Source organism: Triturus cristatus, chromosome 2_2 (genome assembly GCF_964204655.1).
Source record: "Triturus cristatus chromosome 2_2, aTriCri1.1, whole genome shotgun sequence".
NCBI lineage: Eukaryota > Metazoa > Chordata > Amphibia > Caudata > Salamandridae > Triturus > Triturus cristatus.
This window is the reverse complement of record NC_140582.1, coordinates 1,118,076,310-1,118,148,398: the sequence shown is the minus strand read 5'-3', so window position 1 is coordinate 1,118,148,398 and position 72,089 is coordinate 1,118,076,310.

The window sequence follows — 72,089 nt, the reverse complement described above, 5'->3', positions numbered from 1 at the left end:
TGATGGCTGCATTGATGACAGAAGTGTAGTGACTGGGGGAGGTGAAGGTAGTGTTAGGTAGTTGTATGGGAGAGAAGCCCTATCATTTTCATAAGTATGCCACGCCTACTGTCTCAGTAATAACTTTTCATAATAAACAGCCCAGACCTATGGCATCTGGCATAACATTTTCCTGCACATCAACTAAGCCACCAGCAGTTATCATTGGCTGGTTGCTATAACCAACTTGGGCATACTGTACTTAAGAATAAGATTTCCCAGCAGGCAACCGTCAGGCACACAGTCCTGAAATTGCTATTGTATACAAAATTTGATTTGGCAAGGTGAAATACTATTCTCTCTTAACAGGATTTGACCAGGATCCTCACAGGGCAAATCTTCTATCTCTGTGACTTGTCAGAGGGGAGTAATCAATACCAAAACCCTTTCCTACTATGGTAACCTGTGAGATTCCATGTAATAAAGATTCCATGTAATTAAACACCTATCTCTAGGCTTTAATTCAGAGTTATAACAGTCCAGCCTTATAGGACTGCCGATTTTCAACAATTGTTTTTCCCTAATCAATATACTAGGCTTACTGCTCTGATCAGGTCTTATAAAAAATAATCAGGTCTATAGCCTTTATCATTGGCTTGTCACCTTAAGAAACTCAAAACTGCTGTATTGAGAATAACCTTTCCACATGGCAACCATGCAGCATACAGTCAAAATGTACAAATATACACAAAATTACAGTTGGGAAAGCAAAATACTATCTCTCCTAGGAGAACCTAACAAGTTACTCAATAGAAAAAAAGCGACCAAGTCATTTTGTTGGTACTCACAAGCATGGTGTGTGTGCCTACAGAATGACACAGCCAATTTTTTTTAATCTTTGTAAATATTTTTATTTTTGAGAGTTCATCACACAATTGCTCGTACACAAAAATAAAGTGCTTGTGATATTCATTTTTGTTTGACGCATAATATTCAACAAACAAAATCAATCCATAAAATGTATTTAAGATATAGCACAGGCGGTGTTGCTTAAAGCACATAAAACACATATTGCAAGTTTGCCTTTGGGGGCTTAAAATGATCCCTTGTCTAACTACCTATGGACTACCAGCGCTTCTCAAAGTTTTTTAAATGACCCTGATCTTAAAGCATAACGTCTCTCCAGTTCTCTAACTTTATGCAGTTTAGTCTGCCAGCTATAGAAAGTAGGTATGTTCTCACTGCGCCAATGCTGGAGGATTAGTGATCTCACCACTAAGACCAGTATATATAGCCCTTCTTCTTGTGTGTTACTCACAGTTATATTTGGGGAGTATCCAAGGGTTGCAATGTACCTATCAATGGCTATCATATGTCCTAGCTTATGTCTACAATACTTCTCTATTTCTTCCCAAAATTGCTTAGGGCCTCATGTAGGTGGCATACACTTTACCGATTCTAAAATACCGAATCATACCGACTCGGTATTTAAGAATCGGTAAAGTGTATGTATGTAAAAATTCGTTAAATGTTACCGAATCGGAGTGAGTCGGTAATTACCGAATCGGTAATTACCGATTCGGTAATGAGGCATACCTTCCCATTGAGGGGAAGGTATGCCTCATTACCGAATCGGTAAATACCGATTCGGTAATGGGGGAGAACATGCAAGGGTGGCAGGGTGTCACATTGACACCCTGTTGCACCCCTGATTCGGCCATGTGTGCACATGTGGCACACATACATGCCCCAAGGGCATGTATGTCTGCCACATGTGCACACTTCTAAGCGCTTTTAAATGCTTTTACTCATCCATACTTTATTTACCACCAACTATTAGTTGGTGGTAAATACCGACTCCTAACAACACCCACACAGTCCCCCTACATCTGATTTCTGTATTCAGAATTTTCCGAATCGGTAAAATTACCGATTCGGTAATTTTACCGATTCGGTAATTTTACCGATTCGGTAAATTCCGAATACAGAAATTCACCCCCTACATACCAAAAGCCAAAATACCGGTCGGTAACGGTATAATTACCGAAAATCGGCCGTTACCGACCGGTATTTGGCTACCTACATGAGGCCCTTAATCTTTGGGCAGTCCCAAACAATGTGGTACCATGTACCTCCCTCTTCTGCAGAGCACTGAAAACATCTATCCTCTATCTGGGTATATACTTTATGTAGAATGTTAGGTGTCCTATATAATAGCCATTTGTTATAAAATTGCATTCTCCTAAAATTAGTGCCTCTTAATAGTGTGGTGTTAAATTTGTTGTTTCTGTTCCAGACCAACCTTGAGTCCTGTAGGCCTTCTTTTATCTCGAGCTTTTTCATATAACTTCTAAATCTTATGCTCATTAAGACTTTGATCCCAGCTACTTATTGATCTCCTTCTAGTTGTTTCCAATAGAGCCTCACTCAGTTCTAATTTTGCGCTAAGCATGGTCTGGTGTATATCTTCTAAAAAGGGAGAGCTTATTAATGCCAAAAGCTAAAGAAAAGACTTCCACGCTGCCAGAACTACGCTGCCAGAACTACGGTGCTTGCCTACCTGGGGGCTTATCCAGAAGTGTTGGGCTGCTGTTGATCGGCCCAGTGTCCGAGAAGCCTTCCCTCCCGCTGCCGCTGTTGTCGGTGTACATTGCGGTCGCTGTGCGGAGGGAAGGACTACGCTTCCCATAACCACTGCTTGTGACACCGCCCCCTGACACTCCCACTTCGCGCCCGGAGGCGCCAAAAACGAACAGCTACCTCCGCATTGCGGGACGCGCGCGGGATCGCGCGCGGGCTAAGCACGGGCAAAGGGCGGGCCCTCTGAGGCCCTCAGAGGCACAAAGAGGCACGGGACGGCCCAGAGAGTAAGGCCTGTATTTGAAATACAGTACTGTTTATATTGTGCGGGCTGTATTGGTAGGGTCTTATGATAACATTGCTCTTTTGAGATTTCGTCACTTTTAATATATAAGTTATATACATGTTAATGTGATCCTGATTTAGTGCTATTGGAAAATCCTGATTATTTTATTTATCATTAGTCAGGATAATCCTGTTCTATATACTGTTCGTTTTAACATGAATATGCGGGAAACTAGAAGTAAGATCGTCACTGGAGGGAGTAAGCTGACGGGAACACTAGATGATTTCATTGTACGTACTAATAGCTTGATAGATCAAGGGATAGTACTAATGGAGAGAAGGGTATCCCAAGACCTAGCTTTTGCAAAGAGATCATCAATAGGTAACATAGCTGTGGCACGTAGCCCTGAAAATATTCTGCCTGAAATTCCCTTACTACAAGAACATGCGCAGATACATAATAGTGCTGCTACTGACTTGGCATCGCAAAACCCAATCACTATGGGATTGGAATCATCAAATCCTGTGGAAGAAACTATGATGGGGGCACATTTAGACACTCAGGATGAGATTGTAAATCGAAAATTAAAAGGAAAAAGGCAGGGGGCAATTCCAAAAGAGTGCGCCAAGAATAAAAAGTTAACCTGCAAGAAGGTAAAGGCAAAAGTGGTTAAGAAGGGTGGTATTAAAGACTCTGTGATAAATGAAGCTGGGATTGAATCTGAACCTGAAATTAAAGTTGTCAGTCACAAGAAACTGTCCCTACCCATGATAGATGTCACTCTACCAGATGAGTCTTTATTTGATATTCTTGATGAGAGTAATATAGTGAGTGGTCTAAACGGTTATGAAGATAGGGAGGATTCTATGATATATACCCTGTCAACACTAATTAAATCCTTACTTGCCCCTATACAAGAAAGGCTCCATGGTATAGAGAAGCTACTCCAAATACTGCAGAAGGATATAAAGATACAGTCGTGTACTCAGGAAAAAGTGCCAAATAATGAGATTATATCGGTGGATAAACCGCCGGTTTTAAAAGAGAACTGGCCGAAAGGGAAGAAAATAACTTCTACAATTCCTCTGCCTGAATCCATGCGAAATACAAATAGCTCAGCAGTGAGTATAAGGACTCCCAGGCTATTGACGGCCCCTGAAGTGACTGTACCCACTATACTTTTGCCTTCTGCACCTACTCCTAACCCAGACAAAGCACAACAGGAGAAAACTGAAAAGCGCAGAAGTTTAAATTTGCCCCCGGAAGCCTGCCCTTACGTGGTAGTATTAACTGGGGTCCCTGAATTGGCACCTGATACTATGGAGCCCTTTGAAGCACTTAGAAACAAGGTGATTCATTGGCTAAACTCTAATTATCCTATACCCTCAGTTTTGGCCAGTAGAATCTTAATGGTCCAAAGGGCTCCATGGGTGGGCTTTAATAGAAAGAAACTACAGGGTGACTGCGTGGTTATAACTTTTGAAAACCCGCAAACAGTAGATTATATTTGCCAGGGGAACCCCAGGAATCAGGATCTGTGGATTACAGTTAGACCCTTATTCTATTTCTATACTCCAAATGAACAACTAGATGATAGATGGAGCTGGTTTAGAAATGAAAATTGTGCTAGGGAAGGGAGGAGAAATAATTTGCATGGGGACTTAAATTTTAATAGGCAGGGATGGAGGGAAGATGACCACTGGACTTTAATACAGCGAAGGTCCGGGAGAAATAAAAAGGGAGGCCTGCAACATTGGGGAGATTGGTCAGGTACACAGTCTGTTCCATTTGTCATCCCTTGCTATAATAGATTCAGTCCACTGGATATGGTCGACTGACGTCTAGGGTGTGAGAAATTTTCTGACCTGTTGCCATCTGTAAATACTACCCTAAATCCATCAGCCCTTAGTCCCTCCAACGAAAATTTTGATACGACTAATAGTAGTTTGTGCAATAAGATAGCACCAGTAACCCAAGAATTGAATAATCAGGCCAAATTGTCGGGGCAAGAGTGTGTAAAGGGTAAAAAGGAATTACCCCTTTATAGCAGTCTAAACCTTGTCTCCAAGCCAAAAGGAATCATGAGTGATCTTATAGTTGAAATAGATAAGATTGACAGAGGTCATGTCGTTACAGACGAGGTAATAATACCCAGCCAAAATGAAAATTGTAAGGTGATGTTTTGGAACGTGGCAGGTTTAAAGCATAAAATCTCTAATCCTTTATGGAAAACGGCCACGGATAGCGTGGATATTATGGCCCTCCAAGAAACTTGGACAATAGATCCTATACATTTAATTGGCTACAAAACTTATTGCACTCATGCAGTAGGAGGGCCATATGGGAGACCCAAAGGTGGTATAATTACGTACCTCTCAAACTCCTTATTATATGAGAGGGTCCATTTCTACCACAATTGTAGTTACTATCATAAATTAGTGATAGATACTAAAACTGGGATCAGCCTTGTCATAGTTAATCTTTATAATAATATCCCATGTACCGCAATTCAGAACATTATGAAAAGGCTAAATGAGGATCTACAAGGGGAGATAGTTAGCAAGACGAGGGAAGTAATGATTTTATGGGGGGGGGGGATTTTAATTGTCATCTTTGCAAAATGGGTCAAAAAGGAACCTGTGGTTTAGTGTTAGAGCAAGACATTAATCTCACACATTTTGACCATACTCTAACCGGGGATTTGTTGAACAAGATATTATTTAATTGTGATTTGGGATATGCAAATGAATTAACCGTGAGCCCAACAACTTTTGCCCCGACCTTTATTGGAAGGGGTGCATCGACCACCATTGATTTTATTATTTGCTCAAATACTTCTGGATTTAGGGACTCTAACTATAAGATTCACGAATTACCACTGAGTGATCATTACCCACAAGTACTCGAAATCGATAGCCCATTTTCAGCATGCCAATATGATAGTTCACAGATACAGACAGCTGGTGGGGAGACAAAATGGGGAGACAAAATAGGTATTCTCTCAAGTGGAGTAAGGTGGTCCCGAACGAATTCTTAGCTACACTAGTCAATATTTGCTCAGATAGCTTTAGAGTTTGTTTAGATGAAAATTCAAAGAGCGAAAATATAATCGAACATTTTAATAACATAGCAGCAACCATTAAAGAGAGTTTGAGGGTGGTTTCTAGAAATAGGACTAAAAATGGCAGAATATGGTTTGATAAGGCATGTACTAGAGCCCTGACTGAGCTCAAACATGCTATTCACCGGGAACCACGGAACCCCATCCAAATAGGAGATTTAAGGAACCGCTACAATCTTGCATTGCAAGAAAGAAAGAAAAACATAAAGAGGATGGCTTGGGAACAGCTATGCGATGCCTCACAGGCGAAAGATACATCGGCATTTTTGGGGGTGGTAAATGCGCCGCTCCTTTTTGATAATACTAAGGCACGCATAGAAATTGCAATCAATGAGGATGACTGGGTCACACATTTTTCAACCCTCTATATGTGTTTAGAACAGTCCCCACAAAAGGTCTCTGCCTCTTTGTGTGAGAAAGAGATGGAGGCACAAAAAGTACCAGTTCCACCACTGGAGGTTCCATGGGAGAAACGGGGGGTTCCTGAAAAAATAGTGGTAACATTGCCCGAGGTTTCATTGAGCTTAAAAGATACAAAGGGTGGAAAGGCATCAGGCCCAGATGGGATCCCAGCCGATCTGTATAAAGCCAACAGCGAGATCTGGGGTCCCATTCTGGTACAGCTTTTTAACGCAGCATTGGCGAAGGGCCTAAGTCCGTCATGGTTTACATCCATTATTGTTCCCATTTTTAAAAAGGGAGACAGACAAAACTGCGCTTGTTACAGGCCAATATCCCTACTCGACTCGTCCATAAAAATCTTGGGTAGAGTTATTTTAGCTAAATTACAAAACTGGGCGGAAGATAATGGGATAATAAGTGACCTTCAGTTTGGTTTTCAAAGGGGCATAGGAACCATAGAGCAATGTTTAAATCTATTTTTTCTTCAGCAGAAGTATACATCAATAAAAAAATAGCGCTTATATCTTGTTTTTGTCGATCTTACTTCGGTTTTTGATTGCGTGTCCCACAATAAATTATGGAACGTGATGCAAAGGATGGGCGTGGATGATTCAATCCTCTCCTTTTTGAGGGAGCTGTATTCTGGGGCTACAGCAACTGTTCGTTATGGAAAAGGGGGGGAATGTAGTAAATCGTTTGGGATAGGGCATGGAGTACGCCAAGGATGTGTCCTGGCGCCTTTCCTGTTTTTGATCTACATAAATGGGTTGGAAGATCGGCTTTTGCAGGAGTGCAGGGATATGCCTGTTGTTGGCAATAGGCGTATTCCTGCACTCCTGTATGCGGACGATGCCGTTTTAATGGCACGAACACCAAACGCCCTACAAAATTTAATAACATCCTTCAATAAGTTCATGTACAGTCTGGACTTAAAAATTAACTGTAGCAAAACTTTTACCATGAACTGCGGAATGCGAACTAAGAAGAGGATGAAAACTATCTCAATAAATAATGCTAGTCTAGAAAACACGCCCGCCTTTTCTTATTTAGGCATCTTATTCCATGAGACTGGCTCGTGGACAAACGCGATCAGGGCAAGAACTCTTTTGTTCTCAACGACAATAACGGCCCTTTTATTCGTTTTATACAGAAACTGGGAAAGAAACCCTTCAGAGAAATTTTAACTGTTTACAATGCAACGTGTATATCGGTGGCTGTCTACGGACCAGGACTCTGGGGGTACGCCAACATAGATGCTATCCAAATAATTGAAAATAAGTTTATGCGGTACATGCTGTCCGTGCCCGATAGTACTGCAACCCTAAATTGTCATGAGGAGCTGGGGCAGCCATATATTTCAGATATAATGAGAATTCAGCCCATTTTATTATGGCACAGGGTCTGGACTGTAAATGAGTGTGTTGTAAATCGTGCCATAATCCAGGATGTGTTACAACTTGAAAATGTAAATGTTTTCAAATGGTTAATTTATGTGAAGACCTTCTTGACAGAAATATATTGTGAACAATATTTTGAGGATTCACTGTCAATGGTACCCATCTCCAGAAAATTACTGAAAAAATCTTGTATGGAACATCTCAGGGAAAAAAGACTGTGTGAGGAAAAAAAGAAAAAGACAGTGTTTTCCCACCAGCTGATATTGAGTGGTGCAAATTTACAACCATACTTATGTCTTTCTATGGCAACCCACGATAGATTTCGTCTTACACGTTTTAGATTTAATATTGTTTTTAGATTATTAACCTTCCCAGAAATGAATTCTTGGTCTAATGAACTTTGCTTATGTCCATGTGATGAATTATCCTCGCAACTGATATCCATGTGCTGTTCTTCTGTAGATTTTATACCTTGCCCCGTAAAAAATTTATTGTCCCAATCCTTAAAGAGTTGAAGGTAAATAGATGCCGCCCAGCGTTTTTAGAATTGCAAAGAATGGACACTGTATTTATTGTTGCCTCGCTGGCAGAATTTTTTAAAAATGTTTTTAAATTACGTAAATCAATGGACAGTTTATTGGTTAAACTGCCCATATGGAAATTTGTTTGCACTTCTCCCCTGTAACAATAACTATATATTGTATTATTTTTAACTGTATTTGTATTTTTGTTGCTTTTATGGTTATTTTCTTTTAACCGAATAAAGTATTTTTGAATTGAATTGACTGAATTCATGACATGTGTCCTGACTTTTAACCCGAAAGCGAACAAGGTTAAAAAGATTATTTTGAGAAACTGGAGGTTGATTGACCACTTGAATATACCGAAACCCCTTTTTGCTTTTAGAAAGGGCAAAAATGTGAAACAACATTTCGTCAAAGCCATGAGGGAACCAATGATAAAAAAAGATATTAGAACTTTTCTTGGCCTTCCCGCAGTGGTAGGACACTACCGTTGTAACAACTGTGTCACTTGTGCTTGTATACAAGTGACTCTAAAGCTCTGATGATTAACAATAAGGAACATGTGATGCAAGCATTTTCCAATTGCATCACCAAAAATGTGGTGTATGCGTTGACCTGCCCCTGCGGGAAGATGTATTTTGGGCAGACAACGCAAATGGTTAAAATGCCGATTTTACAGCATAAATCCTGCATTAGATGTAAAATCCAGGGAGCCCCCCTTGTACAAGACTATGTTGAGTCTGGTCATAGTGAGAATGATATGGCGTGGACAGTCTTGGCTGTAATTAAGGCAAGTAACAAAGGAGAATTAGAAATGAGTCTAAATCGCATAGAAGCACGACTCATTGAAAGATATCATACAGCAACAGAGGGTCTGAATGACAGAGATGAATTATGAGCCTTGATTTAGTGTAGATGTAGCTAGAGGTAAAGGCATCCCTAGCCATTAGGTACCTGAGATATAACATCTACTTGGGGATACTAGTGTATGTCTTGACAAGGAATTATGTAGATTAATGTGTGGCTTTCTTTTCTAAAAAATAGAGCTGGGTAACAAAGAGACCAATGTGAGAGATTTATGTCTAAGTATGCCTTCTAGAATGTAAGCCTGTGTTTTGAACATACAGTATACAGTGCATTGGAATCCCCTTGGCGTTTTGACTTTAGATGCAGGATCACTGCCTGTGTATACCTGTAGGAGGCATGTGTTCCTCCTCTTTGTTTTTGAGAAACGTGTTGAGAAATCTTTTTGAGAAACTTCATTGTGTGGTCATTATGACAGATATTGGCAGTTGGAACTGCATTATTGTAACAGTGGGAGCTATGTGTACCACCTAGAGAATTTGTAACAGTTAAGAATCAAAAATGATACTCTACAGAATGACGATGCTAGTATGGGGCATCCAGTATTAAGGTCAGTTAATATAGGACTATAGATGATTGTTCTATATGCAGCGTGAGGTGTCTATAGTTCAGGCGACACTTAAGAGACAGGAGAAGGGAGGGGATTAAAAAAAAAGTTCTCACTTGATGTTTCTATGTGTGAGTTTTTATTTTGAGTTGCAGTGAGTTAATTCTTCTTTACCCTACGGAGATGTACCGAGTCAGAGCCGTAAAGTATTTGTTGGAAGCTCGACCCAATCACTTAGAAGGACGTTACTCCGAGCGCAGCACATAGATTAGTCTGCTTTCTATATCTATGTCCCGGGAGCGTATGACGCGATTGCGCGCATACGAGGGTATACACGTCCCGGAATTTTAAGCAGAACACGCAGATTGAAGCGAACGGAGGAAGTGCCAGAGGACTGCTCGGCGATACGGAAAAATAGATAATGTAAGTTAGGATCTTTCGATCCTCTGATAGTTTTATTTTGGGGAGTAGTCCTTAGAGTGTACGCTGTAAACATAGAGATTTTTTCTCTAAAGATAGATTTTTTCTATCCCCGCAGTGAGTGGCTGGCACGGCGAGTTACGATAAGAAGACCAGGGACCCCACAGACGAATTAAGCATATAAAGTTATTGAAGCAGTGCTGTGTGATTAGTGATAACAATCCTTAAAAGGATATTGGTAGCAGTTTGTTAAAAGCGATTGTTCATTATAATAGGATACCGATACCGATGAATGGGGCCCAAGATGTTTCCATTATACAAATAGGAAGTTCTTCTGATGGTCGATTGGTTTGGACTATCCAACAGTTATACATTTGGCATAAGATTGAGATATTGCCTGATTAAGCTGGGTCAATTTGGCGCACAGTCACATTATTATTGCATATGTGCATGTGGTGTTGGTGAGTAAAAGCACTTTACATTCACACTTGAGAAACTTTAATTCTCTCGCCTCCCGTCGTGGCGGCGCTTCTCATTTTTGATTTTTTTGCAGATATGCTTAGTTTTATTACTTTGAGTCAGAGTCACAGATTTTTTAGATGTTTCTTCCCTTCCGAGCACTGCATGGGCAAATAAGGGATAGAGTGAAGAGTGATAGAACGTATGGTGATTTATGTAATTTTAACCATTATTGTAGATAGAGTGTACCCCTGTCCTGAGGAAGCCAATAAGAAATTGGAGGCTGAAACATGACCGCGTCGACATACATATTAAGGAGGAGTCAAACCATTACTTTGATTAAGCATTAGTTATTCGGCGCACATAAAAGATTGAGATAGAGGAATGATACCTCTGACACCAAGAGGACTACCTTTGAATGTATCACTGAGATGTAAAAGTGTACATATTTAAAAAGTAGTTAGGGGAATGTAGATGTTGTATATATGATTATGTATATATGTGTTGTCCTGTAAGGTAATTTTGAATATTTGTGATTAGTCTGTCCAGTTTTGTGTATAATTCAATGTGAATATATTGATAGTTTTGATTCTCGCTGATTCTCGCTGATGGATGTTTGCATCTGATATAAATTTGTTGAATTTGTTAAAAGAATTAGTATATTGCCAAGGTAATTTATAGTCTCTTGTGCAAAAATAAATGAGAGATTGATCCCTCTATACCAATTGTTTATATTTTATAGATGTTTTATGCCCAGGTATGGGAGGGTCATTTGGCCATGCCCCGTGGTGTCCTTTTGGTGCTTTTAACCTTAAGGCACCTTGCCTTCTCCTTTTCACTGCTTGTTCCATCCAACTGTCTTATGATGCTTAGTGGTATGGAGGGGCACTCATGCACATTAAATACATCAGCAGTTAAGAAGAGCTCTCTGCCCTGTCATAAGGTGGCCCATCTTCCCAGGTGTCATTATATAAAAACTTAAACAGTATCTGTTTCCAGGTTCACAGGACAGCTCTACAAACGTGGGTATCAGGATGACAAAGTATTTTATTTCCTGCCTGTGGTTCACTGAGATCCTGGGCGGCGGGCTCCAGACTGTCATGATCAAAAGCTTTTCTCTTCAGCCTGTGAAATTAACTTTGTGAGTAGTGCAGGCCCTTCTCGCCTCCAGGTTTACAGTTTGATAATAACGCCTGTGGTCACTGTAGGCTGTCAAATAGGTGTGCTTTTTGAAATGTGTTGGTGCTTTCCTAAGCCGTCTGGTTCCTGCTACATCTCTATTCAGGCTGATTTGTTGGGAGCAGGAGCTGCGTATTGCACACTTCCCGCCCCAGCTGCCTACGAATGCACCTAATGATATATAGTAGACATATTCTCCATTATTGGATCTTTCATAGATTCGCATGCTTGAATCATCCCCTTTTGTCAAGGCAAAGCGGGAGTCCTACGGTACCACAGAAAGCAAATGTCAATGACATACATATCAGTTAATGTTAAAAACATTAACTTCAATAGCTTTTCTTCATGTAAAAAGAACCAAAGTTCAGTCAATCAGGTGATAGTACCCTCTAGAACAATAGTCAGTCAGTACTTATGGAGCGGCTAATCACTCTTGAGGGTATCCATGCGCTGAGGTGTGGCTGGTCTCAGATGAAAAGCCAGGCCTTGAGCCCCTTTTTGAAATCCATGAGAGAGGGCAACATTTGCAGGTGAAGGGTAGGTCGTTCCAGCCCTTGGCGGCAAGGGTGGAGAAGGAACAACTTTCACTATGGCTTTGGTGAATGCGAGGGGTGTGTGCAAGGGAGGCGGAGCGCAGTTGTGTGGAGGGTTGGTGGAAGTTCATGTGGTGGTTAATGTAAGCTGGACCCAGGTTGTGAAGGGCTTTGTAGGCATACATTAGTATCTTGAACTGGCATCTCTTCTGGGTGGGGAGCCAGTGGAAGTTTCTGAGGTAGATCGTGATGTTGGTTTGTTTGGGGAGGTTGAGGATGAGTTTGGCTGCTGCATTCTGTCTAGTCTGCTGCCTATTGAGGAGTTGGTTGGTGATTCTGGAATATAGCATGTTTCTGTAGTCCAGCCAGTTGGTGATGAAGGCTTGTGTAAGGGTTTTCCTGGAACACTCTCCACAAAGGCTTCAATCCTTCAGATTTTCTACCACACGTCATGTGATAGTAGTGTCCCCCAGCTGCTCAATGTACTACAGTTTTCTCTAATTTGAAGATTTCACTTCAGGACAAGACTAACATCTACTTAAACATATTCTGACTACACAACCATGTCAGGACCAGCAAAGAAAGGACAGTGCAGGCAATGTGGAAAAGGTGGCGGTACTCAGACAATACACACAAGGAGTGCATCTATTGTATACACCCTGAACACAAGGTAAAGTATTGGAAGATATGCCACAATTTGTCTCAAAGTCTTTGAAGATCAGAGAGGGTAGATTACTGATTTGACTTCAAAATTTAAATTCAAGGAAAATCCTCTATCTGATGATTCCTCAAAGACTGAAAAATCCCGTAAAAGGGATAGGTCTCATGAGAGAGTGCCTCCAGGGTCACCAAAAAGGGCAATGGAAAAGACCCACCATGGGTCATCAGGGCACTTGAAAAAATCACAGGAATTTTTGCATTCATCAAAAAAGGAAAAGCCCTCTCAGAAAAGGTTCCATCTGAACCTACTACTCCTTCACTAAAGGATACACATCTTAAAAAATATATATTCTAAGTCTCTGCTGTCTACAACAAAACTTCTTAAAGCAGTTTTCACATCACAATTTGAATTCTTGTCAACAACGGCACCTTCAACGACATCCTCGACGATGACATCAATGGTCACCACACACTACAAAAACGTTGACCCTTATTAGGCATCCCTAATGATCATCTTGTTGTCGCCGATAGGCTCAACGATTATAACAATGGCAGGAATCCTCTTGATGAGAGCACCGTCAACCACCACGACAATGATGAATGAACTGTCGAAGACACCATTGACAAAGGCACGTCAATGAAAGCTCTGTCGACGATGACAATGCCGACAAAAGCCCCGCTGACAGAGATGACACCATCAATGAAAATCTTGTTGACAACAGTACCAACAATTACCACATAGACGAAAACACCATTGATGCCATTATCAATTATTTCTGTGAGAGAAGATCACCTACGGAGACAATAATGCCTGCTCGCATGTCACCAAGTAAGGTTTCACCTTTTCCACCGGCACATCAGCTTGATGATGATGAATCAGAGGACAAAGGTCCTTTTGGGGCAGCACATAGTCCCTCTCAGCTACATGAAAAGTGTGAAGAAGACAAAGACGAACAATATTATTCGGAGCAATATTATGTCTCAGTGTAACAACCAGAGCAAGATATAGATGAACATTCTGCTTATGATCTCCAGGAGCAGCAGGAAGAGTCAGTAGAAATGCTACTGACTTTAATCAATAATCTTCAACACATAATCTAAGATTATTATAGGTGATTTCCAGCTCCTGCAACAGCTTCTCCTCCAGTGCATCAAACAAGACCAATGCCATCACCACGGATCCATACACCTGTCACCCTCATAGTGCTTATCTTAACTGGACCGGTGACACCATTGTCCACATTGGCTAATACATTAGCTGAACAACTAGCTTATGATGCACCTTCCACAGATGACAACAGGGAAGAAGGGGAGTTTAGAGACAGTGCATTAGTCCCCAACGACTGGGATGACTCTCTGATCTGAGCACCATTCCCACCAGAGCCAACACCAGTGGATTCCACACCAGACGCCATTGGTGACTTCAACAAGCTTATAGACAGGACATCTAATGGGTTCCAGCTCTCATACAACCAAGCAGTCGGATTTCTTCCTCTATGACTTCAAAGAGCCCGTGAAGAAATCCATGAGGGCCATACCCATTGTTAATTTTATCTGGGAGGCAGGCATTAAAGCTATGAAAAATCCAGCTATAGAGACAGCAGTGCTGCCTAGACTGGATTAGGAGTATTATGCAACAGACGATTCACCGGCTTGTTTAATTGGCCATCCTCAGCCAGATTCGTATTAATATAAGCAGCCAATCGTCGCTTAAAAAATCCATCTACCAACATTACCAGACCACCGGATAGAGACGGTGTAGGCTGGTTAATATTGGGAAACACATCTCTTCCATGGCAGCCTCTACGGTCAGAGCAGCTAATACTTTAGCGATACTGGGATGTTACAACAGGCAGATGTGGTTGGACATCACTGCATACATTGACCTCTTGCCAGTGGATGTAAAAGGTGAAGCCAGAAACATTCACGTGGAAGGAGAGCGAATCTCCACTGAAATTGACTGTGCAATTGACATTGTCGACTGGCTTCAGACAGCTGGCAGATGTAGCTGTCCTTTGGAGGCAGGGATGGCTAAAAGGCCAGAAATGCAGAAAAAGATAATGAGTATAATGTAGCACCGAAGGAGTATGCAGTTCCTGTAGGGTTGGGAAAGAAGAGAAGGAGGCTAGGTTGGTCAACACCCTTACTCAATAGTGGAGTGTGGGTGTCTCCCAATTTGGGAAGTGGGGCCCTCACACACCCATTTGGGTGTCATGCTTCATCATAGGGCTTGCTCCTCGTCTGGCTGGCGCTGCAATGCCTGATGGGCACCCTATGAGGGGCTCTTTGTCAGAGATCTTTTTCCCAAGCCGTATAGGTGAGAAGCGTGTGAGGGGCCTAGTGGTGTAGATGTGAGGAGAAATAAAATGAGAAGTTGGTGCTCCAAAATTTTAATCTGCGAGCCCACTCATCTCAATTAACAACAGAATAGGGATACTGCCGATTACAATGGTCGGAGGTGTCTATATGTGTGTAATCATGGTCAATGTTTTTCTTGCCTTATGTGTGTAAATCACTCAGCAATTCTTCAGGACCTATCTTGATGCACTAGCTACAGGGGTGGTTGGTTATGGAAAATGAACCAATCACTGATGAGCTTTCAATGAGGTGCCTTAATAATACAAATCATGGAACCAACCCTATTAGGGTTCAAGTCATGCCTCATCAATAGTTAGGCAGAGCAACGATTGTTACAAAAGTTAACGTCATGTGTTTTCATGGGAAACAGGTGCCGAGAACCTACCCCTCGCTCTGCCTCATTGGAAGGAGCATTGCATTGCAGCGCCGGCCTTATGAGGAGCAAGCCCTATGATGAAGCATGACACCCAAATTGGTGCGTGAGGGCACCACTTTCCAAATTGGGAGACACCCACACACCACTACTGAGTAAGGGTGTTGACCAAACTAGACTCCTTCTCTTCGTTCCCCACCCTACAGGAAGTTTTTTGGGGCCTGTATGCTGGACCTATATGCACCCCTTCACCCTCATTTGTATTGAGCAAGATCCTGAGTATGCCATATGGTCGTGAGTCTCTATTCCGCAAACAGGTAGATGATGCTCTTCAAACCAGATGAACTGACACTGATATGGCCAAATTCTTGTGAACACTACAAATGAGGAGACAGAGGGTCATAAAAACAATCTGGTGTACGTGTGCTTTACAACATTTTTTAATATAACATTTAACAAGCTCATACTCCTACATAGGAGGTTACCAACCCGACAGGCAACAATGCCAGCCCTTTCAGAGCCAGTATTGGTCTCAATATCCCCAGCAACAATACAGACAGCCACCAACAGCGACTTACAAGCGGGCACGTGGATGCAAACAACCTTCCCAGGGGAGAGACACTGGCAGAAAGTTGCGACCTTTCAGAGGTACCGCTTATCCCCCAAAATTCACTGAGGCAACTTGGGAGTCGAATATCACATTATTTGCCATACTGGTCCCTCATAACGGCAGATAGATGGGTGCTGGATGTCATCACTCTTGGGCATACTTTGGAATTCGTTCTGAAACAACCAAATACTGCAGGTTCTAATAGACTGGTTGGTATCCTTTATGAATGAGATGGACCTGTCACCAAATGTTACTATATTATGGAATTTGGTAAGCAGGTTACAAGACATAACACCTATAAAGTAGGAATACATAGCTTATCGAAGGTCCTGGCTTTTTCTTACTTAGGAATTTTATTTGATTAAAAACTAAATTGGAAACACTTGCAGGAGGGGAAGCTATTGGACATGAATAAATCTATGGGAGCTTTGCAAATTATGCCCATAGACTAGGCTCATGGTCAGTGGGGGTGATATTAAAGCTATATCAGTCCTTTTGTATTTCCAAGTCTTTATATGGAAGTGAGGTTTGGGGGTACACAGCAGTCAACAAATTACAGACGGCACAAAATAAATGAGACCTGGGTGGTAAATTCTGTTCCACTTGCGGAATATGCAGAATTTGGGTAATTTTGCGTTCCGCTGAGAACGAGGAATTGCCAAAAATTCCGCAATCCGCGGCTTCGCAGAATATTTTGCTTGTTCGCACTTTCAAATTGCGTGTTCGCAAGATATTTCTCCCCGAGCACGCAAACAGCGTTCGCGAACAGGAAAAAAGCATTGTGAACGGGCGGAACAAGCAATTCCGCGTGTTCACTGAACTTTTGCGTGCTCGCAGAGATTTTTTACCATTTTGCGGAGCTTTGCGTAGCGCGACTACGCAAATTTTGCCCACCCCTAAAATAAATATCTAAGACGTATTTTCCTGAGGGCACCCCCTCATACTAGGTACATGAAGAATGAGGCACTAAGTATATAATGGATTTGGTGGAGGTTAAATCTCTGTTGTCCTGGGTGAAGATTTGGTCTAATGAGGAGGCAGGGTTTTACCGATTAGTAATTCAGGGCTGCCTCTCACTTGGCCATGATCTCAAAATTCCATGGTTAAGATATGTTAAGGAGACCCTCACGGCCCTGGGTAGAGCTGATATTTTTTTGAGACATGATTTACTGAAGCCACAAATTAAGAAACAAGAATTGTTCTTCAAATACATTATGGCTTCCCATGAGGGAAGGAACTTAGCAAACCCATGGTAAGAGGGCATGTTTTAGTTAAGTCTGTCCAGGGCATGGATACTTATCACTCTGTTTTAACGAGTGCCTATGATAGATTTGAATTACACGTGTTAGATTGAATTTGCTCCCTCACCTACTCGTTTTAGCTCACACGTAGAGGATAGAGGTCCCTGTGGCTGAGACAATAGGTCTCCACAGTATACCCTACATTTTGTATTCCTTTGTGAATATTTTACGTATCTCAGGGGATTGTTTCTTAAGCCGCTTTTAAAAAAACTGAAATTTAGACATGCTCGTGTAGATCTATTGTATTTGCAACCTCTGGCTAATGTTTGCGCACTTTTTATTGTTACTAATTTCTTAAGAATCGCATGAAGAACAAGAAATTCTAGATGTTACTAATAGATATAAGGTAATTTTCAATTTTGCACATTTTGTTTTATGTGGCTTCAAATGAATATGATGATGATATAATCTTGGTTTCTTTTATGACAGTGATTACTGCTGAATATCCCCAGCAACAATACAGACAGCCACCAACAGCGACTTACAAGCAGGCACTTGGATGTAAACAGCCTTCTCAGGCGAGAGACACTGGCAGAAAGTTGTGACCTTTCAGAGGTACCGGTTATCCCCCTAAATTCACTGAGACAACTTGGGGGTCGAATATCACATTTGTTCCCTCACTGGTCCCTCATAACGGCAGATAGATGGGTGCTGGATGTCATCACTCTTGGGCACACATTGGAATTCATTTCAAAACCACCAAATACTCCCCAAGGGACACCTGCTCCCCATTTAAAGCTACTTCTGCAAGATATATAAACCATGCTCAAAAAAGGGGCAATAGAAGAGGTTCCGAATACTGGTGCCTCATCTTAGAACTTTGGAAACTCCACACATATTTAAGTAAACAATCCTTTTGCATGGTTACCCTCCAAGATATCCTTCTTCTCAATCATGGGGATCACATGACCGTGCTAGATCTCTAAGATGCATACTTCCATGTCCTAATTCACCCAAAGCATCGCAAATTCCTATGATTCAAGGTAGCCGGTGCCCACTATCAATTTAAAGTTCTTCCTTTTGGACTGAAATCGGAGCCCTGTATCTTCACCAAATATCTTGCTCTGGTGGCAGCTCACTTGAGGAAAAATGGGTGCAGGTATTCTCATACCTCGATGACTGGTTAATAAAGGCACTCACGTCACGACAAGCAACAAGAGATATAATACCAGTCTTAAACTCTTCAACAACCTGAGCCTCACGGTCAACAAGCAAAAATCCTCTCTCACATCATCAACAACATTGACTTTCTTGGGAGCGGTTCTGGATATGAACCAGGACAAGGCATTCGCCTCACAAGAGAGACAGATAAGGATTCAACAGATAGCACAAAATTAAGTAGAAAAAGTCTGTTTCAGTTTCACTGTACAAATCACTCCTATGAGCAATATAATCTTGTATTCTACTAATTCCAAATTGTCACCTTCAAAAGCGGCTATTGCAAAAGGAGTTAGACAAACATTGGCTCCAGATCAAAGTGTTGTTAAACGATGTAATGCAGATTACTTCAACCATGATGTGAATGTAATGGTGGGCACATAGTGTAAACCTGTCTAATGGACTATCATTCCTTAGACAGATCTCAGACTTTGTAGTAGCCACAGATTCGTCTCTGGAGGGATGGGGTGCTTATATGCAGGATTCAACAATCGGCAGAAAGTGGAACCACATCCAGAAGAAAATGTAAGTAAACTTGCTGGAACTCAGAGCATTAGCATTGACCCTTTTCTCTTCCCTTCCCAGAATAGCAAAGTCATCAGTGCTAATTTGCACGGACAGCATGCATTATATAAACAAACAGCGAAGCACATGGTCATCAACCCTGTCACTGCATGCAACGGAAATTTGGAAAGGGGCACAGCAATTCCAAATAACACTAAAGGCAGAAAATATGCCACGAACAACCAATGTCCTAGCAGACACATTGAGCAGGACGAACGCCAGCCGTCACAAATGGGAGCTCAACCAACGGATTGTCTAAGGCATTCTCGATCATTGGGCAGACCAACTCTAGACCTGTTTGCGACAAGGGAGGATGGGAAATGGCAATTCTATGCAAACTGCCACCCACTGGAGGGATTGTGGGGGAATGGGTTTTCGATAAGATGGTCAGGGATCTTTGCATACACTTTTCCCCTCATCCCGTTAATCCAGAGGTTCCTCAAGAAAATGAAGAGAGAACCTGCCAAGTACTCCTGATTACCCCCAGATGGCCCTGACAATTCTGGTTCACTGAACTCCTGTTCCTTTCAGAACAGACCCCCATTCAGTTGAAGTCCATATTAACATTACTAACGATGAACCAGGGCTAGGTACCTCATTTGAATACAGCATCACTACACTTGTCACCCTGGCTCCTGAATTCAATGAATTTGATACACTGAATATTCCTACAGACTGTAGAGAGATCCTTGCAAAGTCCAGGGCTGATACTACCAATTAAAGATACAAACTTAAATTGAAGCATTTGTTTGTGGTGTCAGAAAGCAAATGTGCATACTATCTCATCACCACCGCAACATCTCCTCTCGCATCTGCTCTAGTTGGCAAAATCTAGCTGAGCCCACACTTCTATTCAAGTGCAACGGGCAGCTTTCTAAAGATTTAAGTTTGGATAAATTTCCTTTGATGTGGTCTAGCAAAGTAATCGAACCATTCCTTAAAGGCCTTTTCAGAGTATTTGCTCCTGTAAGGTTAGCTCATCCTTCTTGGCACCTTTATATAGTGCTGAGGCAATTAATGAATGCAAAAAGAACAATTGATGGACTGAATGCAGAACAATGTCATACATTCACTCCAGTACAGAGAGCTTGCATAAATCCATAGTTGTTTTGCTTCTCATGCCATTCCAGTTTAAACCTAGACATATTCTATTCAGTCTTGAACCTGAGCCCAATGGGAACAGTCCAGCCCAAACTGCCAGGCCAGGTCCTCCATGGACTGGAAACAAGCATCCTAGGACCGGTTTCGGGGTTTCACCCCTCATCAGCCAGGATAGCTTGACTCCAGGGGCATGAAGAGCACGGGACCCATGTCTGGGCATGCCCGTCCCACTTGGGGTGACTAATGCAAAAAGAACAATTAATGGACAGGATGCAGAACAATGTCATACATTCACCCCAGTACAGAAATCTGGGCCTAAATTCATTGCTTTTTGCTCCCCATGCCATTCCAGTTTGAACTCAGCCATATGCAAATCAGTCTTTACCCTGTGCCCAATCGAAACAGTCTAGCCCGAACTGCCAGGCCGGGTCCTCCCTTGACCGGTTTCGGGGTTTCACCCCTTATCAGCCAGGATAGCTTGACTCCAAGGGCATGAAGAGCACGGGACCAATGTCTGGGCATGCCCGTCCCACTCGGGTGACAAATACAAAAAGAACAATTGATGGACAGAATGCAGAACAATGTCATACATTCACCCCAGTACAGAGATCTGTGCCTAAATCCATTGTTTTTTGCTCCCCATGTCATTCCAGTTTGAACCCAGTCATATGCAAATAAGTCTTGATTCTGCGCCCATTGGGAACAGTTCAGCCCGACTGCCAGGCCAGGTCCTCCCTGGACTGGAAACAATCATCCAAAGACTGGTTTTGGGGAAATTAATTAGTTTGATTCCAATCACAAAACAGTTTAAAATTCCTGAATTGGAAACCAGCAATTTTTATAGCACTCACATCAGCAAGAAGGGTCAGTGATATTCAAGTATTCACAATTGAAAAGCCATATCTGCATATCAAACAAGACAGTGTGAGGCTGAGGACCAATCCCAGGTTTATACAAAAGGTTTCTTTGGATTTCCATTTGAATAAATCCATAATACTGAGAACATTCTTTGCCAGCCCCCAAACTATGGCAAAAATCTCTTTACTTACATTGGACATCGAAAGATGTATCAATATCTACTTAAACAAAACTCTACAATTCCGCACAACTGATCAGTTGTTTGTCATTTATGGAAACTTCCCTAAGGGCTTCCCAGTTACCAAACAAAGTATAGTTAGATGGATTGCTGCAGCTATCCATTTCTGTCACAGGCAGGCTAGGAAACAGTTGACAAGCCAAGTCAAAGCTAATTCTGTCAGGGCTGTCTCTACTACCATAGCTCTTTTAGCATGTGTGCCTATCCAACAAATATGTTGAGCAACAACATGTACCAGCAGGCACACCTTCACACTGCATTATTGCTTGGATTCCTCTGACACAATTGATGCCGCTGTGGGATAATCAGTATTGCCCTATCTATTCCAATAAGGTGCGCCATGTCTAAATGTATTTCCCAACGTCCGCAATATTCCAATAATGTTAATAATTACAAGTGTTTTGACTGCTAACTATTTTGAATCAAACATATGAATCTATGAAAGATCCCATACTGGAGAAGAAATTAAGCTACTTTCCTGTAACTGTAGCTGTCCAGTAATAGTATCTTTCATACTTTTGAAATTGAAGAGCAGCTTTCCAGTACCTTTGGGCAGCAGCTGTGCTTGCCATTGGCTCCCTTGCTCCCAAGCAACCCTGAGTCCTCCTCTCACACCTCGTGTTTTTTTACATTGCCCATGACTACCTGTTTTTCCCTCCTAATTTCTCCCTTGCTCTGTGCTCAAACCTGTTTGTTCAGCAGTCCACCCCATCTAACGTTTTGTATTAGCAAGTGAGTGAAACCAGATTCCCCCATTCCTCCTTAGCAACAGAGATATTATACATCAGAGAGTAGGCGGAGTGTGCGCTGAAACACCAATAATCTGCTGTTAGCTGTTTACGCTGTGTTTTTTTAGGGGTTATACACTCGAATTTTGGCTAGGAGAGTGAGTAAACTTTTTGTACAAACAGGGCAAAGTTTCTTAAGCCCTTACCTGCAGGGCTCCAAAGTGTGGATTGAGCCTGTATGTCTCCTAGGAGATTCTGAATTGAGGAGCAGCTGCCATCTCCCTGCCCAGCAAACATTTCCTGAGGTTGCAGGCAGCTTATATGATCTGCTATTGGATGATACATGTGTGCATTGATTGGTGGTCGCATCCGGTGTTTCTATTGGATAAGGGTTGGTGTTCTCATTTGTCAGATCTTTGAGGGTACTGATTGGTTCCTGGGTCAGTGATTCTATTGATGTAGGCTAGTGATCTCATTGGTGGATAGGTTTGAGGTTTTGGATTGGTTCCTGGGGCTGGGCTTTATATTGGACGTAGGTTTTAGGGTTTCGTGTTTGACTGCCTGCTGGGAATAGGGTTGTGTTGAAAACGAAAACAGCGATATGATTAAGCATTCACTGAAGACATGTATTCTCTACAGTCAAAATGTGTTTCTTGTCTTATGTTGACTAATGTCCGGACTCCATTTTGTATTGTCATGTCTCCACGTGCTTTGCACGAGAAGAGTCCTACCTTTTTGCTAGTTGCTCTTGTAATCTACCTAGTAACAGTCTATAAATAGCTCCTTTGTCCGTCTGGCGCATGTCCAGACTTAACCACATCTGTTATCAGTTAGTCCTTGTTTGACCATGTTTTCGCGGGCTCAGGAAATTGTTAACTCCGCCCATATATTGATCCTGTATCGAAAATGTCCATAAATGGTAATTAATTTTGCTCTATGTTGTATCCACCCACTTATGAGCCCCTCTGTTGTGTATAAAAGGGGACCGTGTACGCAAGTTCTTTGTGCTACTCTATGCAATACTGAAGAGTGTTGTGTAGGTTGTAGGACCACCCTTAAGGGTTAATAAACTCTGTCTTTGTATTTGCAGTTTCCGTGCCAACTTCCTTCTAGCTTTCGTTACAGGAGAGCGAACCCTTGTATTTTGCAGGCCTAGCTGGGGCCTGTATTCATCAATTGGCGCCCGTCACGTGGGGCTCATCGGCGACTCGGATGCTCGAAGGACTGGTCGTGACGAAGGTGAGGAATTTGGCCGGGGATGTGATCACTGCCAGCGGCGTCTCTTAGTCCTGGCATCCCGAGGTTTTTCTTCCATCCCTTCCGAGCTGACCATCTGTGTGGCGCCGGTCCTCGACTGAGACCTCTTCTGTCGGTTTGCCACGTGATAGCCGCCTGGGCGAATTTTGGAAATTGGCAGTTGGAATCTGGATGCTCTTGATTGGTGAGAACCGTTGTACGGTACTTGCTCCGAGTTTTGAAGCCTGGGTTGGCTATTTGAGTTTGATTTGTGATGACCAGTCATATTTTGTATTGATTACTGTGGGAATATATGCGTTGTAACACATATAGGCAGGTAATGTGGAGATATTTCTCCGGAGTTGTTTAAATTTGAACGGTGCAACGTTTAAGTGCCATTTTTGATAATACTGCATATTTTGCATTATTTTTTAGCATGCCTGCTTTTAGCGCACTCCGTAAGTGGTGCTGCTGCTTTGGAAACCAGTTAAATCTTGAGGAATCTGCTCCAGCCCCCCCAGAGGGGACTCCTAATAGGGATATGTATGTGAAGCATGGTCTTTCCTCTATAATGTACAGCACAGTGTGGAGGAAATACACCAAAAAGGATCCTGAGTTACGATGGCCTTTGTATGGATCGTTTGATATGCGTAAGATTGAGTATGTGGAACAGTGTATGTGTAAACGGCGTGCTAGGCAGGACATGTTTGAATGTGTACGGTTATGGGTGAAGGAAGTGCGTGAGCGGGAGAAACGTGAGAAAGCGATGATTGATAAAGAGCAACGGAAAAATGATCATGTGAGAGCGCAGGAAGCGAAGCGTCGGGAGGAAAGAGAACTGGAGGAGAGACAAGAGAAAGAGCGTAGGTTGCAAGTATCGGGTCAATATGCAGTCCGCCAGCCGCTTTATCCTGTCCTTACTAATCTTGAAGATGATTTTCATTTATTAGATCGCTCTCCGCCCCCTTATGTTGGCGCGTCTGCCCCGAGGTCACAGGATTCTGGATCGGTTTCGGATAAGGTAGACACGCGGTCCATCTTATCAACTGATTGTATGGGTGAGCTTCAAAAAATTTCTTTTCGTGCGCTTAAGGGCAAGCTATCTCTTACTGAATTATTGGCATCTTTGGAAAGTTGGCAGGATAGGGAAAAGTTATATTTTGTTGAAACTTTTTCTGATGAAGTGGTTACTGCCTTTCGGAAACATTCTGATGTTTTTGAGCCTGATGATATAGTATTAGATTCTAAAGCATTACGTAACGGTGTTTTTTCTCCCTCTAAGGTACCCGATGCGGTTCGACGGCTGTTTACATTGCGGGACGCGATGTTTGAACTTAAAGAAAGAGCGCGCCAAAAGACAGGGGAGGAGGAGCAATCGAATCCCCATGTCGGCGGGAAACAGTCATCTACCTCCCATTCAGATAAGAGTGAACTAGTGCATGCTAAACCGATGCGAGAGGCGGCACCTTTGTATGTTCCTCCTAAAGGAGCGGGTACTAGTTCAGACATGTCTTCCCCCGATGCTAGGGGATATTTTGTGTATAATTGGGTTTATACTCCCTGGCATAGGACTGATGTTATGGCATTGAAGAATGCATTGCCTGACCCCCGCAAGAATCCAGCGGCCTTTTATGAAGAGGTCGAAGGGGCCTTGAATTCTTGTACTATGACTTTAGCAGATATAGATTTGTTCTTTGGGCTCATTTTACCGCTGGATATGTGGCGATCTGTGCGGAAGGTGGATGATCAAGCCGTTTTTGAGGCCAAATGGTCTGAGATTGAGGATGAGGATAGGGAGAGAAAGCCCGCGCAAAAACCGCCCCAGCTTATTTTAGATCTTCCTGCTGCTATCTTGACTAAGTTGAAAACGATTATTCCCCCTAAAAAGATTGACTGGAATATGTTAGCCTTGTGTAAACAGAAGGTTGATGAATCAGTTTCAGACTTCTTTACGCGCTTTGAGGAAACATTTCATGATTTCAGTGGTCAGTCACTTACGGATGATACGGGTCGACATCTTTTTGTTGATAAATACGTGGCGAATTTATTACCGGGAATAGCAGCTCGATTAAAAGCGAGTGAAAGTTCTTGGTCCACCTCGTCTCCGGCATCCCTCCTGACTATGGCTCAGTATTATGAGTGTCAGGAACAAGAAGCGAAGGGACATGAGGAGAAGAAATCGAAAGATTTGGAAACTAAGGTGATGTTAGCACAAGTGTATGGTCCGCCTCGTCGGGGTGTTGAGAGAGGTAGAGGAGGATTTTATGGTCCCCCTTCGGGTCGGTCGGATGTTAATAGAAATCAATGTGCGTATTGCAAACAGTTGGGTCATTGGGCCAGGGATTGTCCGGTATTATATGCACCCCGTCAGGGACGTGGTCAGGGACCGCCGAGAGGTAGAAGGGGCTTTTCGAATTTTAGAGGGAATTTCAATGATCGTGCTCGCTTTGAGCCTACCGTGCAGCAACGAGATAGACCTAATGTGTTTGATCGGCAAAATCAGTATCAAATGTCTGGGAATGACCGCCCTGGGTACCACGATTCGCAGCATGCATAGGATTGCGTTGGGTGGGGGTTGGAACCAGTTGAAGTGCCAGTTGATCAGAAGGGTCCTTATGTTAGAGCAAATGTTCTGGGTTCTCCTGATCGGTTCCTAGTTGATACAGGAGCTACTCGCAGTGCGCTGTCCAAAAAATTGGTTCCGAGGGCTCCCCCATCGGGCTTAATGGTTACATCAGTAGGGTTTGATGGTACACTCTCTCGAAGCACTCTATCCCAACCCCTTGCTTTTCATGTTGACCAACTTTCTGCACCCTGTCCGTTTTTGCTTGCCCCGAACACGCCTGACAACATTATGGGTCTTGATATGCTTAAGCACTTCAGAACTACGATCCGCTGCTCCCCTACTGGAGTACGTGTGATCTTAAACGATAATCACCCCATGACAGAACGGATGTGTGTGGTTGCAGAGGATACTGTATTTGCTTCTCTCCCTCGTACTTTGTGGGCCACTTCGGATACTGATGTGGGACAGATGGTGATTCCGCCTGTCCACATTAGTGTCAAGGAGGGTGCTGTGTTACCACGCCTCCCCCAATATCGTATTTCCCAGGAGGGGGAGGAGGCACTCATACAGATTGTGCAGGATTTGATTAAGGTGGGATTAGTGAAGGAAGTTCCATACAATGTCTGCAACAGTCCAATTTTACCCACTTTGAAGAAAGATACTGATACTAGGGTTTATCGTTTTATTATTGACTTAAGGGAGGTGAATAAGATAGTGATACCTCAGTATCCAGTGGTTTCTGATATCACGACATTGCTTACTCTGGTCCCGCCAACGGCGACCACATTCTCGGTTATCGATTTGAAAAATGCTTTCTTTTCGATTCCTATTCATCCTGATAGCCGGTACCTTTTCGGCTTCACTTTGAATAATCGGTCCTACAGATTTTGGCGAGTCCCTCAGGGTTATACAGAGAGTCCTAGCATTTACAGTCAAGCATTGAAAAGACAATTGGATTCCTTTGTTCTGCCTGATGGTGTAGCCCTTATACAATATGTCGACGACATCTTGTTGGCGGCCGACACTCCTGCGCTATGTGAGAAGTGCACGTTATCCTTGCTTTCCTTTTTGGCATCTCACAATCACAAAGTGTCGAAGAAGAAATTGCAATTTTGTAGACCAAAGGTGACTTACTTGGGTCACCTTTTGTCTAAGGAGGGGCGTGCAGTCACACCAGATCGTATTCAAGCAATTTTGGACACGCCAGTACCTTCCACACAGAAGGACATGCGTGCATTTTTGGGTCTTGCTTCTTTTTGTAGGCAATGGATATTGGGGTTTTCATATATAGTTAAACCAATGTTAGCACTTTTGACAAAAGATACCCCAATTCCTCTTCCCTGGTCAAATAGTTGTCAAATTGCCTTTCAGCAATTGCGACAAGCCCTTTGTTAAGCACCAGTGTTAGGTACCCCTGATTATACGAAGCCTTTTACATTGTATGTACATGAGAGAGATGGATGTGCATTATCAGTTTTAGTGCAGATGCACGGCGACAAGCAGCGCCCTTGTGCATATTTTTCGGCCGTACTTGATCCTGTTGCCCGAGCATTGCCTTGTTGTTTTCGCTCGGTTGCGGCGACAGCTGTGTCAATACGCCAAAGCGAGGGAATTGTGTTATCTCATAAGCTGTTGGTATTAGTTCCCCATGCTGTTGATGCCCTGCTTAATCAGACAAAGATGCAGCATTTGACCAGTGCTCGTTTAACGGGATATGAATTGACGCTTTTGGCTCCTCATATCACTTTGAAGAGGTGTGCAATGTTAAATCCAGCCACATTGTTGGCGTTCCAGAGAACTCAGTCTGAAGCACGAAAAGCACATGACTGTATTCTTGTGACTGAGGAACAGACAAAGGGTTGTATTGATCTCCAGGATACGCCCTTTACAGATGTTGATGGAGAACTATGGGTGGACGGATCATGCCTGAAGCTACCAGATAGTACGACTTCAGCAGCGTATGCAATTACCACATTACAAACAATCGTGGAGACAGCACGCGTACCGCAGAAGTCAGCTCAAGCAGCGGAACTGATAGCATTAACACGAGCATGTGAGCTCAGTGCAGGATTGCGTGTGAATGTTTATACAGATAGCCGCTATGCCTTCGGAGTAGCGCACGATTTTGGCCTACTCTGGAAGGAGAGAGGGTTTCTAACGTCACATGGAGCACAGATAATGTATGGAGAATTAGTTCACAACCTTTTGACTGCATTAACATATCCAAAGAAGATTGCCATAGTTAAATGTAGTGCCCATAAAAAGGTGGTTGATAAAATTGGAGAAGGGAATGCTTTGGCAGACCGGGTGGCACGAGAAACTGCGATGCAGCCTGACTCTACTGCAATGTATGTTGTGAAGTCACAGGCAGAAAGATGGCACGATGCTAGGAGAGAAGTGCTGGAGATACAGAGGACCGCTTCCGATAAGGAATGGGAGCAATGGTCCAATGATGGAGAATTAGATGATGAAGGGTGTTGGAGAAATAAGCAGATGGATAAATGGAAGTTACCCATAGCTTTCGTACAACCTATGGTTCAGATGGCACATGGACTAGCGCCTGTCGGAGCTTCCGCAATTGTAAAATTACTCACACGAGTTTGGGAGCATCCGGAGATCGCTAGCACGGCAAAGAGGGTAGTGCAGACTTCCATGATTTGGCTGAAGTATAACCCAGGAAAGAGTACACGAACTCCAGCAGGAGGATTTGCAACACCTACTGCACCCTTTGAGGTTTTGCAGATGGATTACATTCAGCTTGAGCGCTGTAACAATCTGAAATATGTTCTAGTAGTGGTTTGTGCCTTCAGTAAATGGGTTGAGGCATACCCTACGAAAGACAATACTGCAATGGCTACAGCCAAGATGCTATTGAAGAAGTTCTTCCCTCGATATGGTGTTTGTAGATTGTTGTGGAGTGATAACGGACCTCATTTTATAGCAGACGTTATCAAGTATGTCCTGAAAGGACTGGGAATTACCCAGAAATTTCATGCAGTATTTCACCCTCAGTCTGCGGGATTGGTTGAGAAATATAACGGTAACTTGAAGCTTAAGATCGCTAAGATCCAAGCTTCGACTTCTTTGACTTGGACAGACGCTTTACCACTGGCCTTATTGTCAATTAGATCGATACCGCATTCTCGGACCGGTCTCACGCCATATGAGATCATGTTTGGACGCCCAATGAATATTTGGGGTCCACCGAAACCGAAGTCAGTGTATGATGTACCTTGTGTAATGATGAATGATTATCTGGCACAGTTAACGGATAATTTGGTTTCTATTCATCAACAGGTTCGAGAAGCGCTCCCTGATCGGTCCACAGGTGAAGGACATAACCTCCGGCCTGGAGACTATGTTATGATCAAGCGGTTTGAAAGGACGAACAGTCTGGAGCCGAGATGGGTTGGTCCTGAGCAAGTCTTGCTCGCAACGAGGACAGCTGTGCGAGTCTCCAATCGGAAGAACTGGATCCACTCCTTGCACTGTCATAAAGTGCCGCCTGGATTAGTGGAGCCTGCTGTATTGACCGACCATCGAGAAATCCTGACCGCAGAGAAAGGCCGTGCTGTGGAACCGAATGACACTGAGGAGCTCTTTCCGGACCAAGCGATTCCTGGAGGAAGAAGATATCATCTCAGACCGAGGAAGTGATTTCTTTCTGTATCAGGACGTTGTCAGAACGGCCCTTAGGTTAGTGAAACGGAGAGCCAATGAGGCAAGGGGGGGGGGATCAGCCCTGCATTAGTGTAGTGACACCCGTCTTGGCCCGCTGGTGAAGAAATCAACGGCTGCCTAAGGGGAAGAGTTCTGACAACCTTTTAGTTTCAGGAAGATATTGACTTTTACTACAAAATGGAGAAGAAGAAGATTCTTTGTGTGACAAGTTTTATTATCATTGTAGCTATTGTTGGTATAACCACGTGGTTTGTTGAGGATGTGACTCCTGCCCGTGAGTTGCTTGTTTTGACTACTCCAGTGCCTGGGAGCACTATTTTTACACCCTTCCGTATCAAGAATTGAAGCATCGTCAGTCTTATTTGAATAATACTTTTATCCAGATGTTGCATCATACCCATGTTGCTACATATGCTACGAACTGTTGGATATGTGGTATGATGCCAGCTCATCAGAAGAAAGGAGGAACGCCGTTTATACCTCTTCCTTTCTCTCATAATGGCTCTTGTAGAGCATGGTACACTTTGCTTTTTGCCACACGGAAACCTACAGTGGGACGACTACTTTTTAGACTTAATGGGGAATGTCATCAAGATTAGGCCTGGGCGAAGCACTACGCTACGCTCGCGTAGTTTGCGAAGTTCGCGCTACTTCGCACTACGCGAACTGCACGTAGCACAGTGCGAACACGCGTAGCGTAGTGTTGCGGTCATTTTTTGCTTGCTCGCGGTCCTCAACGTCAAGTTGGCGACCGCGAGCAAGCAAAATGACATCCTGGCGAGACTTTTTCCTTGTTCGCGATCGCGAGCATGGAAAATAAACCTCCCGGCGAGATTCCCAACGCGAGGAGGTCAGGTTTCTCATTGCGAGGGGTCGCGTATGATCGCGACTGCTCGCGATGAGAAACTACCAGTTCGTGTTGAGAAAGCTGCCGCTCGAGTAAAAATCTACTCGAGCAGCAGAAAACTACAGCTCGCACTGTGCAAGATGCCATTTTCAATGATTGCACAGTGCCGGTTGCTTGTCCGCACTGTGCAATCATTGAAAACAACATCTTGCACAGTGCGAACATGTTACTACGCAGTTCGCGAAGTGCTACGCGTAGCTCGCGTAGTGCGAACTTCACTTTGCGTAGCTTCGCGAAGTGCTACTTCGCGAACTACGCCCACCCTTAATCAAGATAAAGAAGGCTATACACAAGCGAATGGGACAATATGGGAATGGGAAGAATATCGACCAGATAATGAATCAATCCCTACATCTTCACGAACACCAGAGACACTGCTGGAAATGAAAAATTTGTAATTCAAGTGGCACAAGCTCAAGCGGACCTGTGTGTCCAGAGTGTGGGTCATATTCCTGTTGGTGTTAGTGATTGTATTATTGTTTTGAATATAGATGGATTAAATAATAGTACTTTCTTAGCTTCCCATAATACGTACTTCGTATGTGGGAATAAAGGTTATTATCGCTTACCAGCCGGCTGGTCCGGAGTATGTTATGTAGCGTTCTTATTACCCCCTGTATTCTTAGCGCCTGCATCCTATCATAAAGATTTGAAGTTATTGAACAATGTAACTGTAAATAGGTATAAACGTACTTTATCTATTGATGATGTTGACCAAACTGACACTAGCTTACAGCAGTATGTTGATTTTAACTTAGGATTGTTTTTCTTTGTTGGAGCTGCCCTAAATAGTAGGAAAGTTCGACGATTAACAAGAGTTGTAGAGGCTGTAATGAATCAAGCTGCTGCTGCTCTTGGGAATCTTACGGAAGAATTACAAATCACTAGAATTGTTGCGTTACAGAATCGTATGGTATTAGATGTTATGTTAGCAGACAGAGGTGGAGCATGTAGGATTATCGGAAGTAGTTGTTGTGTATTCATTCCTGACCACACGCCATCAGTCTATAACGCTATTAATAAATTGCATAAAATCGCAGCTGAGATTCATACAGAAAATGGCACTTGGACCTTTTCTGGATGGTTTTGGGCATTGATCACTACATGGGGATGGAAAGTTTTAACTGGTCTCTGTATTATTGTAGCAGTTCTGTTTTCCTGTTGCATCTGTGTTCAGTGTGGTCCTTTACTCTGTTCTTTATGTGTGTCATTTTGTATTCCTGATAAGAAAGCTATTGCCAATGTCACCTATCAGAAAAACTTAAACAAGGAGGTGGAAGAGATGATGAAAATTGACATATATGATGATTATCCTAATAAGCCGAATGTCTTCAGCAAATGCTGAAAGGGTCGTCTGTTGAAAACTAAAACAGCGATATGATTAAGCATTCACTGAAGACATGTATTCTCTACAGTCAAAATGTGTTTCTTGTCTTATGTTGACTAATGTCCGGACTCCATTTTGTATTGTCATGTCTCCACGTGCTTTGCACGAGAAGAGTCCTACCTTTTCGCTAGTTGCTCTTGTAATCTGTCTAGTAACAGTCTATAAATAGCTCCTTTGTCCGTCTGGCGCATGTCCAGACTTGACCACATCTGTTATCAGTTAGTCCTTGTTTGACCATGTTTTCGCGGGCTCAGGAAATTGTTAACTCCGCCCATATATTGATCCTGTATCGAAAATGTCCATAAATGGTAATGAATTTTGCTCTATGTTGTATCCACCCACTTATGAGCCCCTCTGTTGTGTATAAAAGGGGACCGTGTACGCAAGTTCTTTGTGCTACTCTATGCAATACTGAAGAGTGTTGTGTAGGTTGTAGGACCACCCTTAAGGGTTAATAAACTCTGTCTTTGTATTTGCAGTTTCCGTGCCAACTTCCTTCTAGCTTTCGTTACAGGAGAGCGAACCCTTGTATTTTGCAGGCCTAGCTGGGGCCTGTATTCATCAGTTGGGACTAGGGTTGGTGTTATGCTTGCTATTGGATGTAGGGCGTAGGAATTTGTACCTGATTGGGTACTTGGACTAGGGCTGTGATTGGTTGTAAGGGCTTGGTTTCCTATTTGTCCTAGGGCTTAGGGCTAGTGTTGTGATTTCTTAGGCATTGGCTAAAGCTGTCACCTGATTAATAGGGCTATATAAGGCCAGGTCTTAGGGCGTATCAGCCCAGGCGTCAAGGCTAAGGGTGGAGAGGACAAGGGTGAGTGCCTGTTTGAGCCTGTTAGAGACAGGTCGGGACTAGGACAAGAAATGATGCCCAAATTCATATATTCCACCACCCACCCTACCCCATTCATATCCACAACCAGATTAACATGCTCACACAAAATGTACTCCACTCATTTACTACAAACTACCCTACACAGAATTCAGTATCTCTGCACACACTACTAAACCACAAAAACCACCTCCTTCCCAGCAACCTCACAGTTGCACCATCACCTACAAACAGTACACAACTCTATACTATACCACTAACCAACACACTCAACACTAACACAACCCAAATCCAGACCATACTTAACGATATACCATCCAAACACACACTCCCCACTTTAATTACTCCTAACAGACCCATTTTTGTCACTAACAAACCTATACGAGGCCTTCGATCATTTCTCCAACAAACACCCTCCTCTTCTTTCTACCACAATATCAAAATCACACAACTCTTTAACTCCACTACACCACACATATTACTTCTTGCAACAAACTAGTCTAAGACAAACTCTCTTAACTCTACTTCATCCCTTCTTACATAAAACATACACTCCACTTTCAAACACATCCCAATGCCCTTTACTTTACAACTTCCACTCACAAACAAAACTATACAAACGAATCCATCTCATAAAACAACTACGTCAGCACCTCTTTTCACTACTCCTCAAAAACAAAACATATCACGCACACCAGCACAACAAAATCTCTCAAGTGCGACACTTTCTATTACTTACACAAAATACAAACATACACCCACGTTTCATACTATACAAATGAACAAACTCCAATGCCAAGCTTTCTTTCTTCCAACACACCTAACACACATACAACAACAACACTCTTCTAACCACCTCTCATCCATTGGACAATTTAGAACCTTACTACATGAACCTCATGCTGCACCACCACCCTAACTCATACAACTTCGGCCCTAAACACATGCAACATCAAAACAAACATTATAAGCAATGTGCCACACCTCACAACTTTGCTTCTCCATGTCTACTGCACAACAGTTACACCACAAAAACAACACAGCGCACCAACTCACTCTCATACACCATCTCCACCACCTAAACACGCTGACCCATTAAAATGACTTTCTAGCCTGCTGGACGAGGAACATGATACAAAACAGCTATGCTATTGCTATCCTCATACAGCTAATACCACCACTATGGACACACCTGCCAACAAACTACTGCTCACTCTTCTACAAAACTAAGTCACACTATCGCCAAAGCACATTTTCTAAGCTGTCTACTAAATACTTCATCGCTCTCTAAAAACAAGCATCACATCTGCGACCTTATCACTAAAGCAAAAACATACATACTATTCATAACTGAATCACGGTCACCTTTCAAACTATAACTCCCAGTCCACCATCTGCTTGCTTTCCAACATAAAACAACATTAAGCGACGCACCTAAAAATCACATTACGTGTATCCACCTATCGATCGTAAACAAACTCAATTTGGAACACTTAGAAACAAAACTAACATCCAATACAGATCTAGACATAACAAATTATGTTCAAAAACTATGGGCCCGATTCACAAAACTAACTTAAGACAAAATCCTAAACTTACTACCATTTTGATATTCACAGAACGTACTAACTACTTTTGGTATTCACAGAAGGTACTTACTACTTTTGGTATTCACAGAATGCACTTACTACTTTTGTTATACCCAGAATGGATTTACGACTACTAACTTTACGTCCGCACTCGGGACGGAAATTCTGCACTCGTAGCGGGAATTCCACTATTGGGCTGGGATCTCCAATTACAGGCCGGAATCTCTGATTCCGGCTCAGAATACCAGCACTGTGGCCGTTGATCATTTTCCTCAAGGGTAAACACCTGTCCAAGTGCCTACCATCACCCACCATGCATCAGCTAGCACACTGCAGCCAATCCCAGCCCTGCAGCAAGTATGAATGCAGAGCAGACACACACAAACCCTTTCAACATGTCGCTGAATATGTGTGTTGCTCTGCCCCTTGCCATGCGGCAAAACTACTTGAGGAGGAGGAAAGCAGAGAGGATCTTCAGACAGAGGATCAACCTATTTGGAATGTCCAGCCAAGATGTCAGGACCAGGTACCGTTTCCCTCCAGAAGTCATCTTGGAGATGGTATGTGAGTGGGAGCAGGAACTTGACTCTGTGACCTGCTGATCCCATGCCATTCCAGCATATCTCAAGATCCTTACTGCTCTCCATTTATTTGCCACTGGGTCATTCCAAAGGGTCTCCAGTGACCATGTGGGCATTTCCCAGGCAAGCGAGTTGCGGTGCTTGCATCAGGTACTGAGATGCATCACTGCTAGAGCCCACAACCACATACAAATGCCCCATAAACTGGCCAGGAGACAAACTGCAGCTCAAGATTTCTTCTCATTGCTCGCTTCCCACGTGTGCAATTGATTGTAACCATGTGGCTCTTCAGGCACCCCGCTGCATTGCACACATCTTCTGTAGCAGACACCGATGGTATTCCATCAATGTGCAAGTTGTCTGTGATGCCAGTGGGAGATTCTTTGATGTGCATGCAGTGTTCCCAGGCAGTACCCATGACAGCTTCGTATTCCGCATGTCACCTCTTGCCCGACGGATGGCTGCAGGAGAATTTGGCAACATGTGGCTAATGGGTAAGTACCAAGCACTAAAAATGAGGGATATGTGTAATTGAAATGTCTGAATGCCACCTAACATTAACCATTGTTCAATAAGAATCATAAAGCGACATACATGGTCTCAACAGACACTGCATGTACCAAAGTATAGATCATAACCTGTGCAAATCAAAGAGGGAAATGTAACCAACTGCCCTTTCTTCCCTCCTCAGGCGATGCTGGGTATGCACTCTCCCCACAATTCCTCACCCCTTACAGGCATGCAAACACTGTACCCCAGCATAGGTACAATAGGGCACACATATGGACTAGAACCATCATAGAGCGCACTTTTGGTCTGTTGAAGTCGCGATTCAGATGTCTTGACCATACAGGGGGTGTGCTGCTGTACTCCCCTGCAGTCGTGTGCAAGATCATATTAGCCTGTTGTGTTTTGCACAACATTGCTTTAACGCATGGCTTACACATACCTCTTGAACCTCGGCTAGCTCTGAATCTGGGAAACCGGGCCTTTGCACATAACCAAGGTCAAGGTATGCAAGTCCATGACCAGCTCGTTGCCACATTTTTCACATGAGCAACCTATAGTGTCATGGTAAAGATGTGGTTTGCAGTCTGTTGTCAAAGATGAAACTTGGATATTTCATCCTGAGACTACTTTGCAAGCCACACTAACTGCATGTAAATCACAGCTGTTGACAGTAGTCAAAAAGTTGAGCGGGCTTCAGGTCATGTGCCCATGTCAGCGATCAGTGTAGTGAATGTCCCTAAAGAATCTATTGAAGCAGATGAAAAACTATACATGTTCTGAGAGACCTACCTGGACCATATGAGGATGGGTTACTTAATCACAAAAGGGCATTCTCAGGCCTGTACCCTCAACAGATTTGACTCCCCCACAAATGATGGGCCCACAACTTGTGTGACAATGTCATGGGTGAATCAGGCACAATGTGTCTGTGATACACAACACTGCTTCCCCCCAATTTTCCGTAACACAACACACAACTCTTGTGTTGAGCACTAAATATGGACTACATGTACGATAATGCAAAGTAGGAGAAAACAAAACTGGGGTTTGATATTGTGTCAGATACCCCTGTCCGCGCAAAAATGTCATTAAAAGGTCTGTTTCCGCTTTTGTTACATGTTTATGATTCTGACTTACACAGTCATTTCAGGTTTTTCCACAACAAAGCAGCAGGATGGCAGTGGATTTGATTTGTGATTGTGGATGGATCAGGATGAATACAAAATGGTTGTCAACAACTTCCTGTGATGTATTTCCTGTCTCCCACTTCCTGTATATCATTTCCTGTATGAGATAATGTGTTCCGGGTCAATTTCGGAGATTACTGCCCAAAAACGTAATTTTCGATTTCAGAGCGTAATGTGAAGATGCTTACCCGCCGCTCCGGAACCAGGAACTACGTTTTCGGGCTGTAATCTCCGAAAATGAACCAGAACACATTATTTCATACAGGAAATGATATACAGGAAGTGGGAGACAGGAAATACATCACAGGAAGTTGTTGACAGCCATTTTGTCATCCTCTATCACAGATCAGGTCCTCTGCCATCCTGCTGCTCTTCTTAAACTTATTTCCCCTTAAATGGCTGAGGGTTAGGAGGAGAAAGCACTCCCTTTCACTGAAAGGGAATTAGACATCTTGGCTGAGGGGGTGCTGTCCAAATATCCTCATCTATATGGGGACCATGAATACCAGCTGAGCAATGCAGCCTGGGCCAGGCTATGGGCCAACATCAGTGAGCGCTGCAGTGCAGTGGGCAGACACACCACAACTGCCAGGGCATGCCGCAAGTGCTGGGAGTACCTAAAACGCTGGGCCCGGCACAAGACTGAGGAGCTGGTGGGCCAGTCTTCCCAGTACCATGTGCATCGTCCTCGCCTCTCCCCACTGTACAGGAGGGTCCTGCGAGCAGCTTGGCTGGACCTTCCATGCTCAGCTGGAGGAACATGAGCAGCAAAGACCTGGTAAGTGCATTATATGCAATATGTGTCTGGAATTATGATGTGAGTGAACACAGTGCTGTGCCATTGTGTGTCCCATGCCTTCATTAACCTATTCTGTGTCGATGCAGCAGTCATCATGTATATAAAGGCACTCTGTGGCATATGGACTGTACAGGGCAGAGTGTATTTTGGGAGTTGTCGTTTCTTCATGACAACTTGGTAATTGAGCCACACTTGTGCATTTGTATCAAAATTTGCACTGCCAGCACCACTAACAGTGAACCAAGGGAATCATAACTGATGTGTCCATTGGATGAGAAATGGTACAGACACTGTACAGTGTGTGTATGGCAGGCCAAAGGGTATTGGATGCTGTGACTTGCATTGCATTTGTTGAACTTGGCTTCTAATTGAGACTGATCATCATGTGCCATGGAGTCAAGACAGAATTTGAGATCATTGACTCACTCTTAAGTGTTTCTAAATTTGCCAAGTGTGTCCACTGACACACGTCTTACCCTCAGTGTCATGTATGCCATTTCACATGTACAGGTAGCTGTCACAACGACCCACTACTGGTCACCGGTGCACTGCACTACCTTATCAGTCACCAAAGCCAATATGTGGCACTGCATTGTCAGCTTTTGTGAGGGTCATCAAAAGGCTAGACTCACAACGTAGCAAAAGAAATAGCCCAGACCCTCTGTGGATGTGTGACCCACATTTGGCATTTGTCTTGTCCTATACAATGCCACACAGCAGATTACATTTCTCCAGACATAAAAGAGCTGAGACTCCATATCACAGGCCCATTTCTATAAAATCTGGACTCTCTCTGATCTCCTTTGGTAGACTGGTTTTGGAACCTGCACATGTAGCAGTGACAGGACACACAGATCACAAGAATGCCAAAGTTGAGGTTTGGCCAATACAGTTGTGTAAGCCACAAATATTCTCGTGAGATGTCCATGTCAGACTCAATTCAGGAGATGACAGTGAACACACATGTAATGTAAGCTCATAAACACTGACAACTGTATAGTATAATCAGAGGAAAACAAAGTCTGACCTTGGCTCATCCTGGAATGTGTCTTGTCCTGAAGTATACAACCACTACATCATGATTGTGCATACATTTCAGTGGGCACAGCTGGCCAAATGGTAGAACAGCAGGACCAGGTTCGCAGCAGGGGAACATCAGTGCGCCAGCGGCTACGACCTCTTTCTACCAGTGAGGAAGAAGAGGATGAGGTGGGACCCTCAACATATGGAGGTTAGGGGATTGCACCCACCTAGACTTACCAGGAACACAACTCTGGTACTACGGGACAGGTGGAGGCTGTGTACATTGAAGTGGGGTGGGAAGAACTTGATACCTCTGGCCAGGGGGTGGTGGAGAGCTACTCCCCCCAGACCATTCACCTGTGGGCTCTGTCAAGTTGTCCCCGGGGCAGGCCAATACCCAACCTGGGCCTGCCATCAGCCCCTTCCTACCTCTAGAGGCCCCCATTCCACAGGGACTCCAGATGCATCCCCTGTAACCAGTCCCCCTCATTGAAGCTGCCAGCTTGACCACAACATTTTTTCTGAACCTGAGGTACCACATCACTTCTGTCCCACCCAGAACCCTCCCTGTGTTGTTCCTCCTGTGGCTGTCCCAGAGGACTTGATGTGGGTATGTGAGGGTCAACCAGACATGTCCTCTCGCATCATGCTGCAGTTGTGTCTAGAGATACGCATGATGCGGGAGGAGATTGCCCGATCTCTGGCCATCCTCACTACCAGCGTCAATTCCATGGCCACAGCCATGTCGTCTGTTGTTTCCCAACCTCCTTCCCATACCACTGTCAATGTCTTCCCCTGTCTGTTGGCCCACAATGTTTCCCCCATACTCCTCATGTGTCCCGACCCAGTGTGGTGCCTGTTCCTGTGCCGGCCAGCCATGTGCCTGCATCAGACTCAGAGGATCTGGACATTGTGATAGTAGAGGATGACAAGAAGGACACTTGACTTTTTGACAGAATTATTTTGTGGACAATTATGTACTTTTCCCCATGTAAATAGAATGGTTTCCCTGACGTGTTATATTTGTGTTGCCCCACCCTAATCCAAGATCCCTTCTCCATCTGCATTAAGATCATAATTTGTCTTCCTTTCTCCCTTCCAAACGTACGGTTGCTCTTCAAAACATTTATAAATATCTTTAAGAATCTTACTTACGTTCACTTGTTTGACGTCACTGTGAATGTCTGGTACAAAAAATGGACACGTATTTGTTGAGTCATCTGCTATGTACATTATGGCGTGTTGCAATGATGGGTTACACTTATAACTGTGTCACACACAGACATACCTCCTCACATCTCTAGGCCACCTACATTGGTATACAGGACATGATACACAACAGAACCTTGACTTGTGAAGATCTTTGCTTTTTCTTTACACATTTTCACAGTGGTCAATTTGTTTTGGGATGTTGTCAATGGCGATCGTGCTTGTGACACCGCAATTTCGGAGGTGATGATCACTGTGAGGGATCAGGTCTGGCTTGTCACCTATGTGTCGGTGGGTGTTGTGCATCTGCCTGTACAGGGTGACGTACATGTACAGGGGCAGATGATGTTAGTACAGTTGGTGTTTGTGCCTGGACAAGGGCTTGTTGTGCAGAAGGTGGGAGTGCCCGTTCAGGGGGGGTGGTTGTGCAGGTGGTGGGAGTGCCCGTTCAGGGGGGGTGTTTGTTATGCAGGTGGTGGGAGTGCCCATTCGGGGGGTTGTTGTGTAGGTGGTGGGAGTGCCCGTTCAGGGGGGGTGGTTGTTGTGCAGGTGGTGGGAGTGCCCATTCAGGGGGGGGTGGTGGTTTTGCAGGTGGTGGGAGTGCCCGTTCAGGGGGTGGTGGTGGTTGAGCAGCTGGTGGGAGTGCCTGTTCAGGGGTGGTGGTGGTTGTTCAGGAGGTGGGAGTGCCTGTTCAGGGGGGTGGTTGTATAGGTGGTGGGAGTGCCCGTTCAGGGGGGGTGTTTGTTATGCAGGTGGTGGGAGTGCCCGTTCGGGGGGGTTGTTGTGCAGGTGGTGGGTGTGCCCATTCAGGGGGGGTGGTTGTTGTGCAGGTGGTGGGAGTGCCCATTCAGGGGGTAGTGGTGGTTTTGCAGGTGGTGGGATTGCCCGTTCAGGGGGTGGTGGTGGTTGTGCAAGTGGTGTGAGTACCTGTTCAGGGTGCCGGTGTGGATGTGTACCTTTGCTGTGGTCCTGTGTAGTTGCAGGTACAGGTGTGTGGATGTGCTTTACTGCAGGCAGATATGATGGCTCCCCTCCCTGCGTTGACCATGAAGGGGGACTTTGGATCACTTTCAGCATGCCCTCCATCATATTCATCGCAGTACAAAAGGGGGTGGCGATGGACGGAGCATCAGAACCAATAAAACACTCACACCCAGTCAACAGTTCTGGGTTTGATCCATCACCGTTCTTTAGCCCACTCTGCCACCCCAGTTCAGACATGGCCATATGCAAATCAGTCTGACCCTGTACCTCATGGGAACAGTCCAGCCCGAACTGCCAAGCCATGCCTTCCCTGGACCGGAAACAAGCTTCCTAGGACCGGTTTCTGGCATTTCAGCCGTCTTCAGCCAGGCTTGCTTGAATCCAGTGGCAAAGTGAGCAAGGGACTCACGTCTGAGCATACCCTGCCAACTTATGGCGAACAAAGCGGTACAAAGGGGGTGGCGATGGACGGAGCATCAGAACCAATCAAACACTCACACCCAGTCAACAGATCTGGGTTTGATCCATCACCGTTCTTTAGCCCACTCTGCCACCCCAGTTCAGACATGGCCATATGCAAATCAGTCTGACCCTGTACCTCATGGGAACAGTCCAGCCCGAACTGCCAAGCCATGCCTTCCCTGGACCGGAAACAAGCTTCCTAGGACCGGTTTCTGGCATTTCAGCCGTCTTCAGCCAGGCTTGCTTGAATCCAGTGGCAAAGTGAGCAAGGGACTCACGTCTGAGCATACCCTGCCAACTTATGGCGAACAAAGCGGTACAAAGATGGGGCCGTATTTGAATTTCCTCACATCACCACCCCCTTTTGTACCGCTTTGTTCGCCACAAGTTCGCCATAAGTTGGCAGGGTATGCTCAGACGTGAGTCCCTTGCTCACTTTGCCACTGGATTCAAGCAAGCCTGGCTGAAGACGGCTGAAATGGCAGAAACCGGTCCTAGGAAGCTTGTTTTCGGTCCAGGGAAGGCATGGCTTGGCAGTTCGGGCTGGACTGTTCCCATGAGGCACAGGGTCAGACTGATTTGCATATGGCCATGTCTGAACCGGGGTGGCAGAGTGGGCTAAAGAACGGTGATGGATCAAACCCAGATCTGTTGACTGGGTGTGAGTGTTTAATTGGTTCTGATGCTCCGTCCATCACCACCCCCTTTTGTACCGCTCCATCATATTCATGGCCAAGGCATGGTGTCTTGAACTCTCTTCCCTTTGGATGGATATCATGTCTCTCATATTCCTGAACAGGTCCTGCCAAGTTCTATCCATCCTAACCAAAACATAGGTCAGTGTGTCCACCACCTGAGGGAATTGGAGCATGTCCTGCAGGGACTCAGACATGTCTGACAGGGTATCCCCTATGGCACGAATGTCCTGCTTCACATCTGTCTGCTGTTGCAAGAAGTCCTGCTCCCACTGGCCACCATAGCCAGGTGCAGGCCCTCTCTGTAGGTGTCGGCCATGGATGAGAATAGCAGATCCAACAGCAGTGGGGGGGTGGCAGGTGAAAGCCTGTGGGAAGGAGAATGGTGCGCTGGGGTTACCTGCACCACAACAGGGTTGGTACTTCCCCCAGATGGTGGAGAGAATGCCGGGGATACACTGTATAGCGAAGAGCGTATAGGGGAACCACCATGTCGGTCCTGGATGTGAGGGCTGTGAGGGAGTGATGACTGTATTGGGAGGCGTGAGAGCTGTGGCTGGTTAGTTTGGAGGAGCATTACGAACGTTGCTGGGCGGAGGATGTGATGCAGTGCAAGATTTGGGCAATGTGGTAAGATTTCTGTCCATGGCATCAGAATCGTCATCCCCAGAGAGGATGAACATATAGTCACCATCATCTTCCAAGTCTTTGTCCTCAGGAACTTCCTCCTCCTCTTGTGCATCACTTGCTGCCAACATAACTGCCTGGAGGAGCTGTGGATTTTCCCCTCTGATTGCCCGTCGCCCAACACTGGTTGAAGGTCTGTGAGGTTCTGGACTTTTAAGAGTCCAGAGGTGTCAGGGAAACAACACCCAAAGACCCCTGAGTTCCTCCTGTCTCGGTGCACGAATAAACAGAGACACGGGCTTCTCGATGGTGGCGTCAAAGACCAAGGTTTATTTACTGCAGGGACACAGAAGTCATAGGAACCACACAGAGGCAGAATCTACGAGACTGTTCAAATTGCATTAAGTGGGTTGTTCTTTAAATACACGCAAAATGACTTTAGGCAACATTACACGAATATTTTCTCATGCCCAACCCGGTATCCTAAACAAACAGTAAATAGACATCAAATAATAATTAGTCGTGGGATTTCGGTATTCGATCAGATTCCCTTGACAGTTTTCCATTCTTTGTCCGATCCTCCCCATCATAAAAATCGTAACCTCCCCATTGTAAAAGCCCAGAAGGAGAGGAGCAGAGCCAGGTGCGAAGGATTGAAAAGTAGGATAAGAGGTGTTTATGGATCATAAACGGGCATGGCTACCGTCTTCGGCCTTTCAGTCAGAACAACGGACACGAGAACCAGTATAGCAGGACTGGCCTCAGGCAAGGGAGGCAGCTTGATTCTGCCTAGTCATGTAGCGTCAGCCTTTCTCGGGACTTGAGCTTATGTGTCCTTACAAGGTGACTCTGCCGGGGTCATCGCCCGTTCATTGACTATGTTAGGGCAAGAAACAAAATGGATGCCGTAACTAAAATGGATGCCATGACTTTACAACAGAATGCCCTATTTCTCAGTGAATTCATGCTAGTTGCGTAGCGAAAACACTGTCATGTATGTAATGGATCATTTGCGGTTCATTGGTACCAAAATCGTGTCAGTACTACGATACCGAATTCACGGGTTCGGATCGCTACAGAACCTCAGACCGTCCTTTTGCCCTTACATAGGCAATAACTTACTCTATGTCAGAATCCATTTCTATGTTCATCAGGTCACTGATATGTTGTTGAAGCATTACTCTATCCCGTGGCGTATCTCTAAAAACAGGTGGTCTTCTTACGCATGTTGAAATGCAGAGGTTACATAAGGCAGGACCACACTGAACAATGAGACAGCACGAAAATAAAAATACTAACGCAACACCAGTGACTATCAGAACCTTCCATCCCCACGCAGACAACAGGCTCCAGAACCATCCCATTAATGACCAGTCACCTTTCTCTACATGAATAGAGTCAGAGATCTTATGTAACTTAGAGATGGCCTTGTACACCGTTGGCGCATTATCTGGGATAAAAACACAGCAACTCGATTGGATCATCTTACACACTCCACCATACGGTTCTGTAACGTCATGAGGCGATCCGCTTGAAGCTCAGCTGTCAGGTTACTAAGGGCACCCGCAGTTTCGGTGATGGTGGATTCAACTACCCGTGTTAGTTGACGTAAGTTTCTACTGTTGGCCATAGGCCCCCAGAACGGAAGGAAACCTTTGAAGAAGTCTCCTGCTTCTTGGCCAGCAGTATCTTCCTTACTGAAAACACCTCTCACAACTCTAGTTTTGTGATAGTCCGGTGCAGCAGTGTATGTCGGAGGTAGCAGTTGAGCGATATAACATGAGCCTGAGAAGTCAGCAGGCAACCATGTGTATGCTCTGTCTTGGCAAACAAAATAGGTACCCTTAGCAGCTAAGAATGCAGGGGAAGACTGTGACGGGAAAACATATGTTTCGATACAGTCACTCTTCCCTAGTCGAGCTTTCGGATTCCTCCCATTTCCTTGCAAACAGACCTGACCTTGGTGGGGTACGACCCAGATCGGAGTCGAGCTTTTACGTTTGTTCTCACCCAGAGTAATGCCATATTCCGTAACATTCCAACCCATGTAAACTCGCAATTCATCCTTGGGAATGAACGGAGTGTTATTGACATCTCTAACCATGTCAGTGATTCCTTTTACCAAGGCTCTATTAGCAGAGTTATACCGAGTGGAACGCGGAGGTCGTGGAGGATAGGTCTCTAGGGCATAAGCGAACATGGTCTGAAATGCCCAGAATGATCCATTATAACTAAAGGGCAGGACCAGATAAGGGATGCCCTTGTCCATGGTATGTGGTATCAAGCCACACACCCAGCAGTTGGTTGTGTTAACCACTAGTTGATGTTGGTGCAAGAGCTGAATGAAAGTGTTATTTATAAACTCAGAGCGTCGAGCTTGCTCGTGGGCAGGAAAAGGATGGAAAGAATGGAGAGAAACAACAGTCGGAGAAACAGAAACATGGGGAGATACTGTAGATGTAACAGGTGTAAAGATCAACTGAATACCAAAAATAATTCCGCCTACCAAAGTTATCAAAACAATTAGAAGTGTCAGAGTACATTGCATTAGAAAACATTTACTATCTAATATGTCATATAGCTTTGTCTTGTGCACATTTATGACATTAACCCGTCGCAGTTCAGGAAGCTCCATCTTCTACAACCGTTCGCAACGGATGGTTTGTACCTGTTAAAAACTTGCCTCTGTTTACCCTGGGAGTTCCCAAGATAGACAGAAGAAACCGACCTTATGTCTGATTCCCTGCAAATTAAAACAAGGCACACGTTACGACCCTACGGTAACCCAGATGGCAAGGTGAGAGAAACAATAAAAACAAAAAGATAAAAATTTTGAGCAAACTTCCTGACTGAATGGAATGCAGTAAGATCAAAACAGTTTTCAAACAAAAAGGTAATTATGCAATGTCATTAGTTCATAACATGAGAACGTAGATTATATCTGTACTTTCCGGGTCTTGTCTGATCTTGAAATAGCTGGTCTACAGGTGCGGAAATGTTCGACTCCACGGGTGGCAAATGTTCACTTTGTACAATACTCGGTCCAGGATTCAAAGGAGCGGTTCCTGTTGAGGTGTCAAAGTTCTGTGTTTCAGTTCGTGGGTGGTCCGTTATATACTCTGCATCACTGAAAGGGATGTGCCTAGGAACAGGTTCTGTCTCGGATACACCAAATCCCTGTCTAACCCAATTGTCATAGGGGAGTGGGAGAGGGACACGCTTCGTATGGCTAGCGTGCACCCAATTTTTCCTTCCAGCTAGGCGTACAGCAGTTCTTGTTGTGAGGAGTACCTGGAACGGACCCACGAATCTTGGCTGGAGGTTCCGAGTTCGTTCGAAATTCCGAACTACAACTTGGTCGCCTGGTTTCAACGTGTGGCCTGGACTCTCTGGCAGTTTAGGCAAGGATTCGAATACCTGTTGATGAATAAGGCTTAATTTAGCAGTCAGATCATAAAGATAATCAATCAACATTGGGTATTCAATCTGTTTGAATTCCTTTGGCCTAGGGACTCCCCAAACATTAGCAGGACGACCGAACACAATCTCATATGGGCTAAGCCCTACTCGAGAGTGTACAGTCGCTCTGGTGGACAGTAGAGCTAAAGGCAGTGCGTCTGGCCAAGAGAGACCAGTGGAAGCTTGAATTTTAGCAAGTTTCAGCTTCAGGGTGCCATTGTACCCTTCAACCAAACCCGCTGACTGTGGGTGATTCGCACTGTGGAATTTCTGAGTAATACCCAGACCCGCACACACACTCTTCATAACTTTCCCTACAAACTCACTTCCATTGTCCGACCAAACAATCCGTGGCATACCATACCTGGGGAAGTATTCTTTGAGGAGGATTTTGGCAGTGGACATAGCAGTGTTATCCTTCAACGGATATGCCTCAATCCATCTTGAAAAGGCACAGACTACCACTAGGACGTATTTAAGATTGTTACACCTATCCATGTGGATATAATCCAACTGAATCACTTCAAAGGGACAAGAAGGGGGAGCAAAATGACCAGTTGGGGTTGGGGTTCCCTTGCCAGGATTATGCATCAGGCATATCATGCAATTTTTCACCACTCTTTCCGCACACTTAGTGATTCCACGTTCTTCCATACTGCAGCTAACATTTTACAGATCCCTTTCGAACTGATGTGCGCCGCTCCATGCGCCATCGTGACTATCGCAAGTACATACGCATCAGGTAACATCCAACGTTGCTGCTCAGACAAATCAACCCAACATCCACTTGAATCCATTTTACCCGTTTTCTCCTTCCATTCATTCTTCTCATTTTCAGTTGCTTCATTCTGGATTGCCTTCACACTTTCAATCGTATTCTCACACATCCCTGATTCAGCAATCCATCTTGCAGACGTTGCAACGTACATTCGGCTCGTCATGTTCTTGGCCGTCTCTTTGGCGACCTCATCAGCAAACGCATTCCCACGGCCAACATCATCCGTAATCTTCCGATGTGCACTGCACTTCACAATCGCAACTTCATTCGGTAGGGTCAGGGATTCCAATAGATCACTGACTAACTGTCCATGTTGGATCTTAGTCCCATGGGACGTGAGAAAACCTCTTTCTCTCCAGAGACGTCCAAAGCTATGTGATACGCCGAAGGCGTATTGGCTATCAGTAAACACATTCACTCTCTTTCCCTCAGCTAAAACACAAGCTCTTGTTAGTGCAATTAATTCTGCAGCTTGGGCAGAATTCTGACTTACTCTTGCGGTCTCAACAATCGTACTCAAAGTCGTAACTGCATACGCGGCCGTCACATCACCATTCTGTAATTTAAAACATGACCCATCGACATATAAGGTGCCGTCTGGATCTAGTAACGGAGTATCTTTCAAATCAATCCTACCTTTTGTCTCTTCCTCAGTTCTGAAACAACAGTCATGGGGCTCTGAATCACTCGACTCCTGAGTAGTCGGCAACAGCGTTGCTGGATTCAATATGTTGCATCGCTTGATCTGAATGTGACTTGCCAAAAGCGTCAGCTCGTAGCCTGATAGTCTAGCACTGGTGAGGTGCTGAGTTTTCGTTCGATTCATGAGTGTACCCACAGCATGTGGAACCATGACTACTAACATGTTGTTCATGACAAGTCCAGCAGACTGTCGAATAGACACTGCAGCTGCTGCTGTAGCTCTCAAACAACTTGGTAATGCTCTGGCTACCGGGTCTAATGTGGATGAGAAATATGCACAAGGCTGCTGTTTGTCACCAAATTGTTGCGTTAATACACTCAACGCACAACCTTCTCTTTCATGGACATATAGTGTAAACGGCTTACTGTAGTCAGGAGTACCCAACACAGGAGCTGAACACAGCGCATCACGTAAGTCAGAGAAACTCTGTTGACATTCATCAGACCATGGCAAAGGGCTCGGAACACCTTTTCCAGTCAGGGCTACCAGTGGTTTTGCCATGAGAGAAAAATTTGGGATCCATTGCCTGCAGTATGACGTAATACCCAAAAACGCACGTACTTCTCTCTGTGTGCTTAGTACAGTCATCTGCGAAATTGCTTTGATTCTCTCTGGGGTCAGCCTTCTTCCCTCCTTTGACAAAAGATGACCTAAGTAGGTCACTTCTTGGCAACAATATTGCAGTTTAGAAGGTGACACCTTGTGATGTAAGTCTGACAAATGACGTAATAGAGAAATTGTAGCTGCTTTGCAAGTTTCCTTGTCATCAGCAGCCAGTAAAAGATTGTCTACGTATTGGATCAGAGCAACACCAGGAGGAAGTACAAGAGCATCTAATTGACTCTTCAATGCTTGACTGTAAATTGAAGGGCTCTCACAATAACCTTGTGGAGCGCGTTTGAATCTGAAACTGCAACCTCCTAAGGAGAAACCAAAAATGTCTCTACTTTCCTCGGCTATGGGAATGCTGAAAAAGGCATTTTTCAAGTCGATAACTGTAAACCATGAGGCTGAGGCAGGAATCAACGTCAATAATGCAGTGATATCTGGGACCACAGGAAACTGCGGAATCACGATTTTGTTTACTTCTCTGAGGTCAATCACAAATCTGTAGATTGGAGGTTTGGAAGGGTCAGTACGTTTCAAAATCGGCAGAACAGGACTATTGCAGACATTTCCTCTAGTTTCCTCAATCACATCTTTCTGTATTAAGTCTTTCACAATCAGTAAGAGTGCACGTTCACCTTCATTCGAAATCCGATACTGTGGGATTCGTGGGAATTTTACATTCGCTTTCAGACTTACCACATAAGGGGGAATTTCCAAGAGGCCTACATCGTTAGGACCAGTTGCCCAAAGAGTATCAGGGAGAGAATGCAGCTCCGGTGGGAGCTTATCCATCGACATTTACATTGGAGAGATGACTCTTTTGCCTAATGTGAGCTGTACTCCCGAAGGAGAACAGTACAGTGTCGCATGCAGGCGTTTCAACAGATCTAAACCAAGCAGATTCTCATTACAACCGGTTGTTAGAATAAGTGGTGCTTCTAGTTCGCATGGCCCAACAGATATTGGCAAAGGACTAGAAACAGGATTGTGAACAGGGGCGCCTGAAAAACCTACTGAAGTGTTCGTTAAGCCAGACAAAGGTGCGCCAGGGAGTTTCGCATGCATAATTGAACTTTTTGCCGCACCAGTATCCAACAGAAACGGTTCGACCACGCCTGAGGTAACTACTGCGACATAAGGTCCACTCTGATCAACTGGAACTGATACTATTCCCTCTCTTTGCCTGTGGCTGTCCTAGTGCTCGCTTCTCTGAATCTCCTCATTATGATCATAATAATCTTCAACATGATATTGTGGAGATCTACCTGCTTGCGCAGATTGTGCATTTCTCTGATCGAAATATTTCGATTGGCGATCGGCCTGTGGTGTCATTGTACCACGTCCTCTACCTCTAGGAGTTTGCATAAACCCAACAGTACCTCTCTGAGCTGGGACACCACTAGTCTGTGCGTGCAGTACCGGACACTCATTCTTATAGTGGCCCTCCTTTTTACAATAGGCACACTGATTCCATGCTAACTGTTGTCTAGAAAAACCATAATTGAATCTTTGGGACGTCCCTTGCTGGAATTGTGGCTGCTGCTGAAACTGGGGTCGCTGCTGTGAATCTGACTGATTCGAACGAGGCGGATACGCCTGTTGCAAAAGAACTTTAGTCTTTAAATCTTTTGTTTTCTTTTCTGACTTTTCCTTCTCTTCTTTCTCTCTATTCTCGTAGTACTGAGCAGTTGCAAGTATCTGTGCTGTTGTCGACACTGCCCATGCACTTTCAGAATCCTTTAACTTGTTACTAAGTTCAGGTAGTAAATTAAACACGAACTTGTCGACAAACAATCTCTGGCCTCCTTCAGTACTCATATCTTGCCCACTGTGGTCTACGAATGTCTCTTCAAATCTAGTGAAAAAGTCAGAGACGCTTTTGTCCTTCTTTTGCTTGCATGCCGATAGTTTATCCCAATTAACTCGTAATGCTGGCATCAGCGTTTTCATCAGATTAATTATTCTGCCAGGTAGGGCAGCAATCAGAGGTTCAGGTTTAGCACCGCCAACTTGTTGCGCATCTGCTGCTACAATAGCTGCCCAATCACCTCCTAAGGCGACTGGGTGGTTCTCTTGTCGGATCTTGGCCCATATAGGCTGTGGCACTACATTACCAAATAACATTTCAATGTCTGCCAAATTCATGATGCACGCTTGAACTGTCTGCGTTAACTCTTTGTAATAACCAGCAGGATTTTTGCGTGGGTCTGGTAACGCTTGTTTTACGGCTAATACTTCGGCCCGTTTCCCAGGGATGTGTATCCACACTCTCTGGAAATGTGCCGGGGCAGCTACAATATTATTAGCCCCATCAGCTTGAACTGCATCACGCCATATCGGCGGAACTTCCCTCATCGGATATTGACCTCGTTTTTTCCTAGTAGTAATCGGTGAACCATCAGGGTCTCTTGTCGCTCGAAGAGGGGAATCATCCCTATGAGCTAAAATCAGTTCTATCGCTCCTCTTACTTCTGAGCCTATCACCATTGCGGTGGCGAATTTCTGTTGAATGTTTATCAAATCAGAGGGGACGGAATCTAAGTCATCATCTTCCCATTCCTCACGCACAAGAGAACACATCACGTCAAAGACATAACGTTGAGTTGGTTCATTCCATTGCATAAACGTATCTAACACTCTTCGTGCATCATACTTCGCAGCTTTCGACATCCACCTAAGAGCTGTCGAGTCTAACATTTCTCGTTCCTGAGGACCAGGAAGCTGGCTACGTCTCTGTATAGAGTCAGAAGCGGGGGTCCCAATTAAAGACCTGTAGAGAGGAGTTAAGATATTAGTTACAGAGTCGGTTATTTTCCGACGAACGGAAAGCGGAGTCAGAATGTTCACAGGGTTCGGGGACAGTGCAGCTGGAGCAGATGAAATAGTAAGGGTGGGAGTAGCAGGTAAAGCAGTTTGCGTGACGACAGGCAAAGGCGGAGCAGGCGACCCAGGAAGAGGGGGTGCCGAAGGAACATTAACCACGGGAAGGACAGGAGCTGGAATCACAGGAAGTGGAGCAACTATTCCAGGCTGACCAGCAGCTGGCTGTATAACAGGTAGTAACTGTGGTACTGTAATACCCTGTGCATACGGTGGAGGTGAATTCAACAGGTAAGACAACAGAGGATCCTTCTCATGATCCTCCATCGGCTTAGTAGGACAAGATGGCAATACAGGGTAACATTTATCAATTGCCAAATTATATTTTCTATTCGCCATCTCCATTGCTTTCTAAGTCTCGTTGACATGCAGCTGCCTAGCAGACTCCATTAAAGTCAACCCTTTCTCTTTCTGTTCTTTCTTCGTCTTCCTAATTTCTCTCTGTTTGGCTTCTTTGCGCCATACGCGAAAAGAATCAAACATTGCCGGCCGGGCTTTTCTCTTAAACAACTTCATTTCTAGATTGTCTAGAATTTCGGTTTCGAAGCTACCATGCGGTGGCCAACTAAGGACCCCATCTTTTCTGGTATAACGGACCCATACTTCATTATACGTAATAGGACCAACACCATGTTTACAATAGAGCTCATATGTAGGAGTTCCAAACGGAGGAACCGAACACGAATCCTCCAACCGGGAATCCCCGTTGCAACGTAACCAGGACAGGAAACAATTACTACTGGTAGTCATGACAAACAAAGACAAATTCCAACCAAAATGCGCAAAGAACTTAGGCCTACCAAAATGAACTAATACCAAACAAAGATTATCTAAACAAGAGCAACCAATGATAATCTACGAATTAAACCAGCGCAACAAGGAACAACCAAACTGAGCGTAACCCACTTAATACTTAACTGAAATGTGGAAGACGTCACCAAGGAGAACCCGTCTGCGTCTCGCCGTACTAAGGTCTGCAGATCGGGTCCAAGACAGGGCGACAGTCAAGGCAGCGGTCCTCTGTAGCCGTCTGGGAACGGGAACACTCGTGGAAGAGATCGTCGGGCCACTTTTACGACATGCAGGGATCGATGAAGCGGGGTACCTCCCTCCGGAATCTCCACACGAAACTTCTCGAACTTTTCAGGCTTTGGACCGGTACCGGATGACGTCGCCCCACGTTGGGCGCCAATTTGAGGTTCTGGACATTTAAGAGTCCAGAGGTGTCAGGGAAACAACACCCAAAGACCCCTGAGTTCCTCCTGTCTCGGTGCACAAATAAACAGAGACACGGGCTTCTCGATGGTGGCGTCAAAGACCAAGGTTTATTTACTGCAGGGACACAGAAGTCATAGGAACCACACAGAGGCAGAATCTACGAGACTGTTCAAATTGCATTAAGTGGGTTGTTCTTTAAATACACGCAAAATGTCTTTAGGCAACATTACACGAATATTTTCTCATGCCCAACCCGGTATCCTAAACAAACAGTAAATAGACATCAAATAATAATTAGTCGTGGGATTTCGGTATTCGATCAGATTCCCTTGACAGTTTTCCATTCTTTGTCCGATCCTCCCCATCATAAAAATCGTAACCTCCCCATTGTAAAAGCCCAGAAGGAGAGGAGCAGAGCCAGGTGTGAAGGATTGAAAAGTAGGATAAGAGGTGTTTATGGATCATAAACGGGCATGGCTACCGTCTTCGGCCTTTCAGTCAGAACAACGGACACGAGAACCAGTATAGCAGGACTGGCCTCAGGCAAGGGAGGCAGCTTGATTCTGCCTAGTCATGTAGCGTCAGCCTTTCTCGGGACTTGAGCTTATGTGTCCTTACAAGGTGACTCTGCCGGGGTCATCGCCCGTTCATTGACTATGTGAGGGCAAGAAACAAAATGGATGCCGTAACTAAAATGGATGCCATGACTTTACAACAGAATGCCCTATTTCTCAGTGAATTCATGCTAGTTGCGTAGCGAAAACACTGTCATGTATGTAATGGATCATTTGCGGTTCATTGGTACCAAAATCGTGTCAGTACTACGATACCGAATTCACGGGTTCGGATCGCTACAGAACCTCATCTGTCATCCTCATTGTCATCATCCCCTGGAACACAGTTTGCACCCGTATTAGTAATTGACCTGGTATGATATGTGGTGCAACACAAGGGTTGGATTAACTGTACTTTGCATCAACAGATGACGATCATGTGACCTGGTTAGGGTACCACTACAAATGACAGCTCACACCATAGCACTGAGGTGTTAAACGGAGATGTACATTCTACAAGCAAACTCACCAGCTCCAGCCAAAACTTTCTGTCCCTTTGTGATCCCCCCTGATGTCAACTGCTGAACCTGGCTCCTCATGGATCCTGTTGACATAGCTGTCCCTGATCAAGCAGCTGTAGAGGGAAGTGACAACATTCTCAATGATCTGCATTACGAATTGAAAAACAGGCACATGTGACACTCATAATATGTATATCACTTTGTAAACAACAACTGCAGATTCTATAAAGAAGGGGATCTTGATATTTGTCATGGCTTAGTAATCTAAGCTAGTGACACACTTGATGCCACAATTACCTGATGGACAGGTGGGAGAGGGTTTCTCTGCTGCAGCCAGGATGTCATGCAGTCCCCGGGATGGTGAAAGCTGCACTGGTGTCATCCTGTCAGCAGCTTTGATGAGACATACATGTCCATATTTCAGTACACCAACTGGTAACTATGAGCTAACATGTCATTCTCAGTGAGCGTTGACAAGATAATCCAGGACAATGTGCGGCATGTTTAAATCATGGACGTTACATGTGGGCCCCTGCTCACATGCAGGAGTTGGCAGCTGTTACCTCCACACAGCAATGACATCAATAAGATGGCACATCAACGGACAAACTTGTATGAGAAGGTTACTGATATTTCAAGGAAGGCGATAAATGATCAGGACTCCTCCGCATTACATTGATTACACCTTCACCATTAACCTCTTCTGTGCCCATGACGAGATGGTCTCGTCATGGAGCACAGTCGCGCTGTGCTGACACCCACCCACGTGGGAAGCGCCAGGCACAGGAGGGGGAAAAGGCCTGGCAGCGAAAGGGTTAAGACTAACAGGTTTCATGAGTGTAATGTTGTCTGTTGACAAGTCAAAAGGAGTTCATGCGTGAGATGTGCAATAGCCAGGAACATAGTGTGGCTCATTTGTGCTTCCCTACCCATGAAGTCACAAAGCTCATTTCTGAATGAGACAACACACATTTTTTATGTCCATTCTTTGAGTGTCCTCTGTTTGCATACTCTATTTTCAACATCATGGTAGTACTTAGCTGACAACGGATGGTTTCTTCTACAGCAGACATCCTAACCTCATATGTTAACCACTCACCTATATATGTGAATACAGTAGCAGAGGAGGCAAGCAGAATGCAACATTTGGCTATGATCTCACATTGTGGCTAAATTGAGAAGCTTTGATGCTTTCCGTCTGCACTGGATTAGCGTGTTGCTTTTCAGCCAAGTGATTTGTAAATGTAAGTGCATGAAGATTCAACTTAGCAGCTCATACACCCATCTCCAAGCAACACAACTGGCATCAGTGTGAGCCTCATCCATACCAATTTCAATATGATTTTACCATTGATATTTTGCTAGGGAGTTTTCATATCATTGAATTGCAAGCCAGTTGGGTTTTGGACACTTCATATGACACATTGTACTATTTTATGTCCATTCTGTACTCACTTGGCATACATTCCGTGTCATTCTTTCATTAGCCACCAAGGTCTGATCTGGTATGTGGTTAAATGCCATATGTGAGCATATTGTGATGCAGGACAACAGTGTTGTACAACACATACAACATACGGTGGAGATTAAAGGCACATTTCATGAGCATTCAGGAACATTATTCTTGGGTTTACTTACCATTGCCCAGCCCACGCCCAGTGTGTGGACCCTGACCAGATGTCACAGCCAACCTTGTAGCAGAAGTCAATGTGAGTCTTTGAATCTGGGAGGACTGAGGTTCTGGACTTTTAAGAGTCCAGAGGTGTCAGGGAAACAACACCCAAAGACCCCTGAGTTCCTCCTGTCTCGGTGCACAAATAAACAGAGACACGGGCTTCTCGATGGTGGCGTCAAAGACCAAGGTTTATTTACTGCAGGGACACAGAAGTCATAGGAACCACACAGAGGCAGAATCTACGAGACTGTTCGAATTGCATTAAGTGGGTTGTTCCTTAAATACACGAAAAATGTCTTTAGGCAACATTACACGAATATTTCTCATGCCCAACCCGGTATCCCAAACAAACAGTAAATAGACATCAAACAATAATTAGTCCTAGGTTTTCGGTATTCGATCAGGGCCCCTTGTCAGTTTTCCATTCTTTGCCCGATCCTCCCCATCATAAAAATCGTAACCTCCCCATTGTAAAAGCCCAGAAGGAGAGGAGCAGAGCCAGGTGCAAAGGATTGAAAAGTAGGATAAGAGGTGTTTATGGATCATAAACGGGCATGGCTACCGTCTTCGGCCTTTCAGTCAGGACAACAGACACGAGAACCAGTATAGCAGGACTGGCCTCAGGCAAGGGAGGCAGCTTGATTCTGCCTAGTCATGCAGCGTCAGCCTTTCTCGGGGCTCGAGCTTACGTGTCCTTAACAAGGTGACTCTGCCGGGGTCATCGCCCGTTCATTGACTATGTGAGGGCAAGAAACAAAATGGATGCCGTAACTAAAATGGATGCCATGACTTTACAATAGAATGCCCTATTTCTCAGTGAATTCATGCTAGTTGCGTAGCGAAAACACTGTCATGCATGTAATGGATCATTTGCGGTTCATTGGTACCAAAATCGTGTCAGTACTACGATGCCGAATTCACGGGTTCGGATCGCTACAGAACCTCAGACCGTCCTTTTGCCCTTACATAGGCAATAACTTACTCTATGTCAGAGTCCATTTCTATGTTCATCAGGTCACTGATATGTTGTTGAAGCATTACTCTATCCCGTGGCGTCTAAAAACAGGTGGTCTTCTTACGCATGTTGAAATGCAGAGATTACATAAGGCAGGACCACACTGAACAATGAGACAGCACGAAAATAAAAATACCAACGCAACACCAGTGACTATCAGAACCTTCCATCCCCACGCAGATAACAGGCTCCAGAACCATCCCATTAATGACCAGTCACCTTCCTCTACATGAATAGAGTCAGAGATTTTGTGTAACTCAGAGATGGCCTTGTATACCGTTGGCGCATTATCTGGGATAAAAACACAGCAACTCAATTGGATCATAATACATACTCCACCTCGATCTGCAAGTAACACATCAAGAACCATACGGTTCTGTAACATCATGAGGCGATCCGCTTGAAGCTCAGCTGTCAGGTTACTAAGGGCACCCGCAGTTTCGGTGATAGTGGATTCAACTACCCGTGTTAGTTGACGTAAGTTTCTACTGTTAACCATAGGCCCGCAGAACGGAAGGAAACCTTTGAAGAAGTCTCCTGCTTCTTGGCCAGTAGTATCTTCTTTACTGAAGACACCTCTCACAACTCTAGTTTTGTGATAGTCCGGTGCAGCAGTGTATGTCGGAGGTAACAGTTGAGCGATATAACATGAGCCTGAGAAGTCAGCAGGCAGCCATGTGTATGCTCTGTCTTGGCAAACAAAATAGGTACCCTTAGCAGCTAAGAATGCAGGGGAAGACTGTGACGGGAAAACATTTGTTTCGATACAGTCACTCCTCCCTAGTCGAGCTTTCGGATTCCTCCCATTTCCTTGCAAACAGACCTGACCTTGGTGGGGTACGACCCAGATCGGAGTCGAGCTTTTTCGTTTGTTCTCACCCAGAGTAATGCCATATTCCGTAACATTCCAACCCATGTAAACTCGCAATTCATCCTTGGGAATGAACAGAGTGTTATTGACATCTCTAACCATGTCAGTGATTCCTTTTACCAAGGCTCTATTAGCAGAGTTATACCGAGTGGAACGCGGTGGTCGTGAAGGATAGGTCTCTAGGGCATAAGCGAACATGGTCTGAAATGCCCAGAATGATCCATTATAACTAAAGGGCAGAACCAGATAAGGGATGCCCTTGTCCATGGTATGTGGTATCAAGCCACACACCCAGCAGTTTGTTGTGTTAACTACTAGTTGATGTTGGTACAAGAGCTGAATGAAAGTGTTGTTTATAAACTCAGAGCGTCGAGCTTGCTCGTGGGCAGGAAAAGGATGGAAAGAATGAAGGGAAACAACAGTCGGAGAAACAGGAACATGGGGAGATACTGTAGATGTAACAGGTGTAAAGATCAACTGAATACCAAAAATAATTCCGCCTACCAAAGTTATTAAAACAATTAGAAGTGTCAGAGTACATTGCATTAGAAAACATTTGCTATATAATATGTCATATAGCTTTGTCTTGTGCACATTTATGACATTAACCCGTCGCAGTTCAGGAAGCTCCATCTTCTACAACCATTCGCAACGGATGGTTTGTACCTGTTAAAAACTTTCCTCTGTTTACCCTGGGAGTTCCCAAGATAGACAGAAGAAACCGACCTTGTGTCTGATTTCCTGCAAATTAAAACAAGGCACACGTCACGACCCTACGGTAACCCAGACGGCAAGGTGAGAGAAACAACAAAATAAAAATTTAGAGCAAACTTCCTGACTGAATGGAATGCAGTAAGATCAAAACAGTTTTCAAACAGAAAGGTAATTATGCAATGTCATTAGTTCATAACATGAGAACGTAGATTATATCTGTACTTTCCGGGTCTTGTCTGATCTTGAAATAGCTGGTCTACAGGTGCGGAAATGTTCGACTCCACAGGTGACAAATGTTCACTTTGTACAATACTCGGTCCAAGATTCAAAGGAGCGGTTCCTGCTGAGGTGTCAAAGTTCTGTGTTTCAGTTCGTGGGTGGTCCGTTATCTACTCTGCATCACTGAAAGGGATGTGCCTAGGAACGGGTTCTGTCTCGGATACGCCAAATCCCTGTCTAACCCAGTTATCATAGGGGAGTGGGAGAGGGACACGCTTCGTATGGCTAGCGTGCACCCAATTCTTCCCTCCAGCTAGGCGTACAGCAGTTCTTGTTGTGAGGAGTACCTGGAACGGACCCACGAATCTTGGCTGGAGGTTCCGAGTTCGTTCAAAATTCCGTACTACAACTTGGTTGCCTGGTTTCAACGTGTGGCCTGGACTCTCTGGCAGTTTAGGTAAGGATTCGAATACCTGTTGATGAATAAGGCTTAATTTAGCAGTCAGATCATAAAGATAATCAATCAACATTGGGTATTCAATCTGTTTGAATTCCTTTGGCCTAGGGACTCCCCAAACATTAGCAGGACGACCGAACACAATCTCATATGGGCTAAGCCCTACTCAAGAGTGTACAGTCGCTCTGGTGGACAATAGAGCTAAAGGCAGCGCATCTGGCCAAGATAGACCAGTGGAAGCTTGAATCTTAGCAAGTTTCAGCTTCAGGGTGCCATTGTACCCTTCAACCAAACCCGCTGACTGTGGGTGATTCGCACTGTGAAATTTTTGGGTAATACCCAAACCCGTACACACACTCTTCATAACTTTCCCTACAAACTCACTTCCATTGTCCGACCAAACAATCCGTGGCATACCATACATGGGGAAGTACTCTTTAAGGAGGATTTTGGCAGTGGACATAGCAGTGTTATCCTTTAACGGATATGCCTCAATCCATCTTGAAAAGGCACAGACTACCACTAGGACGTATTTAAGGTTGTTACACCTGTCCATGTGGATAAAATCCAATTGAATCACTTCAAAGGGACAAGAAGGGGGAGCAAAATGACCAGTTGGGGTTGGGGTTCCCTTGCCAGGATTATGCATCAGGCATATCATGCAGTTTTTCACCACTCTTTCCGCACACTTAGTAATTCCATCGTTCTTCCATACTGGAGCTAACATTTTACAGATCCCTTTCGAACTGATGTGCGCCGCTCCATGAGCCATCGTGACTACTGCGAGCACATACGCATCAGGTAACATCCAACGTTGCTGCTCAGACAAATCAACCCAACATCCACTTTAATCCATTTTACCCGTTTTCTCCTTCCAATAATTCTTCTCACTTTCAGTTGCTTCATTCTGGATTGCCTTCACACTTTCAATCGTATTCTCACACATCCCTGACTCAGCAATCCATCTTGCAGACGTTGCAACGTACATTCGGCTCGTCATGTTCTTGGCCGTTTCTTTAGCGACCTCATCAGCAAACGCATTCCCACGGCCAACATCATCCGTAATCTTTCGATGTGCACTGCACTTCACAATCGCAACTTCATTCGGTAGGGTCAGGGATTCCAATAGATCGCTGACTAACTGTCCATGTTGGATCTTAGTCCCATGGGACGTGGGAAAACCTCTTTCTTTCCACAAGTGACCAAAACTATGTGCTACGCCGAAGGCGTATTGGCTATCAGTAAACACATTCACTCTCTTTCCCTCAGCTAAAACACACGCTCTTGTTAATGCAATTAATTCTGCAGCTTGGGCAGAATTCTGACTTACTCTTGCAGTCTCAATAATCGTACTCAAAGTCGTAACTGCATACGCGGCCGTCACATCACCATTCTGTAGTTTAAAACACGACCCATCGACATATAAAGTGCCGTCTGGATCTAGTAACGGAGTATCTTTCAAATCAATCCGACCTTTTGTCTCTTCCTCAGTTCTAAAACAACAATCATGGGGCTCTGAATCACTCGACTCTAGAGTAGTTGGCAACAGCGTTGCTGGATTCAATATGTTGCATCGCTTAATCTGAATGTGACTTGCCAGAAGCGTCAGCTCATAGCCTGATAGTCTAGCACTGGTGAGGTGCTGAGTTTTCGTTCGATTCATGAGTGTATCCACAGCATGTGGAACCATGACTACTAACATGTTGTTCATGACTAGTCCAGCAGACTGTTGGATAGACACTGCAGCTGCTGCTGTAGCTCTCAAACAACTTGGCAATGCTCTGGCTACCGGATCTAATGTAGATGAGAAATATGCACAAGGTCGCTGTTTGTCACCAAATTGTTGCGTTAATACACTCAACGCACAACCTTCTCTTTCATGGCCATATAAAGTAAACGGCTTACTGTAGTCAGGAGTACCCAACACAGGAGCTGAGCACAGTGCATCGCGTAAGTCGGAGAAGCTCTGTTGACATTCATCAGACCATGGCAAAGGGCTCGGAACACCTTTTCCAGTCAGGGCTACCAATGGTTTTGCCATGAGAGAAAAATTTGGGATCCATTGCCTGCAGTATGACGTAATACCCAAAAACGCACGTACTTCTCTCTGTGTGCTTGGCACAGTCATCTGCGAAATTGCTTTGATTCTCTCTGGGGTCAACCTTCTTCCCTCCTTTGACAAAAGATGACCTAAGTAGGTCACTTCTTGGCAACAATATTGCAGTTTAGAAGGTGACACCTTGTGATGTAAGTCTGACAAATGATGTAATAAAGAAATTGTAGCTGCTTTGCAAGTTTCCTTGTCATCAGCAGCCAGTAAAAGATCATCTACGTACTGGATCAGAGCAACACCAGGAGGAAGTACAAGAGCATCTAATTGACTCTTCAATGCTTGGCTGTAAATTGAAGGGCTCTCACAATAACCTTGTGGAGCGCGCTTGAATCTGAAACTGCGACCTCCTAAGGAGAAACCAAAAATGTCTCTACTTTCCTCGGCTATAGGAATGCTGAAAAAGGCATTTTTCAAGTCGATAACTGTAAACCATGAGGCTGAGGCAGGAATCAACGTCAATAATGCAGTGATATCTGGGACCACAGGAAACTGCGGAATCACTATTTTGTTAACTTCTCTGAGGTCAATCACAAATCGGTAGATTGGAGGTTTGGAAGGGTCAGTACGTTTCAAAATTGGTAGAACAGGACTATTGCAGACATTTCCTCTAGTTTCCTCAATCACATCTTTCTGTATCAAGTCTTTCATAATCAGCAAGAGTGCACGTTCACCTTCATTCGAAATCCGATACTGTGGGATTCGTGGGAATTTAACATTCGCTTTCAGACTTACCACATAAGGGGGGATTTCCAAGAGGCCTACATCGTTAGGACCAGTTGCCCAAAGAGTATCAGGGAGAGAACGCAGCTCCGGTGGGAGCTTATCCATCGACATATACATTGGAGAGATGACTCTTTTGCCTAATGTGAGCTGTACTCCCGAAGGAGAACAGTACAGTGTCGCATGTAGGCATTTCAACAGATCTAAACCAAGCAGATTCTCATTACAACCGGTTGTTAGAATAAGTGGTGCTTCTAGTTCGCATGGCCCAACAGATATTGATAAAGGACTAGAAACAGGATTGTGAACAGGGGCGCCTGAGAAACCTACTGAAGTGTTCATTAAGCCAGACAAAGGTGCGCCAGGGAGTTTCGCATGCATAATTGAACTTTTTGCCGCACCAGTATCCAACAGAAACGGTTCGACCATGCCTGATGTAACTACTGCGACATAAGGTCCACTCTGATCAACTGGAACTGATACTACTCCCTCTCTTTGCCTGTGGCTGTCCTAGTACTCGCTTCTCTGAATCTCTTCATTATGTTCATAATAATCTTCAACATGGTACTGTGGAGATCTACCTGGTTGCGCAGATTGTGCATTTCGCTGATCGAAATAATTCGATTAGCGATCAGCCTGTGGTGTCATTGTACCACGTCCTCTACCTCTAGGAGTTTGCATAAACCCAACATTACCTCTCTGAGCTGGGACACCACTAGTCTGTGCGTGCAGTACCGAACACTCATTCTTATAATGACCCTCCTTTTTACAATAGGCACACTGATTCCATGCTAACTGTTGTCGCGAAAAACCATAATGAAATCTTTGGGACGTCCCTTGCTGGAATTGTGGCTGTTGCTGAAACTGGGGTCGCTGCTGTGAATCTGACTGATTCGAGCGAGGCGGATACGCCTGTTGCAAAAGAACTTTAGTCTTCCAGGGCCTCATGTAGGTAGCCAAATACCGGTCGGTAACGGCCGATTTTCGGTAATTATACCGTTACCGACCGGTATTTTGGCTTTTGAGATGTAGGGGGCTCATTTCTGTATTCGGTAATTTACCGAATCGGTAAAGTTACCGAATCGGTAATTTTACCGATTCGGTAAATTCCGAATACAGAAATGAGATGTAGGGGGAGTGTGTGGGTGTTTTTAGGAGTCGGTATTTACCACCAACTAATAGTTGGTGGTAAATAATGAATGGATGTGTTTAAGCATTTTAAAGCGATTAGAAGTGTGCAATGTGGCAGACATACATGCCCTTAGGGCATGTATGTGTGCCACATGTGCACACATGGCCGAATCAGGGGTGCAACAGGGTGTCAATGTGACACCCTGCCACCCTTGCATGTGTTCCCCCCATTACCGAATCGGTATTTACCGATTCGGTAATGAGGCATACCTTCCCATCAATGGGAAGGTATGCCTCATTACCTAATCGGTAAATACCGATTTGGTAATTACCGAATTTTACCGATTCGGTAATATTTCCCAAATGATTACCTACATACAAGTTACCACTTCTTAAATACCGATTCGGTAACGTTCGGTATTTAAGAAGTGGTAACTTGTATGCTACCTACATGAGGCCCCCAATCTTTTGTTTTCTTTTCTGACTTTTCCTTCTCTTCCTTCTCTCTATTCTCGTAATACTGAGCAGTTGCAAGTATCTGTGCTGTCGTCGACACTGCCCATGCACTTTCAGAATCCTTTAACTTGTTACTAAGTTCAGGTAATAAATTAAACACGAACTTGTCGACAAACAATCTCTGGCCTCCCTCAGTACTCATATCTTGCCCACTGTGGTCTACGAAGGTCTCTTCAAATCTAGTGAAAAAGTCAGAGACACTTTCGTCTTTCTTTTGCTTGCATGCCGATAGTTTATCCCAATTAACTCGTAACGCTGGCATCAGCGTTTTCATCAGATTAATTATTCTGCCAGGTAAGGCAGCAATCAGAGGTTCGGGTTTAGCACCGCCAACTTGTTGCGCATCTGCTGCTACAATAGCTGGCCAATCACCTCCTAAGGCGACTGGGTGGTTCTCTTGCCGAATCTTGGCCCATATAGGCTGTGGCACTACATTACCAAATAACATTTCAATGTCTGCCAAATTCATGACGCACGCTTGAACTGTCTGCGTTAACTCTTTGTAATAACCAGCAGGATTTTTACGTGGGTCTGGCATCGCTTGTTTTACTGCTAATACTTCGGCCCGTTTCCAAGGGATGTGTATCCACACTCTCTGGAATTGTGCCGGGGCAGCTAAAATACCATTAGCCGCATCAGCTTGAACTGCATCACGCCATATCGGTGGAACTTCCCTCATCGGATATTGACCTCGTTTATTCCTAGTAGTAATCGGTGAACCATCAGGGTCCCTTGTCGCTCGAAGAGGGGAATCATCCCTATAAGCTAAAATCAGTTCTATCGCTCCCCTTATTTCTGAACCTATCACCATTCCTGCGGCGAATTTCTGTTGAATATTTATCAGATCAGAGGGGACGGAATCTAAGTCATCATCTTCCCATTCTTCACGCACAAGAGAACACATCATGTCAAAAACATAACGTTGAGTTGGTTCATTCCATTGCATAAAAGTATCTAACACTCTTCGTGCATCATACTTCACAGCTTTCGACATCCACCTAAGAGCTGTCGAATCTAACATGTCTCGTTCCTGAGGACCAGGAAGCTGGCTACGTCTCTGTATAGAGTCAGAAACGGGGGTCCCAATTAAAGACCTGTAGAGAGGAGTTAAGATATTAGTTACAGAGTCGGTTATTTTCCGACGAACAGAAAGCGGAGTCAGAATGTTCATAGGGTTCGGGGACAGGGCAGCTGGAGCAGATGAAATAGTAAGGGTGGGAGTAGCAGGTAAAGCAGTTTGCGTAACGACAGGCAAAGGCGGAACAGGCGACCCAGGAAGATGGGGTGCCAAAGGAACATTAACTACGGGAAGGACAGGTGCTGGAATCAAAGGAAGTGGAGCAACTATTCCAGGCTGACCAGCAGCTGGCTGTACAACAGGTAGTAACTGTGGTACTGTAATACCCTGTGCATAATGTCGAGGTGAATTCAACAGATAAGACAACAGAGGATCCTTTTCATGATCCTCCATCGGCTTAGTAGGACAAGATGGCAATACAGGGTAACATTTATCAATTGCCAAATTATATTTTCTATTCGCCATCTCCATTGCTTTCTCAGTCTCGTTAACATGCAGCTGCCTAGCAGACTCCATTAAAGTCAACCCTTTCTCTTTCTCTTTCTGTTCTTTCTTCGTCTTCCTAATTTCTCTATGTTTGGCTTCTTTGCGCCATACGCGAAAAGAATCAAACATTGCCGGCCGGGCTTTTCTCTTAAACAACTTCATTTCTAGATTGTCTAGTATTTCCGTTTCGAAGCTACCATGCGGTGGCCAACTAAGGACACCATCTTTTCTGGTGTAACGGACCCATACTTCATTATACGTAATAGGACCCACACCATGTTTACAATAGAGCTCATATGTAGGAGTTCCAATCAGAGGAACCGAACACGAATCCTCCAACCGGGAATCCCCGTTGCAACGTAACCAGGACAGGAAACAATTACTACTGGTAGTCATGACAAACAAAGACAAATTCCAACCAAAATGCGCAAAGAACTTAGGCCTACCAAAATGAACTATTACCAAAACAAAGATTATCTAAACAAGAGCAACCAATGATAATCTACGAATTAAACCAGAGCAACAAAGAACAACCAAACTGAGCGTAACCCACTTAATACTTAACTGAAATGTGGAAGACGTCACCAAGGAGAACCCGTCTACGTCTCGCCGTACTAAGGTCTGCACCTCGGGTCCAAGACAGGGCGACAGTCAGGGCAGTGGTCCTCTGTAGCAGTCTGGGAACGGGAACCCTCGTGGAAGAGATCGTCGGGCCACTTTTACGACATGCAGGGATCGATGAAGCGGGGTACCTCCCTCCGGAATCTTCACACGAAACTTCTCGAACTTTTCAGGCTTTGGACCGGTACCGGATGACGTCGCCCCACGTTGGGTGCCAATTTGAGGTTCTGGACTTTTAAGAGTCCAGAGGTGTCAGGGAAACAACACCCAAAGACCCCTGAGTTCCTCCTGTCTCGGTGCACTAATAAACAGAGACACGGGCTTCTCGATGGTGGCGTCAAAGACCAAGGTTAATTTACTGCAGGGACACAGAAGTCATAGGAACCACACAGAGGCAGAATCTACGAGACTGTTCGAATTGCATTAAGTGGGTTGTTCCTTAAATACACGAAAAATGTCTTTAGGCAACATTACACGAATATTTCTCATGCCCAACCCGGTATCCCAAACAAACAGTAAATAGACATCAAACAATAATTAGTCCTAGGTTTTCGGTATTCGATCAGGTCCCCTTGTCAGTTTTCCATTCTTTGCCCGATCCTCCCCATCATAAAAATCGTAACCTCCCCATTGTAAAAGCCCAGAAGGAGAGGAGCAGAGCCAGGTGCAAAGGATTGAAAAGTAGGATAAGAGGTGTTTATGGATCATAAACGGGCATGGCTACCGTCTTCGGCCTTTCAGTCAGGACAACGGACACGAGAACCAGTATAGCAGGACTGGCCTCAGGCAAGGGAGGCAGCTTGATTCTGCCTAGTCATGCAGCGTCAGCCTTTCTCGGGGCTCGAGCTTACGTGTCCTTAACAAGGTGACTCTGCCGGGGTCATCGCCCGTTCATTGACTATGTGAGGGCAAGAAACAAAATGGATGCCGTAACTAAAATGGATGCCATGACTTTACAATAGAATGCCCTATTTCTCAGTGAATTCATGCTAGTTGCGTAGCGAAAACACTGTCATGCGTGTATTGGATCATTTGCGGTTCATTGGTACCAAAATCGTGTCAGTACTACGATACCGAATTCACGGGTTCGGATCGCTACAGAACCTCAGGACCTCATTGGACCTACAATGACAAGTGCGTTTGCAACTTTACATTTCTGCTGCCACATGTGATGCACTCAATTTCAGGCCCAAAGGATAAGCACAAGCAGTTGCGGGCACCACCGTTGCAGAAGTGTGTAGCACTTAATATCATGAGTGATCCCACATGTGACTTATAATGGGCCCACTACTTAGAAGCGACGTCTATCAAAATGACATGACTACGAATGCTGAAGTAAAGTCCACTATTGTGTTTCGTTGATGGGCAACAAACAAGCCATCCAATGAAAAAAGTACACGACGAGCTGGGTGGACTGTGCGATATCATGTATAGTGAAAACATTCTAAGTTGGACAGTGGATGCATTGTCAATCCTACTGACAACAGTATCTCACTTCTTGTTCATCATTGTCATATTTGTTAACATTGGATTTCATGATTAGGTCTACAGAAACAATTACAATATAGTGGGGACCCCCTTTTGACTTGCTGTGGCAATCGATTCCAGGATTAAGTTCCCAGATCTGGGACTGTTGGTGGAATACATGTTATGTTCTCCAATTACAAAGGTATGATGAGCCAAGACATATTATATGTTGTTTTTCTCTATTCACAAATGTCATTTGCTCAAGGTGAGTGTCCATTGCCAACGCCAATAGTTATTAAGCTAGTTTTTCATCTCTTGTTACCTTTCATATTTGGGCACTATATGTCCCTCTGTTGTCTCCTGACAATGTATACATTTTGACCATATCCTGACCAGTTTGACTTACCAGTTAGTGAAGGTAGTAAGAGTTGCTCTGGATGAAGTTGTTTCTCCCAGAAGATGCAGGCACCTCTGCTGCTGTGGTTGTCTGTGCTCTGGCTGAATATGTCAATAGGTGAGAAGAGAGAAAAGTAACCAAATGGGAAATGTACATATGGAACTTGTCAGGCATTACCCCATATCTTCTGCATGCTAACAGTGTTGTGAAGTACTGCCGCAAACGGGGCAGGTGGATCACTGACGAAATATCGAGAAGAAGAATATCGAATTGCCAAAATATCGAAGGAAAAATATAGAATGCCAAAATATCGAAGCCCTATCTCCAAACAGGAAGGACAAAAATATAGAATCCAAAATATCGTTGTAAAAATATAGTTAGTCACAATATCGAATTATTTTAAATGTCTTAAAATTAATGTAAAATTAATGAAATTAAACATATAATTAACTGAAACATACTTAAAAATACTTAAATAACTTTAAAATTAATAAATAATTAATGTAAGTAAAAAAAACTATACTAACGTAATATTAATTTAAAAAATGCAATATTTTTTGCGTAGGATAGTGGGCGGGTAAAATTTACTATTACCACTCCAGTAAGTGCAATAGTAGGGCAAACGTTGGATAGCGGGAGGGTAAAAATTACTATTCCCACTCCAGAGAGTGCAACAGTAGGGAAAGCGTTGGATAGCGGGAGGGTAAAAATTTGTATTCCCACTCCAGACAGTGCAATAATAGGGAAAGCATTGGATAGCGTAGTGGTAAAAATTTATATTCCCACTTCAGAGGGTGCAACAGTAGGGAAAGCGTTGGATAGCTGGAGGGCAACATTTACTATTCCCACTCCAGTGAGTGCAACAGTAGGGAAAATGTCAGATGGCGTAGGGGTAAAAATTACTATTCCCACTCCAAAGAGTGCAACAGTAGGGAAAGCGTTGGATAGCGTAGGGGTAAAAATTACTATTCCCACTCCAGAGAGTGCAACAGTAGGGAAAGCGTTGGATAGCGTAGGGGTACAAATTACTATTCCCACTCCAAAGAGTGCAACAGTAGGGAAAGCGTTGGATAGCGGGAGGGTAACAATTACTATTCCCACTCCAGAGAGTGCAACACTAGGAAAAGCTTTGGATAGCGCAGGGGTAAAAATTACTATTCCCACTCCAGTGACTGCAACAGTAGGGAAAGCTTTGGATACTGAGAGCATAAAAATTAATATTCCCACTCCAGTGAGTGCAACAGTAGGGAAAGTGTTGGATAGCGTAGGGGTAAAAATTACTATTCCCACTCCAGTGAGTGCAACAGTAGGGAAAACGTTGGATAGCGTAGGGGTAAAAATTACTATTCCAACTCCAAACAGTGCAACAGTAGGGAAAGCGTTGGATAGCGGGAGGGTAACAATTACTATTCCCACTCCAGAGATTGCAACACTAGGGAAAGCGTTGGATAGCGCAGGGGTAAAAATTACTATTCCCACTCCAGTGAGTGCAACAGTAGGGAAAGCGTTGGATACTGAGAGCGTAAAAATTACTATTCCCACTCCAGTGAGTGCAACAGTAGGGAAAGTGTTGGATAGCGTAGGGGTACAAATTACTATTTCCACTCCAGTGAGTGCAACAGTAGGGAAAACGTTGGATAGCGTAGGGGTAAAAATTACTATTCCAACTCCAAACAGTGCAACAGTAGGGAAAGCGTTGGATAGCGTAGAGGTAAAAATTACTATTTCCACTCCAGAGAGTGCAACAGTAGGGAAAGCATTGGATAGCGGGAGGGTAAGATTTACTATTCTCACTCCAGTGAGTGCAACTCTAGGGTAAGCGTTGGATACCGTAGGTGTAAAAATTATTATTCCCACTCCAGTGAGTGCAATAGTAGGGAAAGCGTTGGATAGCGTAGGGGTAAAAATTACTATTCCCACTCCAGTGAGTGCAACTGTAGGGTAAGCGTTGGATAGCGTAGGGGTAAAAATTACTATTTCCACTCAAGAGAGTGCAACAGTAGGGAAAGCGTTGGATAGCGGGAGGGTAAAAATTACTATTCCCACTCCAAAGAGTGCAACAGTATGGAAAGCGTTGGATAGCATAGGGGTAAAAATTACTATTCCCACTCCAGAGAGTGCAACAGTAGGGAAAGCGTTCGATAGCGGGAGGGTAAAATGTAGTATTCCCACTCCAGTGAGTGCACTAGTAGGGAAAATAATATTTTAATATTTTATTAAAAATAAATAAATTATTAATATCAAATACAAATATTAACATTAATTACCAATCACACAATATTAAATAATTAATTTATTATAAATACCAATTATTTGTTTATTAATAACCTATTAATAATTAATTAACAACCAATTAATTTTCAATACCAAAAATTAATACATAAAATTCATACCAATTATTAATTAATTAGGAATACATTAATTAGCAATATACAAAAATTATTTCAATGATTAGTTATTTACAATCAAATTAATTCCCACCCTATTCCCCTATAAACGCACAACCCGCTGCAAGTAATAAATGAATACAATTAACATAATTATCAATTAAACAATTAATACAAATTAATTACCAATTAATACAAATTATTTATCAATTAATAATTAATCAACAACCAATTAATTTTCCATACCAATTAATAATGACCTAATAACAATTAAATTACTTCCCACCCTATTCCTCTATAAACCCACAACCCGCTATAGAAGTAAAATGCAAAATTAAATTAAAAATAATTAATAATGCCTAAAAATTATTATTTAATGTACTATAACTAAATTACTTCCCACCCTAATCCCCTATAAACCCACAACCCGCTACGGAATTAAATTACACAAAAATTAAATAACATAAAATTCATTACTTTAAAAATATTCAAACATACATTCCAACATTTATACATACTTTTAACACATATACTAACACTTAAAACACTATAAAAGAAATTCGATATTTTTAACAACTATATTATGACTGTCGATATTACTTACTTCGATATTATTTAAATCGATATTTTATTTCTTACCTGATTTTCGATATTCTTCACCACTATATTTTGGCAATTCGATATTCTGTCCATTCTATATTAATAACTCGATATTCTGTCCTGTCGATATCTTGAATTCGATATTATGTCTGTTTACCGGGGCAGGTAGGAGCAGTGGGGCATTGGGGATGTAATGGCGTGGCAGGGTGGGAAATGAGCAATGGAATTTTGATCTGAGGATTCTCTCACCTTCTGCTTTGTGATTTTGGCTGGCACAGGGTGAGTTACTTTTTGGTGGCGCAAGGGTAGAATTGTGTGTCGCATCGGTACTGGTACATCCCTGCTAATATGCAGGGATATGCCAGTCCTTCTAAATCTGCCCCTTGTATTTTCCCAATTCAGTTGTCAGGTGATTTTCATATGCTCCCCAACCCCTACCCCCTTACGTTTTTGACTGACCCAGCCGCATCTGGATAAGTGTAAAGGGCACTTTGTCAATTGCTGCTTAGCGGGGTTAGGTATATATGGCAGCAGTACTGGACCCATGTTTTCAATAGTGGGAGAGGGATTTGCCATTTCTAATACAAAGGATTCTGGGACTTTTGGTGCAACATACAGAGGGTAACACATGAGTCTCTGGCTGACTATATTTTTATATACACTTTGGACAACTTCCTTACTCACAATGGCAGTGCAACACAGACAATCTTTTCATATACTTATTCTTGTCATCCCATTTACCTGGTATCACGTTGCGGGCATCACTCGCAGGCAGCCCATGGAGCATGTGGGGGTGGATTTTGGTGAAGATACCCTCCTTTAGTGGGGTGAGACGGAGGCGGGGTCCAGAGTGTGGGGCAGGGAGTATCCTGTTCAACTCGACCCAGGGGTACTTCTCCTTCACCCTCTGTTTTTCACCCTGCCACTTCTTCTTGATGTTCCAGACTGTGCGCCTCTCCACCCCCAATGCTGTGACAGCAGTGGCTAAATGCTGCCATAGAGATGCCTTCTGTGTGGCACTAGTGCAATAAGTTGGGAGACCACCTAGGCGTTTGTGGTGCCTCACTATGAACTCCACAACCATGGTGGTCTCCTCAGTAGTAAAGTTCTTCTTCCTCCTCATTTATTCCATTTTCTTTTGGCGATGTACAGCGATTGAAAAAACGAACTCTCTGTGGCCAAACCTGTTCCTTCAATGTGTGCTGCTTTTATATGTTTTGTGGTGCTTGTCTTGCAGTTAGTGTTAATTGACTTCAGCTGGAGCGTGGTGGGGGATGGTAGGCACTTGAAACGATCATCAGGCCAAAATGGACGTATTCCGGGTTAAAATCGGGAATTCCAGCCCGGAATCGGATATTCCGGCTCCGAAGCAGAGATTCCGACACAAAAGCGGAGATTCCGGCTCGAGTGCAGAATTCCTGCTCTGGGTGTGGAAATTTCAGTCCGAGTGCGGACGTAAAGTTAGTAGTCGTAAATCCATTCTGTGAATACCAAAAGTAGTAAGTGCATTCTGTGAATATCAAAAGTAGTAAGTACGTTCTGTGAATACCAAAATGGTAGTAAGTTTAGGATTTTCTCTTAAGTTAGTTCTGTGAATCGGGCCCTTAATGGGTGGCAACAGGAAACTTTTGATATCCTGATACAACTAAAAACCACACAACAGAAACAAAGAAAACAAGCACCTTGGGGAAATACAGAGATAAAAGACATAAAACAGCAAATTAGAAAGCTGCAATGTGCCTTGCTCAAAACAAATGTCAATCAAACTTCGCCTACAGAAAATTAACAGATTATATAAGTCAAGTATCAAAAAAACAAAGAAAAGATATTATTCAGACAAAATTCAAAATGCTAAATGTGCAAATAAATAATTCCATGAAATACTTGGTGAACCAAATTGCCTAGGAGGAGCTCTTCCCAGTGCTCAAGATATCACAGAAAAACTGGAAAATCATTACACGGCCAAAGCAGACACCTTAGACTTAAAGACAAAGCACCATCGCTGGCCCTTTTACAAAACAACAAACCAAGCATACTTTAACCCAGCCTCTCTCTTCCTCCCAACACATTCCACACAATGAATTTATGGACCTGGTCAAAGCAAGCGGGTCTGCCGGCAGCCCTTCTGACCTGCGTCTACCGCAAACATTCAAAACAATTCTTTAAACAATCTGTTCTGCCACTCCAGTAAGAAGAGTATTCAACAACTCTTTAACTACCTGAATATTTCCAGAAGAACTCAAGAAGGTATACATACGCCCATTACTGAAGAAAACAAGCTTGGACCCGCTGAACCCTGACAACTACAGACCAATTACAAATGGACCTTTCCTCTGCAAACTGAATGAAAGAGCATTGTTCACCCAGATGTCACAATTCATTGAA